The sequence below is a fragment of the Tamandua tetradactyla genome, chromosome 9, assembly GCF_023851605.1.
Source record: "Tamandua tetradactyla isolate mTamTet1 chromosome 9, mTamTet1.pri, whole genome shotgun sequence".
Lineage (NCBI taxonomy): Eukaryota > Metazoa > Chordata > Mammalia > Pilosa > Myrmecophagidae > Tamandua > Tamandua tetradactyla.
Window position 1 is genome coordinate 60667228 of NC_135335.1, and position 72089 is coordinate 60739316.

Genomic DNA, 72089 nt, shown 5'->3' on the forward strand with positions numbered 1-72089 from the left:
TCTCTCTCTGTCTCTCTGTCTCTGTCTCTCTCTCTCTCTCTCTCTCTCTCTCTCTCTCTCTCTCTCTCTCTCTCTCTCTCTCTCTCTCTGGCTCATTTCTATCTGAATCTCTACATTCTCCACATTTTTTGAACCACTGATCCATGAAGCCTGTCCCAGTCTCAGAGCTCCTTGATTTATTGGCTCAGATACTCATCTTCATCTTGTTTTCCTTTTAAATCCTTTAGTTCAGATTCCCAGGACACACAAACCATTGTATAAACCCTTTTTCAACTTTTTGAACAATTCCTGTGTGGGGTACTGCTGACTCTCCTAGCTTCAGAGCTCTAATTCCGAGTCTCAGGTATCACATAAATACCTGAAGTTTCTGGGAACGATCAGGTTTTAAACAACCAGCTCAGTAGCTCAGAATGCAGAAATAACTGTTAAAATTCATGAATACATGTGACTGCTGTAAGAGATTACAGGATAGGACCCTTTACAATAGGTCCCAACCTGATAACCCATGCTCCCAACCTCAGCTCACCAAGTTTATATGGTATAATGGTTAGTGAGGGATGATAATATTTGTCTCTTTGTTTCTGACATTTCATTCACCATTCAGTCTTTAAGGATCATTCATTTGTCTTTTCGCTTCTGACATTTCATTCAACATACAGACTTTAAGATTGGTTCACTTAGTTGCATGCCTCACAACTTCATTCCTTCTTGTGGATGCTCAGTAGTCCATTGTATGTATACACCATAACTACCCCTTCCATTCTTCAATCGTTGTACCCTTTGACCACCTCCATTCATTGTGGATTGTGAACACTGCCACCATAGATACCAGCATGCAAATGTCCATTTGTATCCCTACACTCAGCTCCCCCAGGTATGTACTGAGCAACAGGGTTTCAGGATCATATGACAACCCCACTCCTAGGCTGCCATCCAACCACAGTACCTCCAAGGCACTGCACCTCTCAGTTTCCCTACCGACAGTGAATAGGTGCATTTCTTTCTCTGCATTTTCTCTAGCACTTATTTCTCTCTGTTCATTTTTAAACAGTTTTATTTACACACGATACAGTCCAACCTAAGGGTATAGATATGCTTTCACCACCATACTCTTTCTGAAGACATTTCCTTTTCTTCCACAAAGAATCCACACCCCTTCCCCATGCCCCCCACCTGTTGACGTTTAGTTTTAGCATAATGTCTTTGTTACATTCATTGGAAGCATATTGCAATATTTCTGTGACGATAGACTCTAGCTTGCATTGATTATACGTTTTCCTATATACCATCTATTTTCAACACCTTGCAATATTGACATTCGTTTGTTCTCTCTCATGCAAAGGTTTTTTTTATCTGTACATTTAATCATTATTATTGTTCATTATAAGCATTCCTAAATTATACCATCTCAGTTTTTATCCTTTGTCTTTCCTTCTAGTTTCATATCTGCCCCCAGCCCTTATCCCTCTATCATACTCACATTCAGTTTCTTTCAGTATTAATATTATTGTGCTACAATCAGGTAGTATTGTTATCCATTTCTGAATTTTTATGAGTCTTGTTGCACGATCTGTATTCCTGCACCAATTGCCCAATCTCTACCCTACTTCTGTGTCCTGATAACCTGTATTCTTAATTTCAATTCTCCATGTTGACTCATTAATGTTAGTTTATATTAATGAGACCATACAGTATTTTTCCTTCTGTTTCTGGCTAACTTCACTCAGCATAATGCCCTCAAGGTTCATCTATGTTGTTACATAATTCATGACTTTATATTTTCTTACAGCTGTGTAATATTCCATCTTATGTATATACCACAGCTTGTTTAGCCATTCATCTGTTGATGGGCATTTGGGCTGTTTCCATCTCTTAGGCAATCATAAATAGTGCTGCTATAAACAATAGTGTGCAAATGTCCATTTGTGTCTTTGCCCTCAGGTCCTCTGAATACATTCCTAGTAATGGGATTGTTTGATCATATGGCAATTCTATATTTAACTCCCTGAGGAACCACCAAACTGCCTTCCAGAGCAGTTGTACCATTTACATTTTTATCAATAGTGGATAAGTGTGCCTCTTTCTCCACATTCTCTCCAGCACTTGTCATTTTTTTTCCTTTTTTTAAAATAATGGCCTGTCTAGTAGGTGTTACACGATATCTCATTTTGGTTTTTATTTGTATTTCCTGAATAGACAGTGAAGCTGAACATCTTTTCACATGCCTTTTAGCCACTTGTATTTCCTCTTCTGAGAAGTATAGGTGCATATCTTTTACCCAGTTTTTAAATGGGTTGTTTGTCTTTTTGTTGTTGAGTTGATGAATCTCTTTATAGATTCTGGGTACTAAACCCTTATCTGATATGTGGCTTCCAAATATTGCCCCCCATTGCATAGACTGCCTTTTTACTTTCTTAACAAATTTCTTTGATGCACAAAATTTTTTTAATTTTGAGGCGTTCGCATTTATCCATTTCCTTCATCAATGCTCATTCTATGGATGTAAGGTTCAGGAATCCACCTCCCATTGTAAGTTTTATAAGATATTTCCCTACATTTCCTTCTAAAAGTATTATGGTCTTAGCTCTAATGTTTGTATCTTTGATCTATTTTGAATTAATTTCTACATAGGGTGTAAGATATGGATCATCTTTCATACTTTTGCATCCAATTTTCTGAGCACCATTAATTGAAGAAGCTGCTATGTTCCAGGAGGATTGGCTTGACTGCCTTATCAAAGATCAATTGTTCATAGATGAGAGGGTTTATATTTGAACATTCTATTTTATTCCATTGGTCTAATATCTGTCTTTATGCCAGTATCATGCTACTTTGACCACTGTAGCCTCATGTCATGCTTTAAAATTATGTTATGTGAAACCTCCCACTTCATTTTTCTTTCTTGTGATATTTTTAGCTATTTAGAGCACTCTTCCCTTCCAAATACATTTAGTTATTGCTTTTTCTATTTCTGAAAAGTAAGTTATTGGGATCTTAATTGGTTGGTATTGCATTGAATTTATAAATCAATTTGGGTAGAACTGACATCTTAACTATTTAGTTTTCCAATACATGAACATGGCATGCCCTTCCATTAATTTAGGTCTTCCATGATTTCTTTTTTCAATTTCTTGTAGTTCTCTGTGTATAGATCTTTTGTGTTCTTAGTTAAACTTATTCCTTAATTTTTGATTCTTTTGGTTGGTATTGTGAATGGATTTTTATTTTCTTTCTTCTTCAGATTGCTCATTACTAGTGTATAGAAACACTACTGATTTTTGGCTGTTGATCTTGTATCTTGCCACTTTGTGGTACTCATTTATTAGATCTAGTAGCTTTACTATAGATTTTTCAGGATTTAAAATACATAGTATCATATCATCTGCAAACAGTGAGAGTTTTACTTCTTCCTTTCCAATTTGATGCTTTTTATTTCTTTTTCTCATCTAATTGCTCTAGCAAGATCTTCCAGCACACTTTTTTTTTTTACCTGGGCAGGCACCAGGAATTGAACCCAGGTCTCTGGTGTGACAGGCAAGAGCCCTGCCACTGTGCCACCATCACCCATCCCCAGCAAACTTTTGAATAACAATGGTGACAGTGGGCTTCCTTGTCTTGTTCCTGATCTTAGGGGGAACACTCTCAGTCTTTCCCCCTTGAGAATGATGTTAGCTGTGTGTTTTTCATTTATTCCTTATATTATGTTGAGGAAGTTCCCTTCTATTCCTATCCTTTGAAGTGTTTTAATCAAGACAGGATGCTGCCTTTTGTCAAATGGCTTTCATGCATCAATTGAGATGATCATGTGCTTTTTCTGCTGTGATTTGTTGATATGGTGTAATACATTAATTGATTTTCTTATGTTGAACCAGCCTTACATGCCTAGAATAAATCCAATTTGGTCATGGTGTATAATTTTTTTAACGTGCTGCTGGATTTGATTTGCAAGTTGATGTCAGCATCTATATTCATTAGAGACATTTGTCTATCATTTTCTTTTCTTGTAGTATGTTTGTCTGGCTTTGGTATTAGATGTGGTGTTGGTTTCATAGAATCAGTTGTGTTAGTGTTCCCCCCTTTTCAACTCTTTTGAAGAGTCTGAGCAGGATTGGTACTAGTTAATTGTTGAATGCTTGGTAGAATTCACATGTGAAGCCATCTGATCCTGGACTTTTTCTTTTGGGGGAGTTTCTTAAGGACTGGTTCAATATCTTTACTTGTGTTGGTTTGTTGAGGTCGTCTATTTTTTTCTCAAGTCAGTGTTGGCTGCTCCTGCCTTTCTAGGAAGTTGTCCATTTCATCTATGTTGTCTAGTTTACTAGCATGTAGTTGCTCATACTATCCTCTCAGTACCTCCTTTATTTCTGCAGGAGCAGAGGTTATGCCTCCTCTTCCATCTCTGATTCTGTTTATTTGCATCTTCTCTCTCTCTCTTTCCCTCTCTCATCAACCTAGTTAAGGGCTTTGCCAGTTTGAAAGGATTATGTACCCTAGAAAAGCCATGTTTTAATCTTGATCCATCTTGTGGAGGCAGCTGTTTCTTTAATCACTATTCAGCACTGTAGGTTGGAAACTTGATTAGACCATCTCCAAGGAGATGTGACACACCCAGTTGTGGGATTAACCTTTGATTAGAGGAAGATGTGGCTTCACCCATTCCAGGTGGGTCTTGATTAGTTTATTGGAATCCTTTAAAAGTGGAAACATTTTGGAAAAAGCTTCAGAGCTACAAAAGCTGCAGAGCCCATAGAGCCAGAGACCTTTGGAGATGAAGAAGGAATATGCTCCTGGGGGAGCTTCATGAAACAAGAAGCCTGGAGAGAATGCTAGTAGGTGTCACCATGTTCCCCATGTGCCTTTCCAGTTGAGAGAAACTTAACTTCTATCTAATGAGCTGTAATAGAGCAGACAAAAAGCAAAAAAAAAGAAGAATCCTTTCCAGAGAAGGACCCCTGCTTCTTGGTTTGTAATTCAAGGTCTTAAGTTGGTACATGGCCCTATGTATCTCTAGGCTCTATGTGCCCCCTTTTCTTGGGCTCCAGTCCTTTTGCAGTATTTTTGTGCTGTGTCACTTAGAAAGCCTCTGTTTTTTTTTTTTTTTTTTTTTCCTGTTAGCTGCCTGCCCCCCACGCTCACCCCCAACCAGAGCTAACCTCCTTGGATTTGAGTCTTATTTTAGGTTTATTTGTGCTGCAGGCCTATTTTCATTAGTCAGAATTTGTTAATTAATTCCAAAAGTGGAACTTGGTTGAGTTAAACCCTTGCTGCTACTAAATTCTGTTTCCTTTCCTTTCCCCTCAGGGATCCAGCCTGTTGTGCCTATGGGGAAGGGTATTGGCCTCTGTGGCTTGGGGTACTCAAAGTTCTCTGTGTTGTCTCAGCAGTTCCACCTAGTCCAGACTGGTGTACTCTGTGTGTCTGGTCACTGATATAGCCCCAGCAGTTGTTCCCTACCATTTTTGGCTATTAACTGGCTGCTCTGGAGGATGAAATAAATTCTATACCTTACTAAGCTGCCATCTTGCCCTGCCTCTAGCACTGTCCATATGTTAATACATTTCACTGCTGGAGAAAGGAATATGTTCAGTGTGACCCTTTACAGACTTGGGAAGGTTGAAACACAGGGAATCATTTCACTGGATTCCTCAGATTCCATCTAATGTGTCTTTTCCCTTTGCCGATGCTGTCATATCTCCTTTCACTGTATAACCATGAGTACAACACCCACTGAGTGCTGTGAGACCTTCTATTGCATCACCAAATATATGTTTGTTCTCTGTGGCCCTCAAGAACAAACTGAAATGCTATTAAAAATGAGAATGGAGATATAAAATATGTATAATTTCACCACAACAAAAAAGGAGATGAGAGCTGAACGTTGTTGGAAGAGGAATATTTCACTAGCTTTGGAAGAATGAAAACAAAGAGATAAATGAAACGTGATACAGAAAGTTGGGGGTGGAGCATACCAAGAATTGTGTGCTGGTGCCCTCTGGAATCCTAGGAAAAATCAGAACTAGAAAATCACAGATATAAGAGGAAGCAAGAATTGCATTGTCTGGGGGCAGTAATTGGGTAGAAGTACAGCAGCCCACTTATCCTCCAGTTCAGGTCTTTCAAGAACACCAGAGGTAGGACCTCTACCACTTAGGAAAAATAAATAAAACACTTCTTCTTAAAAAAAAGTGGAATGACTCCAAGTAAATACATTCATAGTCTTTCATTTAATCATCCTGCAGTTTTGCAGCTGCTTCCCTAACAGACTGACATTTGACAACCCCCAACCAGTTGCCACAAGTTCCAAAGGAGCATGCAATTCCTTCTTCTTATATGTTATTTGACAAACCAGACTTACCAGATATTGGTGGAAAATTTACCATGTGTAGCTGGTTGAATTATGCACCCCAGCAAATCCATGCCCTTAAATTATTCTCCATTCTTATAGGTGTGAACCCATTGTAAATCGGCCCTCTTGAAGAAGTTCTTTTTAGTTAAGTTGTGGCCAACTGAATGAGGGTAGGTCTTAATCAGGATTAGTGGTGACCTTATATAGAGAGCACAGAAGTCACAGAATCTAGAAAGGAGAGGACATCATCATGTGATGGGAGGCAGAGATGCAAACCAAAGAACCCCAAGCATTGCTGGCAGCCAGCTCCAAAATGTGAGACTCCAGGAGAAAACAACCCTCCCTGGTATCTTTTTTTTTTTATTAATTAAAAAAAATTAACTAATACAACATTTAGAAATCATTCCATTCTACATATGCAATCAGTAATTCTTAATATCATCACATAGGTGTATGGTCATCATTTCTCAGTACATATGCATCGATTTAGAGAAAGAAATAGCAAGACAACAGAAAAAGAAATAAAATGATAACACAGAGAGAAAACAAAAATAAAAATAAAAAGTACAAAAATATATAAGAAAAAAACAAAACAAAACAAACAAACAAAAAAACTATAGCTCAGATGCAGCTTCATTCAGCGTTCCAACATAATTACATTACAATTAGGCAGTATTGTGCTGACCATTTTTTTTTTAGAAAATCATACCATTCTACATATGCAATCAGTAATTCTTAACATCATCACATAGATGTATGATCATCGTTTCTTAGTACATTTGCATCGGTTTAGAAGAACTACCAATATAACCGAAAAAGGTATAGAGTGCTAATATAGAGAAAAAAATATAAAAGTAATAATAGAAAGAACAAAACAAAACAAAACAAAACAAAACAAAACAAAAACCTATAGCTCGAATGCAGCTTCATTCAGTGTTTTAACATGATTACTTTACAATTAGGTATTATTGTGCTGTCCATTTTTGAGTTTTTGTATCTAGTCCTATTGCACAGTCTGTATCCCATCAGCTCCAATTACCCATTATCTTACCCTGTTTCTAACTCCTGCTGAACTCTGTTACCAATGACATATTCCAAGTTTATTCTCTAGTGTCGATTCACATCAATGGGATCATACAGTATTTGTCTTTTAGTTTTTGGCTAGACTCACTCAGCATAATGTTCTCTAGGTCCATCCATGTTAGTACATGCTTCATAAGTTTATCCTGCCTTAAAGCTGCATAATATTCCATCATATGTATATACCACAGTTTGTTTAGCCACTCGTCTGTTGATGGACATTTTGGCTGTTTCCATCTCTTTGCAATTGTAAATAACGCTGCTATAAACATTGGTGTGCAAATGTCCGTTTGAGTTTTTGCCCTTAATTCCTTTGAGTAGATTCCCAGCAATGGTATTGCTGGGTAGTATGGCAATTCTATATTCAGCTTTTTGAGGAATGGCCAAACTGCCTTCCACAGCAGTTGCACCATTTGACATTCCCACCAACAGTGGATAAGTGTGCCTCTTTCACCGCATCCTCTCCAGCACTTGTCATTTTCTGTTTTGTTGATAATGGCCATTCTGGTGGGTGTGAGATGATATCTCATTGTGGTTTTGATTTGCATTTCTCTAATGGCCAGGGACATTGAGCATCTCTTCATGTCTTTTGGCCATTTGTATTTCCTCCTCTGAGAGGTGTCTATTCAAGTCTTTTTCCCATTTTGTAATTGGGTTGGCTGTCTTTTTGTTGTTGAGTTGAACAACCTCATTATAAATTCTGGGTACTAGACCTTTATCTGATATGTCGTTTCCAAATATTGATTCCCATTGTGTAGGCTGTCTTTCTACTTTCTTGATGAAGTTCTTTGATGCACAAAAGTGTTTAATTTTGAGGAGTTCCCATTTATTTATTTCCTTCTTCAGTGCTCTTGCTTTAGGTGTAAGGTCCATAAAACCGCCTCCAATTGTAAGATTCATAAGATATCTCCCTACATTTTCCTCTAACTGTTCTATGGTCTTAGACCTAATGTTTAGATCTTTGATCCATTTTGAGTTAACTTTTGTGTAGGGTGTGAGATATGGGTCTTCTTTCATTCTTTTGCATATGGATATCCAGTTCTCTAGGCACCATTAATTGAAGAGACTGTTCTGTCCCAGGTGAGTTGGCTTGACTGCCTTATCAAAGATCAAATGTCCATAGATGAGAGGGTCTATATCTGAGCACTCTATTCGATTCCATTGGTCGATATATCTATCTTTATGCCAATACCATGCTTTTTTGACCACTGTGGCTTCATAATATGCCTTAAAGTCAGGCAGTACAAGACCTCCAGCTTCGTTTTTTTTCCTCAAGATGTTTTTAGCAATTCAGGGCACCCTGCCCTTCCAGATAAATTTGCTTATTGGTTTTTCTATTTCTGAAAAATAAGTTGTTGGGATTTTGATTGGTATTGCATTGAGTCTGTAAATCAATTTAGGTAGGATTGACATCTTAACTATATTTAGTCTTCCAATCCATGAACACGGTATGCCCTTCCATCTATTTAGGTCTTCTGTGATTTCTTTTAGCAGTTTTTTGTAGTTTTCTTTATATAGTTTTTTTGTCTCTTTAGTTAAATTTATTCCTAGGTATTTTATTCTTTTAGTTGCAATTTTAAATGGGATTCGTTTCTTGATTTCCCCCTCAGCTTGTTCATTGCTAGTGTGTAGAAAAGCTACAGATTTTTGAATGTTGATCTTGTAACCTGCTACTTTGCTGTACTCATTTATTAGCTCTAGTAGTTTTGTTGTGGATTTTTCTGGGTTTTCGACGTATAGTATCATATCGTCTGCAAACAGTGATAGTTTTACTTCTTCCTTTCCAATTTTGATGCCTTGTATTTCTTTTTCTTGCCTAATTGCTCTGGCTAGAACCTCCAACACAATGTTGAATAATAGTGGTGATAGTGGACATCCTTGTCTTGTTCCTGATCTTAGGGGGAAAGTTTTCAATTTTTCCCCATTGAGGATGATATTAGCTGTGGGTTTTTCATATATTCCCTCTATCATTTTAAGGAAGTTCCCTTGTATTCCTATCCTTTGAAGTGTTTTCAACAGGAAAGGATGTTGAATCTTGTCAAATGCTTTCTCTGCATCAATTGAGATGATCATGTGATTTTTCTGCTTTGATTTGTTGATATGGTGTATTACATTAATTGATTTTCTTATGTTGAACCATCCTTGCATACCTGGGATGAATCCTACTTGGTCATGTTGTATAATTCTTTTAATGTGTTGTTGGATTCAATTTGCTAGAATTTTATTGAGGATTTTTGCATCTGTATTCATTAGAGAGATTGGTCTTTAGTTTTCTTTTTTTGTAATATCTTTGCCTGGTTTTGGTATGAGGGTGATGTTGGCTTCATAGAATGAATTAGGCAGTTTTCCCTCCACTTCGATTTTTTTGAAGAGTTTGAGGAGAATTGGTACTAATTCTTTCTGGAACATTTGGTAGAATTCACATGTGAAGCCATCTGGTCCTGGACTTTTCTTTTTAGGAAGCTTTTGAATGACTAATTCAGTTTCTTTACTTGTGATTGGTTTGTTGAGGTCATCTATTTCTTCTTGAGTCAAAGTTGGTTGTTCATGTATTTCCAGGAACCCGTCCATTTCATCTAAATTGTTGTATTTATTAGCGTAAAGTTGTTCATAGTATCCTGTTATTACCTCCTTTATTTCTGTGAGGTCAGTAGTTATGTCTCCTCTTCCATTTCTGATCTTATTTATTTGCATCCTCTCTCTTCTTCTTTTTGTCAATCTTGATAGGGGCCCATCAATCTTATTGATTTTCTCATAGAACCAACTTCTGGTCTTATTGATTTTCTCTACTGTTTTCATATTTTCAATTTCATTTATTTCTGCTCTGATCTTTGTTATTTCTTTCCTTTTGCTTGCTTTGGGATTAGTTTGCTGTTCTTTCTCCAGTTCTTCCAATTGAACAGTTAATTCCTGCATTTTTGCCATTTCTTCTTTTCTTTAGGGCAATAAATTTCCCTCTTAGCACTGCCTTTGCTGCATCCCATAAGTTTTGATATGTTGTGTTTTCATTTTCATTTGCCTCGAGGTATTTACTAATTTCTCTTGCAATTTCTTCTTTGACCCACTCGTTGTTTAAGAGTGTGTTGTAGAGCCTCCAGGTATTTGTGAATTTTCTGGCATTCTGCCTATTATTGATTTCCAACTTCATTCCTTTATGATCTGAGAAAGTGTTGTGTATGATTTCAATCTTTTTAAATTTGTTAAGACTTGCTTTGTGACCCAGCATATGGTCTATCTTTGAGAATGATCCATGAGCACTTGAGAAAAAGGTGTATCCTGCTGTTGTGGGATGTAATGTCCTATAAATGTCTGTTAAGTCTAGCTCATTTATAGTAATATTCAGATTCTCTATTTCTTTATTGATCCTCTGTCTAGATGTTCTGTCCATTGATGAGAGTGGTGAATTGACGTCTCCAACTATTATGGTATATGAGTCTATTTCCCTTTTCAATGTTTGCAGTGTATTCCTCATGTATTTTGGGGCATTCTGGTTCGGTGCGTAAATATTTATGATTGTTATGTCTTCTTGTTTAATTGTTCCTTTTATTAGTATATCGTGTCCTTCTTTGTCTCTTTTAACTGCTTTACATTTGAAGCCTAATTTGTTGGATATTAGTATAGCCACTCCTGCTCTTTTCTGGTTGTTATTTGCATGAAATATCTTTTCCCAACCTTTCACTTTCAACCTATGTTTATCTTTGGGTCTAAGATGTGTTTCCTGTAGACAGCATATAGAAGGATCCTGTTTTTTAATCCATTCTGCCAATCTATGTCTTTTGATTGGGGAATTCAGTCCATTGACATTTAGTGTTAATACTGTTTGGATAATATTTTCCTCTAACATTTTGCCTTTTGTATTATATATATCATATCTGATTTTCCTTCTTTCTGCACTCTTCTCCATACCTCTCTCTTCTGTCTTTTTGTATCTGACTCTAGTGCTCCCTTTAGTATTTCTTGCAGAGCTGGTCTCTTGGTCACAAATTCTCCCAGTGACTTTTTGTCTGAGAATGTTTTAATTTCTCCCTCATTTTTGAAGGATAATTTTGCTGGATATAGGAGTCTTGGTTGGCAGTTTTTCTCTTTTAGTAATTTAAATATATCATCCCACTGTCTTCTAGCTTCCATGGTTTCTGCTGAGAAATCTACACATAGTCTTATTGGATTTCCCTTGTATGTGATGGATTGTTTTTCTCTTGCTGCTTTCAAGATCCTCTCTTTCTCTTTGACCTCTGACATTATAACTAGTAAGTGTCTTGGAGAATGCCTATTTGGGTCTAATCTCTTTGGAGTATGCTGCACTTCTTGGATCTGTAATTTTAGGTCTTTCATAAGAGTTGGGAAATTTTCAGTGATAATTTCTTCCATTAGTTTTTCTCCTCCTTTTCCCTTCTCTTCTCCTTCTGGGACACCCACAACACGTATATTTGTGCCGTTCATATTGTCCTTGAGTTCCCTGATACCCTGTTCAAAATTTTCCATTCTTTTCCCGATAATTTCTGTTTCTTTTTGGAATTCAGATGTTCCATCCTCCAAATCACTAATTCTATCTTCTGTCTCCTTAAATCTATCATTGTAGGTATCCATTATTTTTCCATCTTTGCTACTTTATCCTTCACTTCCATAAGTTCTGCGATTTGTTTTTTCAGTTTTTCTATTTCTTCTTTATGTTCAGCCCATGTCTTCTTCATGTCCTCCCTCAATTTATCGATTTCATTTTTGAAGAGGTTTTCCATTTCTGTTCGTATATTCGGCATTAGTTGTCTCAGGTCTTGTATCTCATTTGAGCTATTGGTTTGTTCCTTTGACTGGGCCATATTCTCAGTCTTCTGAGCGTGGACAGTTATCTTCTGCTGCTGGCGTCTGAGCATTTATTCAGTTTTCTCTGGGTGTCGGACCCAGCAAGGTTGTAAGATTTTTCTGTGAAATCTCTGGAATCTGTTTTTCTTATCTTGCCCAGTATGTGGCGCACGTGGCACACGTTTGTCTCAAGTGTTTGGAATGGGTCTCCCCTGGTCACCGATCTCCACGGCCTGGGGATTTCCGATCCAATTCTCTCCATTGGTTTAGGGGCCGTGCGTGGTGGGGGCATCAGCTGCCGCGGCTTGAGGGGACCCTGTGGCTGGTCGCGGGCCACCGTGGGCCTGGGGGATTCCCCACCGGACTAGGAAGCCTCCCGCGGGGGGGGGGGGCACCTCGGCTTGGATAGCCTTCTGATCCGAGACTCGTAGCTGCGGACTCGAAGTCAAGACTCGAAGCCGCCCGCAAAAGAGGGGCGCCGGCCGCCTCGTCTTGGGAAACTTGTCTCTCTGAGACTCTCAGCTGGCCCGGGAAGGAGGGAGGAAGTAGCTCCGACTGCCGCAGCTGCCGCTGCTCAGGAAATCGCGCGCCGCTCGGGGGTCTCACCGCAGCCGAGTCTCACAGTCAGACTAGCCAGTCCAGACTTTGGATAGCCCTCTGAACCGAGACTCGTAGCCGTGGACTCGAAGCCGAGACTCGAAGCCGCCCGCAAAAGAGGGGCGCCGGCTGCCTCGACTTGGGAAACTTGCCTCTCCGATACTCTCAGCCGGCCCGGGAAGGAGGGAGGGAGTTGCTCCGACCGCCGCAGTTACCGCTGCTCGGGAAATCATGCGCCGCTCGGGGGTCTCACCGCAGCCAAGTCTCGCAGTCAGACTAGCCAGTCCAGGCTTTGGATAGCCCTCTGATCCAAGACTCGTAGCCGCGGACTCGAAGCCGAGACTCGAAGCCGCCCGCAAAAGAGCCCTCACTGGTATCTTATGTGTGGTCTTCTTCTAGTCTCATGATTGTAGGCCAATAAATTTCTCTTATTAAGCCCAAACCATTTTATGGTATTTGTGATAGCAGCTCAGGTAAACTAAGATTCCATCTGTGAAACCTATATAAAAATGATATCATATAAAAATACTTGACAGTTCTGTTTTTTAAGTCCTTTCAACAACCCCAATATGACCAATGTCCCAGGGCACTTTTGTAATGTTCAAAGTCCCATGCAACACTGACTGATCTGAGCTAAGCCAAATGATCTTTTCCACTGGCTTTTAGTATTTCTGCAACTGTAAGTCTGGCTATGAATGGAGAGAGCATTTTTTTTTCTCCCTTCCATATGGCTGACAGAAGAAAAAGCAAGTCTGATGGAGGAGATTAAGTAAAAATAGCTTAGATAAGCCAAGATCAAAAGTGGAAAATCTGAAAGGATTCTAGTCTCTGTTTTCAGCCCATTCCTGAAGCATCCCTGCCTCCTTCCCTCTGGGCTCTGGAGATACCTCTGTATATCCTTAATATATTCCCTTGCCTGGTTAGGCTAGCTCCAGTGGAAAACCAAAATCACTATAGGTTGCTTTGCGTTGTTTCTTCTTAATTGGATAAGTTGTGGGTTTACAGTACAGTCATGGATAAGACACAAGATTTCATATACCACCTTATTTTTAACCCTTTGCATTGGTGTGGTACATTTTTTACAATTGATGGAAGCACATTTTTATTATAGTACTATTACTATAGTTCTTCATTTACTTAGGGTTCACTGTGATATACAGTTCCATGGACTTTTATTTTATTCTAGTAAGATATATACAACCTAAAATTTCCCCTTTTAGCCTTATTCAAATAAATATCTCAATGCCATTAATTACATTTACAATGTTGAGCTACCATCACCACCATCCATTACCAAATCTTTTCCATTATCCCAAATAGGAACTCTGTACATTTTAAGCCTCAACTCCTTATTGCCTACCCCAACACATCCCCTAGTAACTTTTACTATAGATTCTGACTCTATGAGTTTACTTATTCTAATTATTTCATATTAGCACTATCGTACAATATTTTTCCTTTTGAGTCTGACTTATTTCACTCAATATGACATCTTCAAAGTTCATCTATGTTATCACATGTATCAGAAGCGCATTCCTTTTTATAGCTACACAATACTTGATTGTATGTATATACCATATTTTGCTTATCTCTTCTTCAGTTAAAGGACACCTGGGTTGCTTCCATCTTTGGGCAATTGTGATTAATGCAACTATAAACATCAGTGTGCAAATATGTGTTTGAGTCCCTGCTTTCAATTCTTTTGAGTATGCACCTAGAAACGGGATTGGGAGTCATATGGAAATTCTATACTTAACTTTCAAAAAAACTGCAAAATTGTCTTCTACAACTGCTGTACAATTTTACATTCCAATCAGCAATGAATGAGGGGATTTCTCCATACCCCTCCAACACTTATAATTTTCTGTTTTTGTAATGAAAACATCAGCCATATCAACCAACCATATGGTTGGTATGCAATGATAGCACATTGTGATTCTGATTTTGTTTTTCATAATGACTAATGATGTTGAGTATCTTTTTATATGCTTTTTGGCCATTTGCATAACTTCTTTGAAGAAATCTGTATTCAAGTCTTTTGCTTATTTTTAAATTAGTTTGTGTTTTTGTTATTGAGCTGAGGTTTTCTTTATATATTCTAGATATTAAACCCTTATCAGTTATGTGGTTTCCACATTTTTTCCCATGCTGTAGGACTTCATTTCACTGAAAGTAATGTCTTTTGAGTGTGCAAAAGTTTTTCATGAGGGCCCATTTTTTTTTCTTTTGTAGTTTTTGTGTTTTGGGCATAAAATCTAAGAAAGCATTGACTATCACAATGTTCTGATGTTGCTTCCCCATGTTTTCTTCTAGAAGTTTTATAGTTTTATCTCTGATGTTTAGGTCTTTAATTTTTTTTTTTTCACATGGGCAGGCATTGGGAACTGAACCTGGTTCTCTGGTATGGCAGGCAAGAACTCTACCACTGAGCCACTGTGGTCCACCCCTTTAATCCATTTTGAGTTTCTTTTTGTATAAGGTGTGAGGTAAGGATACTGCTTTCATTTTTGAAAATGGAGATACAGTTTACTCAGCATCATTTGTTGAGGGGACTTTTCTTTCCCAGTTGACTTGTCTTTGACCCTTTGTCAAAGACCATTTGGCTATCATTTAGCTATCAATGTAAGGTTTGATTTCTGAGCTTTCAATTCTATTCCATCAGTCTATATGTCTGTCCTGTGCCAGCACCATGCTGTTTTCAGTACTGTGGTTTTGAAGAAGTTTTAAGATCAGGAAGTATGAGTCCTCCAACTTCATTCTTTTTTTTCAAGATGGCTTTAGCTATTTGGGGTCTTTGTCCTTCCATATAAATTTGATGATTGGTTTTTCCAACTTTTCAAAGAAGGCTTTTGGAACTTTTATTGGGATTGTATTGAATCTATAAATTGCTTATGGTAGAATTGATGTCTTAACAATATTTAGCCTTCCAATCCATGAATGCAGATGCCCTTCAATTTATTTAGGTCTCCTTTGATTACTTTTAGTAACATTTTGTAGTTTTCTGCATAAAAATTGTTTATATTCTTGGTTAAATTTATTTCCAGATATTTGATTACTCTAATTGTTATTGTAAATGGATTTTTAAAAAAATATATTCTTCCAAATGTTCATCACTACTGTATAGAATCACTACTGATTTTTTTGGTGTTGATTTTTAGCCCTGCCATTTTGTTGAATTAATGTATTCCCTTAAGGACTTTGTTGTGAATTTTTAAGTATTTTTTGTTTATAGGATCATGTCATCTGCAAACAGGAAAAGTTTAACTTTTTCCTTTCTGAATTGGATGCCTTTTATTTCATATTCATACCCAATTGCTCTGTCAAGAACTTCCTGTACAATGTTGAATAATATTGATGACAGTAGCACCTTCTTTTTTTCCTGATCTTATATGGAATGTTTCAGTCATCACTAGAAAGTATGATGTTTTCTGTATTGTTTTATTTTATTTTATTTTTATTTATTTATTATTATTTTTTTGTATGCTGTATTGTGGGGTCACATTTCATTCTTTTCCCATGTGAGTATCCTGCTATTGCAGCACTCTTTATTGAATTTTTGTTTATTTGTGTTTTTTTCTTTGCTTGTTTGTTTATTTTAGGAAGTGCATGGGTCAAGAATTGAACCTGGGTCTTCTGCATGGCAGGCAAGAATTCTACCACTGAACTACCCTCGGACCCCTGTGTTTATATATATATATGGCCTTTATCAGGTTAAGGAACTTTCCTTCTATTAACATTTTTCTAAGTGTGTTATTAAGAAGCAGTGTGAGTTTGTCAAATGCCTTTTCTGAATTGAGATTATCATGTGGTTTTTATCCTTCATACTCTCAATGTGGTGTATTACATTAATTGATTTTTGCATGTTGAACTAGCCTTAGATACCTGGGATAAATCCCACTTGATCATGGTGTATAATTCTTTTAATGTTCTGTTGGATGCAGTTTGCTAGTATATTGTTGAGGATGTTTACTACTATATTCATAAACTTTATTGGTCTGTAGCATTCTTTTCTTATGGAACTTATATCTGGCTTTTATATGAAGGTGATGTTGGCCTCACAGAATAAATTAGGGAATATTTCCACCTCTTTAATTTTTGGGAAGAGTTTGAGCAGAATTGGACTTCGGTCTTCTTGGAATGTTTGGTGGAATTCCCTGTGAAATCTTTTGGTCCTGAGATTTTCTTTGTTGGGAGTCTTTGATAACTGATTCCGTTTCTTTACTTGTAATTGTTTTGTTGATAGCTTCTATTTCTTCTTAAGTCAGTGTAGGTAGTGTGTGTGTTTGAATGAATTTGTCTATTTCATCTAAGCTATTCAATTTGTTCACATACAATTATTCATAATATCCTTTTATATACCTTTCGTTTTGTCTTTAGTAATGTCCTCCATTTCGTTTCTGATTTTAGTTATTTGTGTCCTCTCTTTTTATTTCTTCAGTCGTTTAGCTAAACTTTGTCAATTTTATTGATCTTTTTAATAAACCAACTTTTGGTTTTGTTGATTCTCTCTGATGTTTTTTATCCTCTATTTCCTTCACCTCTGATATATTCTTTGTTATTTCTTTTCTTCTGCTATCTTTGGCTTTAGTTTGCTCTTTTATTTGTTGTCCCAGTTTTGAGTTTAGACTGTGATTTGAAATCTTTCTTCTTTTAAGCGTTCAGAGTTATCAGTTTCCCTCTCAGCACTGCCTTTGCTATATCCTATAAGTTTTGTTATGTTGCATTTTCATTTTTGTTTGCCTCAAGATATTTCCCAATTTCACTTTCATTTCCTATTTATCCACTAGTTTTTCTGAGGGTATGTTATTTAATTTCCACATATTTGTGAATTTTATGCTTCTCTCTCTATTGATTTCTAGCTTTGTTCTATTCTGGTCAGAGAAGATTCATTGTATGATTTCAGTATTTTTAAATTTATTGAGACATTTTTGTGACCTAATCTATGGTCTATCTTGGAGAATGATTAATGTGTATTCAAGAAGAATGCATATGCTGTTGTTGTAGGGTGAAATGTCCTATATATTTCTGTTGGGTTTAGTTATTTTTTTTTAGAGTATTGTTCAAGTCTTCTGTTTCCTTATTGATCTTCTGTCTGGATATTCTATCTTTTACTGAAGTGGTGTATAAAAATCTCCTACTATTATTATAGAACTATCAATTTCTCCCTTCATGTCAGTCAGGTTTGCTTAATATATTTTGTGACTCTGCTGTTATATGTATATATACTTATAACTGTTACATCTTTTTGAATTGACACTTTTATCAGTACATAATCACCATTTTTGTCCCTTATATCCATTTTTCACTAAAAGTCTATTTTATCTCATATTGTTATAGCTACCCCAGCTCTTTTTTGGTTACTATTTTCATGGTATACATATTTTCCATTTTTTTTCACTTTCAATCTACTTATGTCTTTGTATATAATGTGAGTCTCTTATATACAGCATATATTTGGTTATGCTTTTTCATCCATTCTGCCCATCCCTGCCTTTTGACTGAAGATTTTATTCATATTTAAAGTCACTACTGACAACGCAGCATTTCTCCTGCCATTTTGCTGTTTAGTTTTACAAGTCAGACTTTTGTACCCCTTAATACTTGCATTCATGCCTACTTCCATATTTATTTAATTTTTTGTATTATATCATATTCTCTCCCTTTCTTTTCTATCTGGATTTATTTGCCATATATTTTCCTTGTTTTAACATGACAATAAAATTTAGTATCCTAAATATATAATTATATTTGATTTGAGACCACTTGACTTCAATAGCATGCACGTACACTGTTTCTGTGCTCCTCTACATATTTTTTTGTTCTTGCTACAAATCATTGTGTCCCAAACTATATATTTATCATTATTTTTATGCATGTGCATTTTAGCACCTTTAGGAAATATGCACTTCTGTTATATATCAAAAAGAAACCAAAGACAAATAAAAAGAAATCAAAACAAACCAAAACAGAAGAACTGATATTTACAATTACCCGAATGGTTATTTTGCTGAGAGATTTTTTTGAACCACTGTCTCAAGTTCATTTCTTTCAAAGTGAAGAATTTTCTTTATTATTGCCTGTAGGGGAGGGAGATCTAGTGGTGATGAACCCCCTCAGCATTTCTTTTTCTGGGGATGTCTTAATCTCTTCCTCAATTTTGAAAGAAATACTCACCAGATAAAAACTTAGTAGTTGGTGGTTGTTTCCTTTCAGCACTTTAAATTTTTCAACCCACTGCCTTCTATCATTCATGATGTCTGATGAGAAATCAGCAGTTAATCTAATTGGGAATCCCAAATATATGATATTTTGTTTTTTTTGCTTGCAGTTTTCAGAATTCTCTCCTTGTTCTTTGCATTCGATGGTTTGACCAGTATGTTATGGGGCATGTTTTTCTTCAGCTTTATCCTGGTTGGTGTTCTTTGGGCTCCTTGGATGTGTATATGCATGTCTTTTACTAAATTGGAGTTTGTTGGCATTCTTTCCTTAAATATTCCTTTTGCCCTTTTCTCTCTTACTTCTTCTGGCACTCTTGCAACATGTATCTTGGCATACTTGAGAGTGTCCCAGAGATCTCTTAGGCTATATTCACTTCTTATGATTCTTCTTTCTTTCTGTTCTTCAACCTAACTCATTTCAATCATATTCTCTTTGAGTTCACTGATTTTTCTCTGCCTCCAATCTGCTGTTGATAGACTCCTGGGAATTATTCATTTCAGTTATTGTGATCTTTAACTTCAGTCATTCTGTTTGATTCCCTTTTCAAATTTCTAAATCCTAATTGAGATTTTTGTATTCATTTATTGTTTTGTATTGTTTTTAATAACCCTTAGTTATTGCTCTGTATTTTCTTCATCTACTTGACGTGCAAAAACTGCATACTGAAGATTCAGTGCTACCGAAGAAAAACAGCATACTGAAGATCATTTTTAAAGGTCTTTGGTATGCCCAAAAGTCTGGTCTGCTTTATTCATGTTTTCTGTTTTTTTTCCTCTTCCTTTGGACATCGTTTCCTCTTTTGTTGGTAGTCTTTTAACTTTTTGTTGTTCACTGAGCATTTTTAATACTTTAAATGCTAACTCTGCGATTTATTCCCTGAGATGTATGTTTCTTGAGTTTGTAAAAAACTCAAGATATTTTTCTAAATGTTAGCAGGAATGTCTGCCCAAGGCAAAAGCAAAGTGGAGCATCTTCTTTGTTTTTCTGGGCTTGTGTCCTTTTCTGAACTTGGGTTTGCAAGTGTCCTTAAGAATTCCCTTCTTTATAAGAGTTTACATGCTACCCCTTTTCCCTGGAAACAGACCTCCTCCCTCTCTTGGGTGTTCCACTGCCATACCTAAAGTAGGTATGACTTTGACCTAGGCTGTCTCCCTCGAATTCTTCTTCCACTACTTTTCATCTTGAGCTTCTTTTGCAAATAAGGTCAATTCTGAGAGGTAGGGTACACCAGAGAGAAGTTTCCTAGTCAGTCTTTACCATCCAGTACAAGGTCAGGTACCAATAAAGGAAGTGTTGGCTAGCTCCAGACTGCCTTGTGTAAGGGATGAGGGAGGGGTCAGGGTGCCAGGACCAACTTCCATGGCTCCCCAAAGCTGTGCTTCTTCTCATGTGGAAATGCAGCCCTTCAACTCTCCTCTACTGCTGTGATGGAAATGTGTACATTTTTAATTCTCTTCCACTGTCTTTGGCTGGGGAAGGATTTGACAATAGCCACAATAATCTGAAGAAGATAATGAGCTGGGGCACACCCCAGATCTTGACAAAGTGAATTTTTATGTCCCTTTTTGGCATCAGCAAACTACAACAGGGGCTGAACCCTATTGCTACCGGATGCAGGAGTGGGGGCTGGGTGATGGTAAGCCCAGCATGGAGAAAGCACTTTACTAGTATTTACTCTATTTTTACCAGCCTCTTCCACCTGCTGTTCCCTGAATGCTGTACAGTGTTCTACTAGACTCCTGAGTTTTGAAATAGTTGGCTTAGATAGTTCCTGCCTGCTTAATAGGTGTTCTGGTGAAGGGATTGATTTCTGGAGCTTCCTACTTTGCATTCTTCCCACAATCTTTGCATTATTCCTTAACAGATTAAAATTAAATTCAGTCTCAAACATGTACGTTGGAAATGATGATTTTTTTTTTTAATTGATAGACATTGTGATGATCAACTTTATTTGCCAACTTTGCTGGATTTTGATGTCTTGCTGTTTGGTCAAACACTAGCCTAGATATTGCTGTGAAAGTATTTTTAGATATGATTAATATCTAAAATTAGATGACTTTAAATAGATATTCCTCCATAATGTGGGTAGACTTTGATCAATCAGATGAAGGCCTTAAAAGCAAGGCAAAAAACTGAGGTTTCCTAGAGAAGAAGTTCTGCTTAAGACTACATAATCAATTCTTGTCTGAGTTTCCAGCTTTCCAGCCTGCCTTATGGATTTCAGATTCAAGATAACAATATCAACTCTTTGTGGAATTTCCAGACTTTTGGCCTGTCCGGCAGATTCTGGACTTGCCAATATCCACAATTATGTGAGCTGATTTCTTAAAATAAATCTCTTAATTTATATGTACATTTACATATATCCTGTTGATTCTGCTTCTGTGGGGAATGATGGCAGATACAGGCACCTAGCCCATTAATACATATACAGCAGGTGTCTTCTGTTCCCACCTCTCTGTTATATCAATCTTTTATCTTCCTATCTATAATCTGTCTATCTATCTATCTAATATTTATCTATCATCCAGGTAAATCACTTAAGACTTAAAATTTTCACATTGGCAGGCCTCAGTTCCTCTCAGTTTTCCGAGACCTCTTAGTCATTAACGCTATCTCTGAAACTTGTAGCCAGAACAATATAAGGTGGTTCTTTTCACCTTGCATTTTTCCCAGACTTTGCTTGGTAAAAAATGTTTGGTCTGACTAATTTACACACAAACCCTAACCTGCTGCCAGTCCCAACAGCTTGATTCATTGCCCCCACCTCACTGCTTTTTATTGCCCTTTGGATTTGATGCAGGACCTCAGTTCCCTAATCCTTCCGTGTCCCTCCTTGGCTATTTTCAGACTTCCCTATGACTATGCTCCCATAGCTGGCTCTGGGTAAATACCATGCACCATCAGACTTCACTCTGAATCACGTTGAACTCAACAATGCCCTCTGTCACTCTTTATTCCCCAGCCTTCTGCTAGCTACCTCTTAGCCCCACCATTGGAGCCCAGAAATCTGTCTCTTCTTTAGACTGATTTGGCAAAACCAACTTTGCACACAAGAATGTTGTGAAGATCAAACTGAACAGGTAAATAAATGTGAATATATTTTAGACAGCATACAAGTAACATTAGCAAGTATTACGTTTCAAGTTTTAAAAATGTATGCTACCATGCACAAGATCAATGTTTCACTAAAATTTATTCTAGAGAATGATGACTGAACGTAAGTAGTGGGTCAGTTTGGATGAGAAAATATGAAGATTTTGACAAAGAAATGTATGAATATTTTTCAATGAGCATTACTGCATTGACTCCTTAATATTTTATAGGCAAGTTGCCCATCTTTCAATATCTTAAAATTATAGTTACAGTCTTGCAGTGACTGTTTCCAACACCTTAAGCACTGTATTAATTGGTTTTGAAAAATTACATCTAGACTGGACTTTCAATTCATTCAGTTAAAATGAATGGGTATCCACAGGCCCACTTGTTCAGAATTGAGTTCTTGCCAACCCATCTCGAACCAAAAGTAAAGTATATTCCCTTTTAGAAAAAGTTTCCATTCTGATCAGCAAAAGATTGTCCAACTCTTCATCACTGACAGTGATTTTCTCGATACTGTTTCCCACTAGTCCTAGATTACCTAGTGCTCCATGAAACTGGGGAAAACGGTGAACATTCTATGGCCACAGCTTTGATACATAGGAAGGGATATTTCAAGGTGCCATGGTTCTTACTCTAGTTGCAGTTTATCAAATAGTTCTGGGCTGTCTGAAAAGGTTGTTTTGAAATTGAAAAAGAAATGTTTGAAAAAAAGAAATGTTTAAAAAGAGAAATTGTTTTGAAATTGAAAAAGAAATGTTTGAAAAAAGAAATGTTTAAAAGGAGGTTTTGGAGAATGAGATTTTGGAACATTTTTTCAAATGTTGTTTTTTAGAATCCAGTCCCCACCATTTGGAACACGGCTATCCTGGAAAGAACCATATTGAAAGGAAATAACTGAAGTATGACTATACATAATATAAATCTAATGCTATTGAATTCTTCACTATGTAAATGATAATAATGTCCTAGGCTTATTTGGTATAGCAGTAATATCCATGTCAAGGTAAAAATGACTTTAAAAGAGAGGAAAATAACATTTAAACACGGCATTCTCCCTTAGTACACTATAATTCTTAGGAAATCCAAGTCTTATATATATGTTTCTTTCTTCCATAGCTCTGATTTCAATGCCTTGAATATGGATGTTGGTCATAAAATATTGCTCAAATAAATGAATATATAAAATGAAAGCTTTAGGGGCGGTGCAATGGTGTTTCAATGGCAGAATTCTTGCCTGCCATGCTGGAGACTCGGGTTCGATTCCTGATGCCTGCCCATGCAAAAAAAAAAAATTAGAATTCACCCTTATACTATAGAATAAGTGCATCCAATAGCAAATGCATTCTATCTCTGAAATTCTGAATTCCTCAACTTAAAGGACATCAGGATAGACATTTAAAACTATCTAGTCTTGGCACTGACTCTGTCATCAAAATGGAATAGTTATGGGTGCAGTTGGGGGGATGCCATTTTTCACATTAGTCTAGAATTCCTTCTGTTCTGAAACAAATACCCAGAGATTATTTTTAGCTTATATTATATATAACTTGCAAAGAGCTGTACTTGGATACCTACCAAATGAAAAATGTAAGCATAAGTATGGAAATAATTTTCCTGATTCTGAAGAATAAAGCATACCACAAAAATTAAATAGAATTATATAGGTTTAACTAATTATGCTTTAACTACTACAAGCAGTATTTGTAGAACTAGGGCATTTTATTTCTCATTCATTTAAAAATAGTGAAACATATATTTTACAAGTACTAATTAACCATCTATTACTATTGGTAAAGTAAAACTTGACCCTGACATGCTTAGCCACCTGGAACTGAACACTTCGGTTCCAAATTCCCTTATTATAACAACTAGGAGTTAGACTATGAATGTATTCTATAATTTTATGATCTATCTTGTTCAGATATCATAATATTATTTTCAGTTGGGTAAATGCACGTTTAATTACTAAACGAGCACCTACTTAGTTGGTTAAGAAAATGTCCATGAATCTACAGCAGCAAAGATCTTCATCAAACATTATTTCATCATCTTCCTTTAAAAGTCATTCTCTGCTAACAGCCCATCTATGGTCCATAATGTATATGGACAATTTGATGCTCCCAAATCATCTCTCACTTTCCTATTAACAACTTTCATGCATCTTCTTTTCCCCAAATTCTTGAAAATTCTCCAGAGAAAGTACCTTTATTTTTGCCACATCATTTTTTTCTATGTTGCCTTACTTTTCTATTTCTCTAAGCTATTTACCCATATTACCCACTATATGTTTTCAAGTACCTCATTATTTCTCATCTTATCTGCATTTTTATACTTTACTAACCATTAAGCATCTCATAATAACTTTGATCTTTTATGACAAAATACAATAAACTGAAGCTCTAGCAAAAGTGAGTTTCTTCACGCTTCTCTCCTTAAAATGCTCACATCTTTCAACTTTATTTATTTGGCAATATCTAAGGGGCCCCTGCTACATGTTTGGCACTGGGCAACGGATTCTGGAAGCAGTGATGAGAAAATAGATGCCAGCCCTACTTTTCATGTGGCTTCCAGTCCGACGTGGTTCATAGAATCATCATTATGTATGTATCTACAGATTGGTACCCTGAAATGAAGGGTCTCGCTTCTGTGACAGCGAAGGCATTCCATTGCAAGTCAGGCAGCCAGGATCTGAAAAGGGCCTTTGGTAGAACATGGCATGGGATGTTTTAGAAACTGAACAAAACAACTCTAAGCTTGTTCATCTGATTATGGACTGTAAGTCATCACCACTCACAAAAGCAAAGCCCTTTGCCCTGGCAATTCAAACAGGTTTCAAATCTGTATTGTAGTATGATTAATGTATGTGTGTTTATGGGGTTGGGGAATCCTAGATCACATACGTAAATAAATAAATGAACGGACCACATCCAAATATCACTGCAGCTACTATAAATGTCTGTTTAAGCACAGAAGTAATCTTTTTTAATACACTGAGGAACACTGGTGTGAAGCAGTCAGAGGGTGCAGGGAAGCACCTCAGGTTGTCAGGGGGAAGAGAACAGAAAGGAGCTTAGAGACTATTCACCACGACTTTTCTGAGGTGGTTCTTGGTAAGGACTTCGGTCTTATGATGCTCAACATGTTATGATACTCCAGAAGGATGCGAGTTTGGGCTTTCCACATTCGTGTTGCTTTCTTCAGAGACTCTAAGTTTAAAGTATCACTTCATCCTCAAAGTACTCCCCAAGGAAGAGATAAGTACAATTATTCTGAATATAAATCCCTGTAATATTAGTGAGGGTTTCTTATCAATAAATTGTCAGTAACAAATTGTCAGTAACAAAAGCTACTGAATGAAGATTTGTAGCTCACCTATTTAAAAATATAAAGTTACCTTTAAAGGACATGTGGAAATTATTCTTGGGAGTTTTGTATTTATCTTAGCATTTAGTCAACACTATTTGTGCTAACCCACTACATCTATTCATCAGAATTCAGGTAATACTCTGAAAAATGTAAGCACGATTTCCACAAAACAAACAAACATTATAATGCTATTGTTAAACTATGATATGCTTTGTACAAGCCAGTGTAACATTTTCATTCCAAATGCTCTTTCTGCACAATTTCACCCAGATGATGGAGTATGCAAAAGAATCTTTCTTATGCCAGTTTTAATTCATGTATGTATTCCCAATTTAATTATATATCCAATATTTATACAGCACTTTATCACTTGCAAAATGTTTTCACACGTTCCTATTTATCATCTCATTACAAATTAACAACAATCCTTGGTAAGTAGGTAAGAATTATAATTCCAATTTGAGGAATGAAGAAGAGATTTAAATAAGTTGATAATTTGTCCAGCATCAAAAAAAAAAAGTTATTGGAAGAGCTGATAAGTGTTGTCATCAATTATTAGCCAATGAACACACCCAGAACTTTATGATAAATGCTTTAGATACATTTATTTGAAATGCTTTCATCAACTTTCCAAAGAAGATATCATGCTCCCTATTACTTGATATGATAACCTAAGTTAACCCAGCCAAGTAAGTGGCAGAATTTAGATCCGAATAAGATTATTTCACTGTGAATCACAGAATAATTTTCCTCATTCCTATTAGTTTCTCTCTTCATCTAATAGTTTATATCAATAAATTTTCATGATAGCAGAATAATTTGTATTCACATTTTTCAGGTCCAGTGATTAAATATAATTTCAATTTGGTTCCCAGAGATTTCTGGAGACAATATGTATTTTTTTATTTCAAGTACCTATTTTGAATGGTAATTTTCTTTCAGATTACCAATTTCTTCTCTTCCCTTCAGAGTGTTATAGGGGAGTCAGCATATGGCAGTGTTGATTTAGATGTTTCAACATAAAATAACTAGAATTGTTTAACTGATGCTCTTGCATATTTAACATTTTTCAGACATTCCTTTTAATCAAGATTTAAATTATGGGGTAGAGAAGAAATCGCATGGAAGCTCTATCATCATCATGACCATCGTCATCATCAAATCTTTATTTCTAAGCTCTTTACAAAATAAAGAAGGTATAATTAATTCCTTTTCCCTGAAGTCTAGTGTCTGAAAAGGGGGTAGTCTGTAAACTAAACATCCAGAATGAATTGTATATCAAAAAATTAATTATAGTATAGTTTACAAATTAAAAACCAAATAGTTTTTTAAAGGAATAGCTCAAATTAAGAAATATCATGGGGCTGTTTTAAAGCAAACAGCCTAGCCAAGAAAATATGCGTTGAAGTTACATAATTGGTTAATTAGTATAACAATTGTTAGGAGCTGGTTTGAAAGGTTTAAAGAGGAAGAAACAAGTGAAACTATATATAGTGGCAAAGAATAGATGTTGTTTTCTCCAAGGAAACATTTTACAGCTCCTAGTTTTTAAAAATACGGTACCTGAAAGTTGAAAAGATCATTTGGTATTATTTTACTATCTTTGAGAAAGATGTTTATTAGGAAATTACTTCAATTTTTGATGCTAAGATAGTGATATCCTCATAAGTTATATCATACAGTGAATCAAAATTTGCTCATAAATTTGGAATTTTTGATTCAAAAAATGGATCTGTCACTCTGGAAATTCCTTAGAACTTACTTCACCCCAAATTAGGATGTCATCCAGAACATCTGTCTTCAAGAACTTTGCATATCTTAATTCTAGAAAGCAGGAAGAGAATAAAAATAATTTGTATATTGCCCTAACACTACTTTTAAAATATCAATTCTGAAAAACTGCCTATATTCTGATTCTCCTGTATATTTCAATTTGACTCATTTGGAAATACCTCTATAATTCATTTAAAAATCCATATTAAAAAACAGTATTAACACTATTCATGCTGACCCAATTTTGTACTTATTGCTTAGCTATGTGCACATTTTACTTCTTGGTATATCTTATTGCTACTTAGTTCCTTTGGATTTGATCCTATATTTCAAGGAGTAGAACTGAGTTATTCTAGGCATGGGAGTTAATGGGGTCATTTCTTTATAAATGCCAGAAAAGCCTGGTAATATATTGGTTTCCATATGTAGCACTGCCCTCTACTGGGGAAAGAAAAATCCTATGTTATTAATGGATTTCTAATTGCTTAAGAAGTTTTTGGTAGAGAGGCTATATGAGAACATTCAAATTTAACTGCTTCCCTTTTCATTCTTAAGCTGAAGGGACTGAGAATGGTTATCAAAGAATATAAGGAGCTTCAACTTTCCAGCTTCTTCATAGAGTCATTTTTAACTTCTCCATGCTCTTGTTTTCAAGAATCGTGTTCTTTGATTTGAATGTGAGAAGTCCAATATCAAACTTAGATCCTTTGGGAGCTTGTACATATAAGAGATAACTAGAATATTATTTGATATTGAAATTAAAGTCAGCTTGGCATTAATTTCAAGGACATATTATTTGAGCTGGTTCTTGGAAGTAGGCAGAGAGCAATATTAATTTTAGACATTTTAAAATTTATAACCAAACAAACAAAAAAAGAAAATTTATAACCAGTTATATTAATGGTCAGTAAATTTGGATGAAAGTAAAATGCTGAGTGTTTGCTTTCGGATGTGTTCCTTTTAGTTTATCAATGACAGAGTGTGAAGTATATTTTTTCTATTTTCTTCCTTCTTCTCTTACATGTATGGTGTTAGAAATTAACACCATAATCAGACAATGTTAGTTACTTCTTAATCTGAAAGACTGAGGTATAAAGCAGTATGTTCTAAGAAATATTGAACATAAACTCTAAGAAATATTGACTAGCGATTAAAAATTATGATTAGGTGCATCAGTACCTGAAAAAATGATTTCAGAACTAACTGGGTGCAGAGTTGGCGAAAATAATAATATAAAAATATTTCCCATACCATTTCCATGATCTAAAACTAACTCAGTAAAATATTTATGAATCTTGCATATCATATTAATATTGTTTTTCCACACCAAACTTTTATAAACACAATATCTTGCAGTCAGTTCAAGGTCATATTCCCTTACAGGTACCTATAGTGATATTTCATGGTACTTGTCAGCTATTGAATTAATTTAAATTAGCTGAACTAAGATAGAATTGATTCTGTCCTGTGAAAATTAAAGATGCAAGACATCTGCCAACTAGAAGCAAAGGGGTATCTGATGGAGAGCCAAGATTCTTTGAAAATAGTTTTTGTTATTTTAAAATTAAAAATAATAATCTAACATGAAAGTGGAGTCTCATATATGTCTTTCAGTGAAGATTTTTTTCCCTGCCAGATTTATCAAGGATTTTTTTCAAACGATGTCAATCTTATAGAATCAGATTCTAAGTAGAGTTGTACTCATACGAATTTTAAAGAGATTTTGCTGTAGTTTCTTTTTAAAGCCATATGGCTGGTCAGGGTGCTGTGGAAATGCTTTACATTGTTAATTAGAGCCTTCCTGGGGCTATTATGAGCACTCATCCTACAGTCAATAAAGTTTCCCCAAATAAAGAATCCATTATCACATTAGCCCACATCATATTCTGTGATTAAAGTTTAAACTTTTGATTATAGCCTAAAATTCTTAATGTTGGCATTAGGTCTTTCAGAAACCTGCTTTTTTAGCTCTTTAGGCTTGGTTTAAATAATGTATGGTGTGCACGCACACCCATACATGGACGTACATATGCACATTCACTTACATGTGGTTTTTGAACCACATCAAACTGTCCTCTGTTTCTCAAAAATGGGGATCTTTAATTGAGGGTCCACAGGAGTCCATGGAGAGAATTTAAGTTATCCGTCGACATAAATGCAAGGGTACTCGTGTGTTTTTGGTTTCACAATCTCTAACTGAAATTTGGTCTTTCCTTCATTTATGAATGTAATAAAAAACTAATGAAAAGCATCTGAGAATTTTTCACCAATAACAATCATCATTATTTTACATCATATTGTACTTGTTGCAGATGTCTCAAATTATCATCAGTGCACACCAGAATCTTAAAATTACATTAGTTAAAAGGATCAGTACTTGGATCATGTTATTCAATGCATCAGTAAAAAACCACACACTTTGGAATATCATATTATTAAATAATTTTATAACTGTGTTAATAACTGGTTTTCTTTGTCATATTTTTACTTTGTGCATTTAAAAATATGACTGCCTTATGCTTATGGGCAGGAAATAGTAACTTATATACAACAAATGAAAACAAATAGAAAGTATGTTAAGTTACAAAAAGTTACAAAAAATATACTTTAAAATGTTTCAGTGAAGAATGGAAGAAATAAAGAAACCAAAAGAAAAATAAATTAAACGCTGGAAAGAGACCAAGGAGAAAAGTTCAAAAGGTGCCAAAGGAAAAAAATACATTACTGCTGAAATAAAACTTAAGGCTGATATTTCAATAGAGAAGACGAAAGCTAAAAGATAATGGAATAATAGTTTTAAAACACTGTAAGAAAATACTGCCAGTGTATTATCTCATACCCAGCAAAACTATTCTACAATAGTAGAGGTGAAATAAAGGTATTTTCAGACAAACAAAAACTGAGTAAATTTTTACCAACAAGCTGGCATTATAAGAAGAACTAAAAGAAGCTCATTTGACAGAAGGAAAACCATCCCTGAAGAGTAAAAAAAAAATAAATAAATAAAAACTGAAGAATACCACAGAGGGTAAGTATGAACACAATATTAAAAAAAAGAAGATACTATACAAAGCGTTTGCTCATTTTTTCTTTTCTTCAAAGCACATTAAGAAAATGGCTAGGATCAGACCTTGTCATAAAAATATCAGCTCTCTGCAATTTGATTCATAAATTTAATTTGTTCCCAATAAAACAATGTTTCTTAAAATAATTACATAAACCAATACTAAGAACAATAAGATTGATTTTTAGAATAGAGAACTTTAATATAAGGCTTACATGGAAAAATAAACATGCCAGAACTACTGAGAATACCCTGAAAACAAGAAAAATGAGGCAAACAAGACTTAACCAAATCTAAAAACATAGTATAAGTCTTCCGTAATTAAATATGTCCCGAGCACATGAAAAATAGATTAATGTAATAGTACACAAAATTCAGAAATTGATCCTAGGGTCTATGGAAACGTAATCTCCAAATGGCATGGAGAGATGTGTAAAAAAGACACCATAAAGTATGAGAAGAAAACATGAACCTAACTTGAAGAAAACGTGGGTGGAATCAAAACCCTTTTACAAAAGGTTTATAAATTTGACTACATTTAAAAAAAAATCTGCATGGCAAAATCACCATGAGTAACACAAAACACAAATGATAAAATGGGAGAAATATAGTGTAACATAAATCACAAATAATCTACTATTTGTTGAACATAAAAAAATTAAGATCAAAAACCCAATAGGAAAATTGGAAAAAAACATAAACATTTCACAAAAGTGCTACACACATGCACACATGTTTACAAACACTTTGTAAAAGTGAAACTAACATAGGATAAATAAAAAAGTACTGAAATGGATCACATAAAAATCGTGACTGAGAATTGGGGCATTTCTCTGATTACCCCATTTTGACCTTTGAAATCATGATAATGTTTGACTACTAAAAATACATGTCATAAAAACCAAATATCCATCACCTGGTGAATGGTTGAACAAAATGTGGTGTATCCAGTCAAATAAGATATTATTTGGCACTATAAAATAATTCTGAATCTACCTGAAATAATGAAGCACAGCAGCAATAATGAGGAAAAATTGCCCTTTAAAGGAACCAAGCCTTCTTGCGTAAATGACTAGTTTTAGGACTTGTGCAGAGAAGGTACAAAGTAAGGCTGGAACATTTTGCTGCGGAATGTAAAGATGCACTCTAAAATTATAGGCTATGTCAGAAGAGAAGAGCACTACATCCAACTTTAGAAGGGTTCATACGGACACATCTGAGATATTTTGCATATAAAAAACGGTGACATTAACGTATTGGAGAACATGGGGAGGAGAAAAAGAATCTACAATTTTATCCTAACAATGAAAGTAAACAAATAAATAAATAAATGAAGGCATAAAAGGGGAAGCATCTCTTTACAGTACAATTTAAGTAAATGTGTAGAGAAAATGACAGAATTGCAAAATCATCATTGGGCCAATATGATAGTTTTAATTGATTCAGGTAAGAATCCCTTTTATGGAAATTGAAACCAGTAAGCAATTTTTGTTTTTACATAACAGAGTGTTTTCAAAGTCCTTCCAATAAAATAGCTTACCAATCACAATGGAAAAATTGGAGAGCTATGATGGACACCCCCTTAACCAAGTGATAATGTTAATATCATCATTAATGGGACAAATGACATTTACCTCCTGATGAGAAGCACTAAGGACAGGTCACCATTTATGTGGTATTTCTGTCAAAATGCATATTAAACTGATCATGAGGAAACAATCAGAAAAACCCATATTGAGAGACATCATGTAAAACAATTGACTTTTTTTCTTCAAAATATCAGTGATAGGAAAGAAAGATCAAGTTCAGAATATGTTTCATCATAAAGTAGACTAAACATATGGAAGAATTAAATGCAGTGTGTTAATATGGAATTGATCCTGGATTGGAAAAAATGTTATTAAATATAATATTGGTACAATGGTGAATTTGAGTGTGGGCGTTATGTTAGATATTAATATTGTATCAGTATTAAAATTTAGAAATTATTAACTTTATTGCAATTACATATGAGACTATCTATGTCTTTACATGCCTGAATATTTAGGGGTGAAGTTTCTTGATATTTGTAACTTATTCTCAAATGGTATGGCAAAAAATGCCTTTATCATAAAGTGTAAATATAGGTAACTAATATGTCCATATAATCTTACATATATGATCTGTCAATTGAAGAGTTAAGCAAATGAGACAAAATATTAACTGTTGATGAAGGTATGTGGGTATTAATTTTTATACTTGTAACTTTACTCTAGGTTGAAATCTTTCAATATTTGAAAAGTTAAAAAAAAAACAAAAACCTTCTATAAAGAAATCTCCAGGCCCAGGGCACTTGGCAAGTGAATTGTTCCAAACACTTAAAGATTACCAATTTTATGCATAGTTTTCCTTAGAATAGAAATAAAACAAGAAAAACTACATACCATATCCCTCAGAAGCATAGGTTTAAAAAATTAACTGGATATTGTTATCAAGTGAAATCCAGCAATACATTTAAAAAGATGATATATCATGACTAACATGAAAGTTTTAGAAATGTATGTGATGGATTGGGAGCTTTTTTGCATGTTCCCCCTTTTCCACCCAGGCCCTCACTCTCAGGGATCTTAAATGTCACTTTTCTCTGTGAGCACAACTATGACTCAGAGGAAGTGAGAGTTTCCCCAGATCTATATTTTGATCATATTTACATATATCCTTTCACAAAATTCATTACTCTTTAATGTAATAAACTAGTTTAGAAGTCTCTCCTCCTCATTACATTAAAAACCCCCAAATGGCAGTAAATTAATTTGCCTTTATGCATTATGCACGTGCACTGGCTAGCGCAGTGTCCAATCCAGGATACATCCTAATTTTAGAAATAGCTCTAGAAAAACAAGCAAAGGTACAAATTGTGACATGGGCTCATTCAACCTGAGAGAAATCATTTTATAAGACTATTAAAACACCTAACACCCATTCAAGGAATGTCTGCTTTTTCCTATGCTTCTATTCAATCAACCCAGATCCTGGGTGATAGAATTTTACACTATTGCTGTATCGATAATACTTATATTGCTTGCCAACAGGATATCTAAAATGGAATATTTGTTCCCCCATATATTTAAAAAAATCTGTTTAAAAAGTTTAATAGAGGGAAATAAATCAACTTGATTAACTCACATGGGCTTGTTAACATGTAAAAAGGCAAACATTTTATCAAAAACTTGATATATTATTAAAAACTATGATGCGTAGCTTCAGTGGCACCACAGTACTGCTATTATGTTGCAATTAAATGTTTTTAAACATTTTTATTGACTGTATTCTGCATGGATATAAAATGTCAGCAGAAAGAAAGTTAATCATAGGTCTGAACTAATTGATGTCAAGGTCATTTTTTTAACCTAAAAATACCAAAGCATTTACATTTTAGTTTATTAATATTCTTATTTTAAGCATAGAAAAAAATTTGCTTTGAAGGCTGTCTAGTTTTGGTTCACCAATAAAATTTTTTCCCAGCAGCCAAACATAATTTATCTAAAAATGGACAGTGTATTTTAAATAGAAAACTGGGGACTACTGAAACAGGAGTAGATTCTTCCAAAGATTCTAGAATACTCAAGAAACAGATGCAGAATTGCCTGGGAAAGTTCAATTAATAGGAATATCCGAAAGCAAAGCACACTTAAATGGATAGATGTGTGATGACTGAATCAAAATGGGGGTTGGATACAGTTTCTAATGAATAGACTCGCAATATCTTTCTCAATAGCCACGATGCAGTTCCTGGAGTGATTGGTTAGCCTTCTCCTTACATTTTAAAGACAGATCTCTTCAATGAGCAGTTAAGCAACTGATAATAGCAGGCATTGTGCTCAGCTCCATGCCAAGCATTGCCAGGATGGAGCAAGTTTATTAGACAAGGTCCTTGACATTAAATAGGTGGTGATTAGACAAGAGTATGTCTACTTAGAAGGTGGAGGTTTTAAGTACAGCTTCTGGCAACAGTGTAAAATGAGCGGAAGCAGGTAGGGCATAGCATAACACATGAGGCATAGAGACTCTGGAAAAAATTGACCATTTTATCAGTATGGTTAGAAGTTAATCAGTTTCAATGATCGTTGCAAATATCCAGCATTTGGTTACATTGTTTTTCTCCATTTTTCTTTGTTTTCAGTTTCATTGATTTCTGTTCTTATCTTTATTTCCTACTTTCCACTTGCATTGGTATTTATTTGCTCAACTTTCTTATTGTTTCTAAGGTTAGATACTTAGGTCATTCATTGCAAGATCTTCCTTCTTTTCTAATATAAACATCGAATGCTATAAATTTCCCTTGAAGGATTTCTTTAGCTTCATCCTACAAATTTCACTGTATTGTGTTTTTTTTTTTTTAACTCAAAAGAAATTAAAAGTTTCCTGATTTCTCTTGTGACTTTTTCTTTGACCTGTGGGTTATATAAGAATGTATTGTTCAAGTTCCAAATATTTGGAGATTTTACAGATATTATTCTCTTATTGGTTTCCAGTTTAATTCCGTTGTGTCCTGAAAACATATTTTCTGTCTTTCCAATTATTTAAAGTTTATTGAAGTTTATTTTATGGCCCAGACTATTTTATGACCCAGATTTATGAGTGACTGTCCCATGTACTCTTTGAAAGAATGTTTTTTTTCTGCTGATTTTCAATGATGTGGTCTATAAATGCCATTTGGATTATGTCGATTGATAGGTGTTGAGGTGTTTTGTATCCATACTGCTATTCTATTTGTTTGATCTCATACTGAAAGAGGAATTTTGACCTATCTAAAAATAATTGTGGATTACTCTATTTTTCACTTCTATTGGTTTTTGTTTGGCATATTTCCATTGGGTAATATGACAGACAGATTCCAAGGCATCCTTCATGACTTTGTGTAATCCCCTTCCATTGATTGTGGATAGAACCTGTGTTTCTAAGGTACAGAATATGGAAAAGGTGATTGGAAGTCACTCCTGTGATTGAATCACATTATATAAGAATCCATCTTCCTAGAAGAGTCTTTCTTTATTCATTACTGCTTTGAAGAAGGAAGATTTCATGGGGTTAAGTGTCCACTTTGGATAACTCCACATGAAAGGACTGCAGACCACCTCTTAGAATTGAGGGAGCCTCCAACAAGAAAATAAAAGCTGTAGTCCTGCAGTTACAAGGAAAATAATTCTGCCAATACCATGAGGGAGCTTGGAATGGGACATTTCCCCAGTTGAGCTGCTAAGACTGCATCTCAGCTGGTTTGCAGCTGCATAGCTAGTTTGCGATCTGGTGAGACACTGAGGCAGAGGACCTAGATAAACTGTGCCTGGATTTCTGACCTACAGAAACTCTGAGTTAATACACATGCTGTTTTAAGCAGCTAAATTAAGTACTTTTTTTTTTTTTAACCAAGGACGGAAATCTAACACAGGGTAGTTAAATCATTGAGATTTGATGTAACTCTTGATATCATTGGATTTAGATCTACCATTTTGCTGGTCGCTTTCTATTTCTTTCCTGTATATTTGTTCCTTTTCCCTCTTTTTTTCTCTCTACATCTAGATTATCTGAGAATTTTATGATTCATTTTACCTTCCCTGTTACCTTAATATATATACATATTTGTGTATTTCAGTGTTTGCCCTAAAGTTTTAATGTATATTTAAATAATCACACCTCCTTCCAAATAGTATAAACCATTTCATGTACAGCACAATAACTTTATAACTGTTCATTTCTAATTCTTCCATTCCGATCTGTGGAGGTACACACTCCTCAAAAGTGTCTACATAGACATCCCTGGAACCTGTGAATATGTCATGTGAGGTGGCAAAGGGGAGTTAGGTTGCAGATGGAGTTAAGGTTGCAGAACTTAAAACAGTGAGATTTTCTTTAAGGGTGGAAGGCCCCTTAAAAGTAGAAGAGAAAGCTCTGACTGTGGAAGAAGGCACAGAAAGGTGCAATGATGTTTTCTCTGAAGATGGAGGGAGAGGACTACAAGCCAAGACATATGGGTAGACTCGAAGCTGGAGAGGGAAAGGAAATGGTCTCTCCTCTAGGGCCACCAGGAAGGATCACAGCCTGATGATCCCTCGATTGTGAGACCCATGTCAGACTTCTGTTAGGTTACAGAACTGTGAGATAATACATGTGTTAAGCTGCTAAATTTGTGGTAATTTGTTCTAGCAGCCACAAAAATCTAATGAACATCCCTGTGCTAGTCTTGTCATACCTTTCACTCTTTTTTTTTTTTTCTTTTTTGTATGCTGCATGGCGGGATCACATTTCATTGTTTTTTCATGTGAGTATCCGTGATTGCAGCACCATTTGTTGAATTTTTGGACTGGGAATCCGAGTCTCCTGCATGGCAGGTGAGAATTCTACCACTGAACTACCCATGTACCCCCATACTGTTTTTTAAACAGCACAGAAAAAAGAGTGAATAAACCAAGAGGTAAAAACATTAATTTTCTTCTGTCATCATTAATGTAGTAAAAAAAGATACTGTGATTAGGTTCAGATGTCAAGTGATGGTATTTACTTTTTGGTGAGACAAGCACTGGCCTCACAATTATTGCAAAGACATTTTCTGGTTGTCTGATAAACTAGAAGGCTGGTTTATTAAATCATCAGTTGGTTAATTGCATCGGTGGCTGATTATATCTATGATCAAATAACAGTGTGCTTCCACAATGAGAGAATCCAATCAATTGGATTTAATACAATTCAGTTGAATACTTTTAAGGAAAAAGAATCTTTCCTTTTCAGCGAACCAGTCTCTCCTGTTGAGTTTGTTAAGGACCATCATTGCAGTTTACAGCTTCAGAGCCTGCCCTATGGGTTTTGGACTCTTGCATCCCCACAGTTGCATGAGACACTTTTATAAATCTCATATTTATAGATATCTCCTATTGATTCTGTTTCTCTAGAGAGCTCTGACTAATACAGTTTGGTACTGGGAGTGGTTCTTGAGAAACAGAATCTTAAAAATGTGTTTTTGCAATTGGTTTTCTACTCTGATTAGATTCAAGGCACTAATAACTCTATTTCCAATAATCAAGATGGCACTGACAGTGCACGGCATGAGTTGACAATATGGATATACTAAACATCACCAATTGATTCTCCTAATCATACTGTTAAATGAGAACAGGCTCTGGGTGACAGTGGTTTTGACACCGTGTCAGAGTTTTGTGGAGTTCAAAGATATAACGAACTCCACATTGGCCGGTTGTTCTTAGATATACTGGATACAGTTATAAGAGAAAGGGATGAGCTGAAGGCTTCAAATTTGCATCTTAAATGCTGTATGAACAACATAAAATTTTGATGCGCTGAAAGAAAATCTTATTTCCTGTGGTCACAGACTTGAGATCTCCTAAAAGCTGGGCCCAGAGTTTAATTGTGTGCGTAGCAGATTACAACATAAACTAAGGGTTTGATTGAAAAAGAATGGGATCCTGAAACTTAGTATAGGAACATAAGGGTTGATAATGATGGCAGAAGGAGCATGGAAACCCTGGATTCTGTTGGTCTTTGCTAGAAAGACCTGTAGTGATCTGTCCTGAGGAAACAGCCACCCAGTCTCCAGCCTGCCCTGAGAAGTCTGTCATCCAACCTCCACCTAAAGAGATTAACTCTTCAGTGCCTGCTAACCTATTACCTCCTCTGAGGAAACAAGCCTTATTCCTCTGTCTGCAGTGATTTATCCTATTTCACCAGATGAAACTGAAACGGAATGCCTTGAGATAATTGGCGTGAAAAACACTTCTAATTTCATGACCCACTCCCACCACCCCTCTTTTCTTCAACTGTCTTATTTGGAGTATAGTGTATCTCTTCATTGGTCATACTTTGTACATCATGTTTTTGGGCCTTTTGGGACTTCAATATAGTTATAGGTCCAGGCTGCTGTGCAAGCTGCTCTGCCACTGCCACTTGGGCCATATGATCCAGCAGATCCAATGGTGCTGGACATGCCAGTGGCAAATAAAGATCCTGTCTGGGGCCTTTGGTCAGCCCCTATAGGAGAATAACAATGCAGGCTCTTAAGAATCGGGAGTAAAGCCATACCATCCTCTGTAAAACTACTTTCCTTTTGAGAAACAGCTTTTTGCCTGCTACTGGGCCTTAGTAGAGAGTGAATAGTTTCTTAACTATGGGCCACCAATTATTAAAAGACCTGAGCAAGGAGTTTTCTGACCCACCCAGCCATAAATTTGGGTGTGCACAACAGCATTCTCTCATAAAGTGGAAATGGTATGCAAGAGATAGGGCTCGAGCAGGTCCTGAAGGCCCAAGAAAGTTACACTCTAGGAAGGGCTCAAATGCCCATAGCCCCCACTCCTGCCATATAGCCTTCTCTTTCCCAGCCCAAAGCTATGGCTTCTTGTGGAGTTCCTTATAGTCAGTTGACTAAGGAAGAGAAAACTTGGGCCTGGTTCACATATGGTCCTGCACGATGTGTACATACCACCCAGAAGTGGGGAGCTGCAGCATTGCAGCCTATTTCTGGGATATCTCTGAAGGCCGGTGATGAGGGGAAATCCTCCCAGCGGGCAGAACTTTGAGCAGTGCACTTGGTTGTTCATTTTGCTTGGAAGGAGAACTAGCTAGAGGTGTGTTTGTATACTGACTCATGGGCTAATATAAATGGTTTGGCTGGATCATCAGGGACTTGGAAGGAGCGTGATTGGAAAATTGGTGACAAAGAGACCTGGGGAAGAGGTGTGAGAATAGACCTCTCTGAGTGCACAAAAAATATGAAGACATTTGTGTTCCATGTGAATGCTCACCAGAGGGTGACTTCAGCAGAAGGTTTTAATAATAAAATGGTTAAGATAACCCACACTGTGGTTACAAATCATCCTCTTTTCCCAGCCACTCCTGTGGCTCATGAACAAAGTGGACACGGTGGTAGGGATGGAGATTATGCATGGGATGGATGGAAGTTATGCATGGGTTCAGCAGCCTGGACTTCTAGTCAGCAAGGCTGACTGGCTACGGCCACTGCTGGGTGACCAATCTGCCAGCAGCGGAAGTCCACACTAAGTCCCTGATTATGCTGGTTTGAAAGGAAGTATGCCCCCTAGAAAAGCCATGTTTTAATCAGATTCCCATTTCATAAAGGTAGAATAATCTCTGTTCAATACTGTATGTTTGAAACTGTAATCAGATCATCTCCCTGGATGATGTGATTTAGTCAAGAGTGGTTGTTAAACTGGATTAGGGGACGATATGTCTCTACCCATTTGGGTACGTCTTGATTTGTTTACTGGAGTCCTATAAAAAAGGAAATGTTTTGGAGAGTAAGAGATTCAGAGAGAACAGAGAATGCTGCAGTACCACGAAGCAGAGAGTCCACCAGCCAACGACCTTTGGAGATGAAGAAGGAAAATGCCTCCTGGGGAGCTTCATGAAACAGGAAGCCAGGAGAGAAAGCTAGCAGATGATGCCGTGTTCACCATGAGCCCTTCTGGCTGAGAGAGAAGCCCTGACTGTGTTCGCCATGTGCCCTTCCACTTGAGAGAGAAACCCTGAACTTCATTGGCCTTCTTGAACCGAGGTATCTTTCCCTGGATGCCTTAAATTGGACATTTCTATAGACTTGTTTTGACTGGGACATTTTCTCAGCCTTAGAACTGTAAACTAGCAACTCATTAAATTTCGCCCTTTAAAAGCCATTCAGTTTCTGGTATATTGCATTCCAGCAGCTAGCAAACTAGAACACTGATATGGCACCATCCCCTGAAGTGATTTGTCTGTTACCTTGTGTCAGGTTGATTACAGTGGATCACTTCCATCAAGAAAAGGGCAGCAATTTGTTCTAACTGGAATAGACACATACTGTAGATATGGGTTTGCCTTCCCTGCATGCAATCCTTCTAATAAAACTACCATCCATGGATTTATGGAATGCCTCATCCACTGTCGTGGTATTTCACACAGCATTGCTTCTGATCAAGGAACACATTTCACAGCAAAAGATGAATGGGAATGGGCACATGCTTGTGGAATACTCTGGTCTTACCATATTCCCCATCATGCAGAGGCAGCTGGGTTGATAGAATAGTGGATGAATTACAGTGCCAACTAGGTAGCAATTCCTTGCAGGACAGTGGCAATGTTCCCCAGCAGGCTGTGTATGCTTTGAATCACCATCCACTCTATGGTGCTGTTTCTCCCATAGCCAAGATTCACAGGTCCAGAAATCAAGAGGTGGAAATGGGAGTGGCACTACTCACTATTGCCCTCACTGATCCACGAGAAAAACTTTTGCTTCCTGTCTTTCCAACCTTAAGCTCTGCTGAGCTATAGGTCTTAGTTCCAAAAGGAGGAGTGTTCCTATCAGGAGAGACTGTAATGATTCCATTGAACTGGAAGTTAAGACTGCCACCTAGCCACTTTGGGCTTCTCATGCCTCTGAATCAACAGGCAAGGAAGCAAATTACTGTACTGGCTGGCGTGATTGATCCTCACTATCAATGGGAAATAGGACTGAACTATAAAATGGAGGTAAAGAGGAGTTTTCCTGTAATACTGGAATCTCCTAGGGCATCTCTTGGGGCAGAGTTTAGTGCTAATTCTTCTTGAAATGCTTGGTAGAAATCACCAGTGGAGACATATGGTCCTGGGCTTTTCTTTGTTAGTAGGTTTTTGATGACTGATTCAATCTCTTTACTTTTAATTGGTCTGTTGAGATCTATTTCTTCCAAATTGTTTGCGTGTGTATAGGAATTTTTCAATTTTCTAGGTTGTCTAATTTGATTGTACGCAGTTGTTCATAGTATCTTATTATTATTTCTGTGGGATAACTAGTAATATTTCTCCTTAATTTTTTATTTTACTTATTTGCATCTTCTCTCTTTTTTTCTTGTCAGTCTGGTGAAGGGTTTGTCAATTTTGTTCATGTTTTCAAAGAACCAACTTTTAGTTTTGTTAATGCAGTCTATCGTTTATTATTCTTTATTTCGTTTATTTCTGCTTTATTTCTTTCCTCTAGCTTGCTTTGGAATTAGTTTGCTTTTCTTTTTCTAGTTCCTCCAGGTGCGCATTTATGGTTCTGATTTTAGCTCTTTCTTTTGTTTTTAGGACCATATGTTTCATTCTCAATACTTTCTTGCATCCCATATGCTTCAATATGTTGTGTTCTCATTTTCAATTGTCCCAAGATATTTCTGATTTCCCTTGTAATTTCTTCTTTTACCCATTGATTGTGTTAATTAACTTCCATATATGTGTCAATTTTCTATGTTTCTGCTAGTTACTGATTTCCACATTCATCCATTATGGTGAGAGTAGATGCTTTGTACAATTTCAATATTTTAAAATTTATTGAGACTTGTTTTGTGACAAGTATGTGTTCTATCCTGGAGAATGATCCATGTCTAATTGAGAAGAATGTATAACATGCTGTTTTCATGCGTGATGTTCCCTATATGCCTACTAAGTCTAATTCCGTTAACATATTAACACCCTATATACTCTATTTATTGATGTGAGTGCTGCATTGAAATCTCCAACTATTATTGTAGAGGTGCTTATTTCTCCCTTCTATTTTGTCAGTGTTTGTCTCATATAGTTTGGGGACATGTAGTTAGGTGCATAAATATTTATGATTAATATTTTTTCCTGGTGGAGTGACTGTCTATTAATATACTTCGACCTTATTTGTCTTTTGTAACAGATTTTGATCGAAAGTCTATTTTGATTAGGATTATTATAGTTTACCCAGCTCTCTTTTGGTTTCTCTCTGCATGGAATATCTTTTTCCACCCTTTCACTTTAAACTTATTTGTGTCTTTGTGTCTAAAGTGAGTCTCTTGTAAACAACATACAGCTTGAGCATGCTTTTTAATCTATTGTGCCAACCTGTGACTTGATTGGGGGAGTTTAATCCATTAACATTCAGTATTATTACTATTAAGGAATTACTTACTGCAATCATTTTTTTCCTTTGGTTTTTACGTCATTTTTTTTTTGTCTCTCTTTTCCTTTATTGCAACTCCCTTTACTATCCAGTTGATGTTTTGTGATGTATCTGACTGATCCTTTTCTCATTTATATTTCTGTATTAAAAATACTTTCTTTGTGGTTAATTGGGTTTTGTATTATATGACCTAAGCCTATAACTTATTAATTTGAAAATGCACCAATGTAAATTAATAGCTTGTTTGATCTCTGTTCCCATATTCCCCAGTTCCTACTCTTTATGTTGTTTTTGCCCCACATTTCCTCTATATTTTGCTTGTGCACTATCAGGAAACATGTTTATTTCATATTCAATTGCATTATCTTATAGGAATTAAAGAGTAGTGTTATATTTTGAGGACACAGTACTATTGAGTTTTGCATTTACCTATTTAGTTACCTTTATTGAAAATCTTTATTTCTTCATACTACTCAAAGTCACTCTCCCGTCTTTTCCTTTCAACCTGCAAAACTTCCTTTAGTAAATCTTGTAGGGTATATTTTTTGTTGATGAACTTTCTCAGTTTCTGCTTGTCTGTGAATATTTTTAAATATCCCTCATGTTTGAAGGACAGTTTTGCTGGATAAAGAATTTTTTGCTGGCCATTTTTCTCTTTCAGCACTTTAAATACATCAAACCATTGCCTTCTCATCTCCATGGTTTCAGATGAGAAATTGACACACAGTCTTATTGAGAATCCTTGTATGTGACAGATAGCTTTTTTAATGCTGCTTTCAGAATTCTCTGTCTTTGGAATTTGACACTCTGATTAAAATGTGTCTCAGAGTAGGTCACTAGGGTTTATTCTGTTTGGAGTATATTGTGCTCCTTGGGGATGTATATTTATTTCTTTCATGTGAGTTGGGAAATTTTTGCTATGCCCCTATTTTTTATGAAATGTCATAATAAATATATACCTATGCTCTCAAGCACCACAGAGTGGACAAACATTCCTATATGGGTAGGGTACTGCCAAAATCTGTCTCAAATTAATTGTAACTAATTGCAATGGTTTAAAATATGTATGTATTTCATTTCTAGACAGAGAAGCAGTTCATTCAAAATCATGTCAATTGGGAGTTTTAAAGTCTTTTTAAAGCATTTTTACCCCCCCTGCATTTTTAAAAAATGATTTTCTATCCTTGAGTGTCTGAGGTCCATCCTGTCTCCTTCTTTAGGAAATTATTTGGAAACACAGTTGCCTTAGTCTGGGGTTAGATACACTTGTTCCTGCATATTCAGAAAGGAGCATCTATAAGATAACCATTCTCTTGCAATAATTATTCCTTCTTCAAGCATTGCTTCATTTGTTAGACTATGTCTTATCACTATTAAAGTTCACCACTATGCTATAATTTCTCTTTCCTTCCTTGTTCATAGATGAAAATCAATAAATGATTTATAAATGAAGAAAAATTTTCTGTTGGATATGTATTTATCATACATAATACATATAAGCATTTATTAAATTGAGAAGAAATATAAAGCAGAAAAAAAGTAGATTCTGGTTCTAACTATCTGACTGACTGCCTGGCTATGTGGTGTTGGGTAATGGACAGTCATTTGGGATATCATGTTTCACTTGTATGGAGGTAACAATAGTAATAAAAGTAGTCACTATTATTGACCACTGACTGTGTGCCAGGTACAATTCAGAATGTTATATATATAAACACATTTAGTTGACATAATAACTCTCTGAGATAGTGATAACATTGCGGCTTGGATTTGAGAAAACTAAGGGTCAACGAACTTGAGTCACACAACCTTTAAGGAAGGATTTTCACCTGGGTTGGCTAGTTCTATACACTAAAACTTTAATTTATGCCCCAACTATTTCCTGCAGGTGGTAGCGGTGAGTGAGAAAACTACTCAATGTTTAAAATTCCTTCCTATTCTAAGATGGAATAATTCTTATTTTCCTTGAATGTCATTAAACAGAATAATTGGGTAGAACATTCAATCTCTACAAAATAAAAAGCTAAAACAGCAGGAAATCTAGTCAGGAAAATCTGAGATGAGTATCTTATAGATGTGTTACATTTTTCAAAATAAAAACCATTTAAGAAATTAAGACATAGTACAAGAACCTATGGGACTAACAGTTTATCTTTCAATCTCATATATTCAAGTTATATCCAGTGGTATCATTGTTTCTTGCATAATAGTTGAGTATATCGAGAAGAGGGACAATTAGAAAATGTAAATGAATCATGAAAATGCAACCCATGTGTTTTAGGTGGGTTAAATCCCAGTCTTTAATGGTAGTTGGGTCATAGATTAGATGAGGGCCTGAATAAGTACAGAATCTATTTTACTTATCTCCTCTGGCACCCTCTGTTTCCATCATGGCACTTGTTTCTTTAAGCAAGATCACGGAAGTCATCCATCACTCATTTATTTCTGTTGTGGTTATTCATTCTCAGTCTTCACCACCATTCCTCTGATGCCAGCTGCCTTCAGTCCTCCCTCAGCCAATTTTCTTAATAGTTTCTTCAAATTCACATTTGGGTCTCCATAGCCAGTCATAGTGATATTTTAAAATCACAAATCTCTTTAGACCCTTCCAAGGAAAGAAGCAGATGAAGGATTTAAGACACATAAAATTTGTTGATAAAGTCAGTATGGTATTTGCCCAACCATGAACAAATTGATCAAAAGAATATAATGGGGAGTTAAAAATGACATGCATATACATAAATTTGACCTAGGACAGATTTGCAGTGCAGAACATATGTAAAGAACGGATTATTCAATAAATAATTTTGGGACAATTTGTTATACATATATAAAGCAACAAAATTGGATACTTCCTTACATGAACATATAAATATATTCAAAACTGAAATACAAAAATGCAAAGCTTAAATAATTTTAGATGAAGAAGAGAATCAGTTTATGACTATTTTTAGGAAAGTTTCTAGAGACAGTCACGAAAAAGAGAGTAAGAAACTGTGATTAATATTGATTAATTCACCCACATTAAAATGAAAAATAAAAAAAGCAACAACAAAAAGAACCTGGTGGTTCATTTAAAAAAGAGCTATAGAAGTGAAAAAGCAGGCCACAGTTGTTAAAAGATATTTGTAAAGCCTCAGCCGATAGACAATATTCGTAAAATAGAAAAATTCTAAATATAAATAAAACTATTTATTACTTAATAGAGGACAGGGGATATAAATGAACAGACAATTGGTAAGAGAAGATACGAGAATGGTCAATGGACATAGGAAATATTCTCAAGTACGCTGGCAGTTAAGAAGAAGCAAAACCTATTATGTACTATATTATATACACATTAGACTGTCAATGAGAAAATTAAAAATGGGATAAACCAAGTGTTTGTGAGGATATCAAGTCATGCAAAAGCTTATATAATGAAGGTGGAAATGTAAATTCAAACTCATTCTTTGGAAAATAGTCTGGCAAAGTCAAGTAAATGTGAAAACATGCATAACATTAAAACGCTCTGTTATACTTCTAGAAACATCACTTGCAGCAACTCTAGCATATTTACAAAACCCAGGTCCCAAATGTTCATAGTATCATTGTTGATGATAGAGGGAAGAAGTAAACAACCTCATCTTTACACTCTCCCATCAAAACTCCTTTTCAGAGGGAACCCTTCCCAGATACCCCAGCTAGGCATGCCCCCCTTTAAGAAACAGTAAGACACCGTATACTTTTCCTTCCTAGCAGTATGCAAGTTTTTATTCGCTTGATTGATTTTGTTATTATTTTTTTCTGTCTTCCCTATTGAGTAAGTTCATGAGTATCAAAAGCTTCATTGAGAGATTTTCTGGTATGTTAACAGAGATCACTGATGGGTTTTTGTTGATTAAACCTGTATTTCCACCGTGTTTTTTTCATTCTGATTTTTTGATTTAAATAACATTTGTAGTAGCTCTAGGAACTGATATAACATGGAGGAAAGGTGAAGTAATGTTGAGTTGACTTGCTTAATTTGGAAGAAAACTAATTTATTCAAGTGAAAGTGACTGGAAGTACACAAGGACAAAATACTTAAATTCAAGACTGGCTTCTATATGTTACATTGCTTGCATTTGTATTTGGGGTACCTGATGAAAATTCATAGCCCCTGAGCTGATATTTTTAACCTTATATTTATATTAGAAATACAGGTATATTTATATTAAAAAAACAGGTAACTTTAGAAAATGTTTAGGTTGAACATCGTGACTTTCTCTTCTTTGTCTACTGTTTAGTGCAAACTCTTGGTAGAATGGACTAACAAAACTCAACCAAACAAGGAAATAAATGAGAAAAACAATTCTGTGAGGGAAATCTTAGGAAGAAGTGTTATCTGATGTCAGAGATTTATATATTTGGCAGTTAATATTACAATTATAATGCATCTGTAATTGTGAAAAAAATTATTTGATGCTTCACAATCTATTATTTATATTGAGTGAATTGTAAAATTTATTAATTCTTTCAAAGTGTGAAACATGAATATTTTCTTCAGATACATTGTCTGGTAAGAGAACATGAAAGCATGATCTTTGATATAGGACAATGAGACACTGTTATGAGTTCCTGCAGTTTGAATTCTCATCCCATTCAGCTCTGTTGTGATTGAAAAATGAAAGTGAATCCAAGCTTAAATATGTGTGTAATTTGTAGTCTGGCCAGCAACATCTGAATTGACATGTATTGATGAATTTTTCTTTTCCACTAAATCTCTGCAAGCTCCTCCTTCTTCATCTTCATATTTGAATATTCAATGATCTTCATATCCAGTTAGATAATCTGAGAAATTTTCTGAGTATATAAGAAATATTCAATTAGTATTCTTGAATAAATGAATACTACAGTTACCATTATAATACATTAATTTTGATGAGAAAAGGGGTACTGATTCTGTATTAACAAGAAAGATCATGAATAAACTTGCAATCTATGACATTTAGCTCTCTACATTTAAATTTTATGTATATGAATAATTATATTCTGAAATCTTTAAAGTTAATCATATCAACTCTGTTCAGAAGAAAAAATCACTATCATTCGGTGATATTCTTAAAACAATCACTCTCCAAATTTTAATTTACTACATGAATAAATCCAGCAGAATTCCTTCTGTTCGTGACAATCAACCATGAGATAGTGTTGTTGGTAAACACAATAATATGTGATGTGTCAAGGTACTAGTCCAGTAGAGCATTGTGTGGTAGCTAAGAGATTGGATTCAGAATCCAGGACCTCTGTGATTCAATCCTGGCAAACATGCTATGTGACTTCAGGCAAACAAATTAAACTCCACAAGCTTTGGTTTCTCATCTGAAAGAGGGGTTCCTCATATTGCCTACTTCATAGGGTCAGTGTGAATCTGCATGTCTAGGGCTTACAATAGCACCTGGCAGTCAATAGGCATTATATGTGTTTACGATAATACCATCATCACTACTGCTCTGGCACACTGTTTACCAATACTGGGAACATAGCATTGAATATATTGATTGGCCTAATGGATGCTTATTTTTGAGTAGATATGTCTATGGATAAAAATGAATTAGCAGCATTATTACCCTAACTATAAATAATGTAGAATCCATTCACAAATTTTATTTACAACATTTTCCAAGCTCCTTATTACTGGAAGTTGTTTTGCAGCTTTGGATAGTCATTTCAAGCACCTGAAATTTTATTGATATTTCCTCTCTATTAAGATTCCTTTCAAGGCATCACAGGATTTCTGAACTCTTGGTAATGTGTCGCTGACTTCAATTATGACTGAAATTCTACAATTTTAAGTAGAGATCCTGGAAGTAGCAACAATTTATTATTTACTGCTACTACTTTTTAAAAAAAGAATCTTTACTGTAAACTTATAAAAGACTAAAATTAAACTGAAATAATGATAAAAATAGACTTGGTCAGAAATTGGAGAGCATGGGTTGTAAGTTTGATATTGTATAATGACTTCATATAGAATCACATATTAAATTATTTTTATTCAAGCAGTAATATGATTATCAGTTTGTGATTCTTAAAAAAATATTTGTCTTATCTCTTTCAAATGTAAACTTGGTAAGTTCTAAAGACACCAAAGATTTCTAAGATCAAAGCCTGACATTAATTGTATATACTTTAGAAAATCTAAAGGTTAGGACTTCTTTGTCACACACTAGTGGGTGGGTATCTTTTTTTCTTTATTAGAGAAGTTGTGGGAAACAAAACAATCATGTACAAAACACAGGATTTCCACATACCATTCTATTATTAACACCCTGCGCTGGCGTGGAACGTTTGTTACAAATGATGATAGCACATTTTTATAAATATACTATTCACCTTATTCATGGTTTTTAAGTTAGGGTTTACTATATAGTGTGCTTCCATGGACTTTTTAAAAAATATTTTTATTGACAAATCTTCACACACATATAGTCTGTATATGGTGTACAATCAACTGCTCACAATATCATCACATAGTTGCACATTCATCACCATGATCATTTTTTAGAATATTTGCATTACTCCAGAAAAAGATATAAAAAGAAAAAAGATAAATCTCATACATCCCATACCCCTTACCCCTTCCTCGTATTGATCACTAGTATTTCCATCTACCCAATTTATTTTACCCCTTATTCCACCTAGTACTTACACATTTTTTATCCATATTTTTTTTATTCATCTGTCCATACCCTGTATGAAAGAAGCATCAAAATAAAGTTTTCACAATCACACAGTCACATTTTAAGTTATATTATTATACAATTGTCTTCAAGAATCAAAGCTATGGAACACAGTTCAACAGTTTCAGGTACTTCCCTCCAGCCACTCCAATACACCATAAACTAAAAAGGGATATTTATATAATGTGTAAGAATAACCTCCAGGATAACTTCTCAACTCTGTTTGAAATATCTCAGCCACTGAAACTTTATTTGTCTCATTTTTCTCTTCCCCTTTTTGGTTTAGAAAGCTTTCTTAATCCCTTGATGCTGAGTTCTGGCTCATCCTGTGATTTCTGTCCCAAGATGCCAGGGAGATTTATGCTCCTGGGAGTCATGTTCCATATAGGGGGTAAGGCAGTGAATTCACCTTCTGAATTGGCTAGAGAGAGAGAGAGAGAGAGAGAGAGACGACATTTGAGCAACAGAAGAAATTCTCTGGGGATGACTCTTAGATGTAATTTTAAGTAGGCTTAGCCTAACCTTTGCAGGAATAAGTTTCATAGGGGTAAACCCCAAAATCGAGGGCTTGGAATATTGATTTGGTTGTCTGCTTGCGAGAATATCAGAAATTCTCCAAGTGGGGAAGTTGAATATTTCCCCCTTTCTCCCCATTCTGCCAAGGGGACTTTGCAAATACTTCCATATTCACTGCCCAAACTACTCTGCAATATATTGGGGCATCACAGTAACCTGGACAAACCAACAAAATCTCATGCCCTATTCAAGATTCCATGTCCTCATGGTGTTTATCTCTGTTAGAAGTCTGATCACTTTTTCAAAAATTTTTAACAATTGCTTTATGGGGTACTGCTGAATTTCATAACTTCAAAGGTCTAAATCTGAGTCTTAGGTTTAACATAAATAACTGAAGTTTCTGGGAACGACCAGGTTATATAAAAATAGCACAGTATCTCAGAATTTAGAAAACACAATTACAGCTCCTGAATATATGTGACTGCTGTAAGAGCTTACAATCTAGGACACTTTACAACAGGCACCAACCTAAATAACTCATGCTCTTGACATCAGTTTATATTATAGTTAGTCCCTATGAGTGAGGTATGATGATATTTGTCTCTTTGATTCTGACATTTCATTTAACATACAGGCCTTAGGTTCATTCACCTAGTTCATGCCTCACAACTTCATTCCTTCTTGAAGCCCACTCAGTAGTCCATTGTATTTATACACCATAGTTCCCCTTTCCGTTCCTCAGTCATTGTATCCATAAGCCACCTCTGTCCATTGTGAATCATGAACCCTGCCATCATAAACACCAGTGTGCAAATGTCCATTCATGTCCTTCCTCTCAGTTCCTCCAGGTATAGACTGAGCAACAGGGTCGCAGGATCATATGGCAACCCCACCCCTAGCCTCCTGTGGAACCACCACCCTGCCCTCCAACGGGCTGCACCTCTCAGTTTCCTAACAGACCGTGAATAGGTACATTTCTTTCTCTGCACTTTCTCCAGCACTTGTTTCTCTCTGTCATGGAACATTTGTTCAAACGATGATAGCACATTTTTATAACTGTGCTATTAACCTTAATCCAGGGTTTAAATTAGGGTTCACTATATAGTATGTTTCTATGGACTGTTAAAAAACATTTTTGTTCTGTTACTATATATACAATCTAATTTTCCCCTCTAATCACGTGAAGACATATATTCCAGTGCTGTTAATCATATCACAATGCTGTCCCACCATCAACACCAGCCATCACCAAAACACTTTCATCTTTCCAGATAGGAACCCTGTATACTTTAAGCCCCAACTTTCCATTTCCTATCCCCACCCTGTCCTCTGGTAACCTTTATTCTAGATTCTGATTCTATGAGTTTGCTTATTTAAATTGTTTCAAATCAGTGAGATCATACCTTTTGTGTCTGACTGATTTCACTTTACACGATGTCTTCAAGGTTCATCCATGTTGTCACATATATTAGTACTTCATTCTTTCTGTGACTGACTACTATTCCATTAAATGGATAGATCATATTTTACTTATTCATTTTTCATTTATTGCTTGATGGACACTTGGGTTGCTTCGGAGTTATCACCAACCATGAATATTCAATAACTTATGAGCATGCTATGGCTATCTACACATTGGGGCTTTTCTTTCTTCCATTTCCTGAGCCCACATTGTCTTTCTGTGCATAGGTCTATCTTGGCCTCCAAACCAAAATGAATCTCATAAAGGATACATTTACATCGACCAAAAATCCAAAAGTTACATTAAAATACATTCAACAAACTAGATTAGGTCATACAGTATAAAGGGAGAAAAATTAGTAAAATTTTAACATCTGGGTGTCTTAAAAAAGGCCATCCTTGATTGTATTTATACATTAAAGCTCATTAAAAAAATCAACAATAAAGGCTAATGTTATTATTAATTAATGTTCCTGAATAAGTTTTCATGAGATACTGCCTTGAACATGCATAGTGAAAAAGAATCACTACAACTTGTTTATAGTCTTCAACTGTTTTTTTACATCTAATCACAAGGGAGAAAAAAAAATGATGGTTATTTCTAGGTTGTTTGATTTCAGGTCATTTTAATTTTTTTGTTGTTGGTGTGGTTGGAAAAGGGAGGAGTATTTTAATAGACTTTTTTTTCACATCAAGAAATAACTTTATCCAAAGATATTGAAATGGAAGACACATTTCAATATCTTAAATCAATTCATATATTAGCAACATATACTTATTATCAAGTATGACATCCAGAAAAGCACAAAATAGTCTCAATTTCAATCAAACTTCTGGATTACCACTGTAATGATTATCAACCACACACATAAGGAGACTAAGAGAGATTTATTGAAGATGGGTTTTCTAAAAATTTACAAAATGAAAAAAACAAAGTATGTCAAAAGATAGCAAAAGCAGCTGTGGGGTCAGTTCATTATAATTTATAATTATTTTACTTATATGGATTTTGTATATGTTCACCAAAGATCATATGCTACTTCTTTACTAAACATAAATAGACATTTTAATGATACTTGTAAATGATAAGTGGTGACTCCATATTTGAATCAATGTCTTAAACATTTGTAGCCCCCAATGTCAGACACCCTGACATAGTAAGATGATACCTTTGCTTCACAATGAACACAGTAGAGATTTAGGGGTGAAAGCTCACTGAATTATTGTTGAAAATAAACAATTATCTTTTCTTTAAACAATCAAATCTTTTAATTTGATAAGCTTTGGTGTTTTCATTCAGTACCCAAAAGTACAAATTTTTATAAATACATTAAAATAGTTCTGCAATGTGTTATCATCTTAATGATACATAATTGATTAAATATCCACAATTTCCTATTTTGTTACAAGTATTAAAGAAACATGAAAAATAGTAAATTTGCCTCACTTTCTCTTTTCACTTATGTGCGATTTGTCATTCTTCATTACGTCTTTCCTTGATGTATAAACACAGTAGTCTTCCTTCTCCTAAAATAAAACAAAGCCAAGGTAAAAACTATAGAAACTTACTTTGATAATTCCACCTCTTACAAATCATGATCTCCTTCTTGCCCCCTTTCATATTTGTTTGAATTCCTTTTGTTCACTGTCATATTTTTCAAATGAGTAGATCGTTCTTGTTACTTGTCACAAAATCATCAAGAAATAAGTTTCTGCTTTGATGAGTGTTTAGAAAATTTTCTTTCCCAGGTCCCATGCAACCTCCTATTTTTTGAGTCCACCCAAACATTCCAAGTCTTCATTCTACAATTGTCCACAACATTTGACATTCTTTGCCTGCATCCTTCTTTTTGAAAGTCGCTCTGGCTTGGCTTTATGACACTCCTACTTCTCTTCATTCTTCTCTTATCAGTCTGATGATTATAGCTCAAGAGTTTGGTTATATGAAGATGCTCTCAAAATTTTGTTTTCTTGATGTATATACTTAGCCTGAAGTAACTCATTCATTTCTCCCGATTTAACTATCTAAGAAGATGACTTCCAAATCAGCATCTAGTCATTGTCTGAATTGACTCTCTATTTTCAAAAAGGCTATTAGAAAACCTACTGATCAAGCAAAGCTAAATTTGCTAAAACACTGCTATAAGGTAGAACTCCAATCTGATAAATCTTACTTAGTACTTTCCAGAAAGAGGGAGGAGAGGAAGACATTTATAATACATTAGGTACTGAACTACATGATTTTGAATGAATTCTTGCAAGATGGAGAATTGATTGTGAGGGGAGAATTTATGACTTAATAGTTTTGAATGGATGGCTACAGCAAGGCAAGGTTTCAAACACGTTATTAGTCTTGATAAGTAAGCTATCTTATTTAGTTTAAAATCTTATTCTCTAAGGACAGGGATTTTCAGGAGCACAATGTTTTATTTTTGCATGATTTCAACATTGTTCAGCACAGGGATAAGGGGCTATATTGGTTTCAGTTCTCATACTTTGCCATCTCAATGGGAATTTCTGTATATAACTATTAGACTATATTTGTAGGAGATGAACTCCTAAATGGTCTCTCCTTCACTGTGTGTGGTGCCTATGATTGCTTCTAATGAATAGAATATGGCAAAGGTAAGAGGATATCACATCTGTGGTCACAAAGAAGTGTAAGTTCTGATTTGTTAGCAGACTGTCTTTGGCCTCCCCAGCTTGCACACTTTGATGAAACAAGAGGCCATGATAGGGAGAACCATGTAGTAAGGAATGTAGAGCAGCCTCCAGCTGACAGACAGCAAAGAAATGAGGCCTTCAGGTGAAAAGTCCATGAAGAATTAAATCCTACAAACAAAGGCAAGCTCAGAAGAGGGTCCTTTCCAGTTGAGCTTTCAGACGAGACCCCGATCCTGGTCGATACCTTGATTGCAGACCTGTGAGAGAGAAGAACAAGTCCTGGTTAAATTGTGTCCTGAGGCATGATCCACAGACTCTGTGAGACCTTCTTTAAGCGGCTAAGTCACTATTCAGCGATAGATGACTACTACATCTAAAACTGGATTTCCCATTTCATAAAAGACATTTCAAAAACACTGATTCCATTCTTTTTAAGTTATTTTTCTCTTTGCCTACCTCTCCCCTTCTATCTCTCCCAAATGTGTGTTTGCTTTCTGTTCTTTGTTTCTTTCTATTTCTCCATTTCCCTTCTCTACGTGTTTCTACATTTTCCTTCCTTTCCGTAACTTCTCTTTGCTTTTTCACTTGTTTCTTGGTAAATGCATAGTGTCCTCTTGGTTAGAAAACATTTTAAATAGCATTACTCATTAGGTGAAAGTCTGTGAGGTGATTGTTCCTCAGCCCAGCAGAAGCCTTGGAATCGGATAATAGCTGACATTACTGTGTGATGAAGTTTGTTCAGAGCAAGTGAGTTTTTTTGATGACCTTTTCAAACTGATTGCAACTCCAAGTCAAGGAGGTGGTCTCTTGGAAAGTGGATGCCTTTCCTATTTTAAATGCAGAATGGAGAAATAGGAGAAGGTATAAGTTTTTTATTTCTCTCCTTTTTATCTTCATGTGATTCAATTTTACACATTGATCTGAAGGACAGACACATTTGGTAGGTTTAGGCTTTAGATCCGAAACATGAAATTTTCACCTCCAGGAGAGAAAAGTAGGTTGAGTGTTTGGGGCCTCAAAAAAAGGTGACTTGTGGAAAGCTGGAAAAATATAAAGGTACTGCTGTCCATTGTAGTTTTATAATACTTGTCTATAACACTATTCACATCTGCTTGGACCAGTCCAACAGGAAAGTGCTGTTTCTCTATATTATTTCCTGCTTTTGCTTTCTAATCACTCTGTCTTAATTTGCATGTTTTGTTCTCCTATCATCTGAACAATGTTTCCACACCTCTCTAGGTACATCAGCTCCACAACTCCAGCCAAATCACTTCCTAGCACTGGCCATACCATGTATAGCCAATTTTTTTTTCTGCCATTTTTTCATTCTAGAATGTCCATTTTGACTGTAAGAGAAGTTCTGATCATGGAATAGTTCAAAATATATTTTCACTATGGAGTCATTTCTGATCAAAACAGTCAGACTTGAAATCTGTCATCTATATAGCCTCAGCAAGTTCTCTAATACTCAGCTCTATTTAGAAGCCATAATATAAGCCATTCTGTCTGCTTGTCTCACTGGAGTCCACACTTTCTGATAAGAAATTACTCTTCTCTCTCATTTTCTTCTCTGTGGGGCCTAACATTGTAAATTGCACAAAATGTTAGTTCAATGTTTTTCTGATATCATATTTTTTTTAATATCAGTTCACCTGCAAAACTTATGAAAGGAAACATTCACCTTCCCCAAAAAGAATGATTTATTTTGAACTGGCAAATAAATATGTGGCTCTGTGAAGTTGTTACAAAAGTTAATATTAATGAATCAAATATTCAAATAGAAGCCATGTTCCTCATGCAATTGAACAATAATTTCCCTATTCTATTTGACCAAGACATTCTTAACACATAGGATTGGATGGCCTATACAATTTAGGTCAATTCTCCTTCTGCTCAGCAGGAATATAATTGCAAAATTCACTAACTTACCAAACAAATGCACTCTCTTGAATTTCTTTTGGAGTCCTTAGATTATAATAGTTTATACTTTCAATTTGTGGTAGAAATCTCAAATTTCTATTCATGTACTTCTACAAATATGTTTTCTCATTGGAACTGTAGAAAGGGAATTATTTCCATTTATCACATTTTCATACAATACAGAAAGAAGCATGCTTCAGTATGTCTGAAACACAGCTAACTCAGTGTGTACAGTTGTGAATTTACGATGATCATGCAGGATAAAACCCTTGGGAACACCATTCAGGAATTTGGTAATGTGTTTTTATCAATAATGTTAGCCATTTTACATTAAATAGACTTTCTTATCTGTAAAATAAGAACTCACTAAAAGGGAAAAAAGCAAAACAGGGTGATTGCTTGGACGTTTTAACTTCACAAGTATATTTTGAAAATGTCAAAAGGAAGAGATACAACATGCCAAAATGTGGCTTTTAATTTTGAACAAGGTTACAAATTGTATGATCAATTGTACCATAATCTTTTGGAAGATCATCTATTATACAATATCAATAATTTTGATATCTTGAGCACTGAGCCATTCTTATGAGATTAGAAGTATGTTTAAAATTCTCTAAAGTATAAATTTTATGAAAGTATTTCTTTGGTTATTTCGTATGGAAAAATGGTTTAAAAAGTAATGTGTAGAATAAAGACACAATTTCACTTGATTTAAGCAAAAATTTGGCTGAGTTCTCATGCACTGTAGTTTGGATCTTCAGCTATTCTCATTCAATTAGAGAACATGCAATTACAAAACCACTGATATCAGTGGATTTTATCAAGTCACAATAATTTTTTGAGTAAGTAGTCTTTTTACTCAAAGCAGAATTTAATAAATTAATAATCTCAATGTGTACCTAATTAATCCTAAGAAATAATTTATATTAAGATATATTTTCCTAATTTTTATAAGTAATGTGGAAATTTATTGTGCATTTTATATAATTTAGAATATGATATATTATTATGTAATATATAATTTCCCAGCACTAAGAGAAATAATCTCATATATATTTAGCTTTTATTGCAACTAATTGGTATAAAGATTCCATAGATTTTTACTAATTATAGTGTAGTACACTTTAAACAAATTTAATTACATGTGGTCTAATTCTCATATGTATAATTGTTTGCTTGAGAGAATAACAAACTTGGGGGACTGTGGAAAGATGGAGGAGTAGGGAGCTCTAGGACTCAATCCTTCCGTGAGAACAGCTATTAAACAGGCAGGAACTGTCTGACACTACTATTTTGTAACTATAGAGGCCAGAAGAATACTGTAAGCATCCTGGGAAGAGAGAGATGAAGAAGCTGTTAAATTATGGTCAAGAAAAGCAAACTACTCTCTCCATGTGGCAGCTGCCAGTGCCCAGCTATCACTCTCATGGCAGGCTGCAAGGGACGCAGCCCCTGGCTAGCTCACTGATGACAGAATGGGATGTAGAAATTCTCTTCTCCAAGAGCAGGGGCCGGCAAAGCCAATCACTGATCATGGCTTTCATTCAGCAACTTTGCCTTGCTAGGTGCTCAGCTCTGCATTGCTAGGCAACCATTGTTTCAAACTTCCCCAGATAGGGGTAGCAGCAGGCTGTCCCCCATACCCTGCGCTTCCTCAGGGCTATGAGGAACAGTTAGTTGAAGGTCTGCATTTGCTGGGCAGGCTAGGAAAGCTCAGCTTTGAGGACCCATCGGACAAACTCTTGGTGCTTTTTCTAATCCCTTCCCATTGTGGAGTGCGTCAATGCCACCTTCATGGGTCCCTGGCCTTGCTTTCGCTGGGAAAGACTGAATTGTGAAAGTCCTTTCTGGAGTGCCCCTCAGCCCAAAATTTTCCCTCTAGGAAAAATGCAACTTGAAACAATAAAAGGATTGTAAGAAACTATACAGAAAGATAGTTTGGGGCAAAGCTGCTTCAAATACCTGGAAGAGGGAGGTCTGTCTCCTGATAAACAGAGGAGGTAACCAAATTCCTGTAAATAGGCTCCAACTCCACCCCACTACATCCTCCTATTGACCCTCTTGGAGATGTTTCCCTTAACATCATTTCATGCAACCTCAAGAACTAAATATTTACCGAATGGTTTATATCTATGAGGAATCCTGTAAGTCCTCCTGAAGGCATGCTGATATATGTTCAATACTTCACAGGTATCTAGTAATATAAAACCTATATCATTGATGATATTTGTAGGAAGAGGGTCAAAAGAGGAGCATCAATAAAAAGCAATAAAATGGATAAAGGGTAAAAGGAAGGTGGTTAATGAACATAAAACCACTTCAAGAATATCTGTGGTATTAGAGAAAGAGGGGGAGGTAGTTTCACGATCAAGGAAAGATTAAGGAAGGTAAGAATCTCTGAATGGGGAGCATTGTAGAACAAAGGGTGCAGTTGTCTTTAATCAACATTTATAGAATCTTTTGTTGGAATGGTATTCAATGTTCTGGGAGATAGATGGCTGCTTAGACTCTGCACCCAAAACCCTTTATATCTAAGACTTTAAAAATTAAGAAAAGTGTTGATAAACCTTGTTTAAAGGTATCCTGAATTTTATGTGGAGAATAATATTGTTTTCTGCCATTTTCTGAACAAATATTTGTTCCGAAGGAGTGATTTCAGATCCACATATGCAAAAATTATGTGAAAATTTGTTTTATTTACTTCAAATCAAGTTTTGCTTTATGTACCATAGAATATGTATCAGTTTTCTTTTGTGATACAATTTTTATAGACAATTTAACAGAAATTAAGACATTATCTTGTAAAAATGATTTTTTTTTGCATTTTGGAAATCAGGCTTGGTTTAATGTAATATTAGTAAAAATAATTATATACACTAGTTCTGTATTTAGGAAGTCATATTGGCAGTTATGTAAGGAAGATATGGTTTATGTTACCATATGTTTGATGAGCATTAAATTCAACAAAAGTAAACCAGCTTATTTACTGCATATATTATTTTCATATTGTATTAAATTACCATAAACACACTGGTTTTATACAATGCAGATTTATTTTCTACAGTGCTGGAGGACAAAAGTCCCAAACAGGTGTCACTGGGTGTTCTAGTTTGCTAGCTGCTGGAATGCAATATACCAAAAACAGAATGGCTTTTTAAAAGGGAAATTTAATAAGTTGCTAGTTTACAGTTCTAAGGCCAAAAAAATGTCCCAGTCAAAACAAGTCTATAGAAATGTCCCATCCAAGGCATCCAGGGAAAGAGACCTTGGTTCAAGAAAGCCAATGAAGTTCAGGGTCTCTCTCTCAAGTGAGAAGGCACATGGCGAACACAGTCAGGGCTTCTCTCTCGGCTGGAAGGGCACATGGCAAATACGGCATCATCTGCTAGCTTTCTCTCTTGACTTCTGGTTTCATGAAGCTCCCTGGGAGGTGTTTTTCTTCTTCATTTCCAAAGGTCGATGGCTGGTGGACTCTCTGCTTCGTGGTGCTGCAGCATTCTCTGCTCTCTCTAAATCTCTTTCTCCAAAATGTTTCCTCTTTTATAGGACTCCAGTAAACCAATCAAGACTAACTCAAATGGGTGGAGACATGTCATCCTCTAATCCAGTTTAGCAACCATTCTTGACTAAATCACATCATTCAGGGAGATGATCTCATTACAGTATTGAATAGAGATTATTCTACCTTTATGAAATGGGATTTATATTAAAACATGGCTTTTCTTAGGGGGCATACTTCCTTTCAAACCATCACACTGGGCTAAAATCAAAGCCTTTGTTCCTTCTAGAGGCTGTAGCATAAAATGTGTTCATTGAATTCTCCAGCTTCTGGAAGATGCCTGCAACTCCTTGGCTGGTGGCCCCTTGCCCCATCTTCAAAGTCAGCTGTGTAGCAGGCACTGAATCTTTTTCTGACTCTGATTTCCTCTTCTACCACTCCTTCCACTCCAAAGGATCTAATGATTACTTTTGTCCCATTCTGGTAATTCCATTTTATTTTCACTTGATTGGCCACCATATTCCATCTGTAGTTTTAATTCTCATTTGTCATGGAACATAACATGTTCACAGATTCTGGGAATGAGTACACAAATATCTTTATGGGATGTCCTGCCTACTTTATCTGCCTGAATTGTACGTCCTTTAATATATCCCCAAGGATTTTGCAGAAGAATTATATTATATAATGTTTCACAATATTTTACCAGGAAACAGGTTTCTTTTCATCTTCCTTTTCTTTTTTTCTTAATAGATGTTACTTTTTGAGACCTTTGGAAAAGTTGAGTTAAAATAATATAAAAAAATGTTCATGTTAGGAACTTTCTTAGAGACCACTGTGATGGTTTGAAGGTATGTACCCCAGAAAAGATAATTTCTTAAAGCTAATCCATTCCTGTCAGTATAAACCTGTTGTAGGTGTGGCCCCATTGTAAATATGAACTTTTGGTGAGTAGGATCTGAACTTAAATTGAGACGTGCCCCACATTATTCAGCGTGGGTCTTAATCTTCTTACTGGAGTCCTTTATAAATGCATAAAAGACAGAGAGTAGGCACAGAAAAAAGCCCCAGAGAGGTTGAGAGCAAATCAGTCATAGCTGGAAGGAAGTGAGAGACCAGGTGCCTGGCCAAGTGACAGAGAGGGTGAGGATCACCAGTAACCAGTCTTTGGGGAAAAAGTATCACCTATAGATACCTCTGATTTAGACATTTTCAAGGCCTTAAAACTATAAATTATAAGTTAATAAATCCCCATTGCAAAAGCCAAGCCATTTCTGGTATATTGAATTTTTTTCCAGCTTTAGCAAACTAAAACTCCCACAAAGACTACATATTGAAGCTCTAGTCTACACTCTTTATTAATAATGCTCACTGGACAATTCCTTCACAGTCAATCTCTAAAAAGATATTTATTGAGTGCTGTTTTAGTTCAAGTTCTCTAGATGCAGAACTTGAGATGCAGATTCCATTTTAAGTACTTTTGGGAGGGAGTGATCTCTGAAGTGGAATGATGGAAGCACAAGACACTTGTGGGGAGGGAGATAAGCAACAGTAAGGTGACCCCTGAGGACGGGTTTTACTGCAATGCCACAGAGACACTCTGAAGCAGAAATTGGATGGATGGGTTAGTCATGGTACCTTGATGCAAAGCTAGCAACTTTCATACTCTGTGTCAATTATCATTAGCCAAGTTCATTAGCCAAGTTATGAGTTGGACATGTTTAGGGGGTATGTAATTTCCTAGGTGAGAGTGGAGGAACTCCTCAGAGAAGGCAACTGTTATTAGCCAATGCTAATCCCAGCTGGAGGATGGGTGCAGTTACCAGAAGAAGGAAAGAATGGGTCACCATAAGTCTACTGGAGAAGCCAAGCATTGATCAATACATTGGGTGTTTAGTGAGGAGCAGGACCCTGTGTTGCTGCCTTATTGGAGCCAATCGCTAATGGCTAAAACAAAATAATTGCAAAAATAAATAATGCAATTCCAGATAATTATAACTGCTTTGAAGAAAATAAATCAGGGCACCAGGATAGTGATTGGTTGTGAAATTCTTTTCCATATGTTAATTATGCACATCGCACCTGTGGTGGTAATATTCGAGTCAACTTAGATGAAAATACTCAGCTCTGGGAAGATCTGGGAGAAAGGGGAGAATGTAGAATCTACAGCAACCCTAAGGCCCCTGAGGTAGAGATGGGTGTGGTCATTTGATTTACACTGAGAAAGATTAAGAATGATAGAAGATAAACCTAAGGGTTAGAACGGGCAGATGAAACTGGGCTTTGTTGGCCTTGTATAGGCATTTGGATTTTGTTTAAATATAATGTTGCATATAATGAAAAGTCATTTAAAACTAACAAGCCGAAGGGCTGCATATAAGAGATAAAATTTGCAATTGATGAAATTCCCTTTGGTGTTTGTATAGAAGTTGAAATATAGTGAGTCAAGGTGAGACACAAGAAAATCAGGAAGGAGGCTATTATAATTGGCCACATGAAAGAGGATGAGTCTTTGTCCAGAGTGGACCAGTGTGGCACAACATGATAAAAGTAATCACATGAGGATATATATTGTAGGCAGGACATTCTAATGTTTCTGATGTGAGAAATGAGGAGTTGGAATAAGCAACTATTTGAATGTCATTCCCTTTAACGTGATGTTGAAGATGGCATGAGAAGCTCTGTTGAGAAAGAGTAGGGGGAGGCATACAGATTCCTTTTTACATGTGTTGAGGCATATATAAACTAATATGCAAACATAGACATTTGATTTAATACATTACTTATGAGTTTATAATATACTTAATTCTGAGGGAATCCACAGAGTTTATATAGAGTTACTTGGGAAATAAAAAATAAAAACAGATATTAAAAAAGTTTTTTGGCTTTGATTTCGGATTATCTAAATGATTTCCATTTCAACACAATTGCTGAGTTAACCTTTAAGATATTGCACCCTGCAAGCAATAAATCTAATGCCCTCAAAAGTACCAGCTACGTTAAAAATCAAAAGAAATATCAGCCCATGAAGATTTTACTACTTCTCCCTTTTCATACATGAAGTTAATTAAATGTGGCAGCACAGACACCTCTATAATGAATTAATTCTACATTAAGAATTAGCTGTCTGTGTTTGCAGAATTTATCAAACAAGAGGCAATTTGGCAAAGGGGAAAGAACACTTCATTTGGAGTTCAAAGAACTGACTTGAAGCTTGGTTTCTGGAATTTATAATCTTGTCAAGTTGAGCGCAACTCAGTTTCTTCATCATTAATCAGAAAAAAGAATACCTGCATTGTCTTTCTCAATCTAAAATACTTTCTAGTAGTAGGTATGGTAAAAATGATTTTCTTAGTCTCAGCATATATGACATTTAATGTTGCCTTACATGGTTGGTGGCTTCCCCAGGTGCCAGTCTCTGGAGATATTGTCTGCTGATCTTGAATTGTCTCTTCCCTCTTCCATGACAACCTCGTAAATTAATCTTCCTTTGGGTCCTTTCTCAGTAAGCACCCCCAAGATAGCCTGAAGCTCTAGCCCCAGCAAGTCAAACAACAAACAGCATTCACGGATGGATGTAAAAATATGCCTACATTAAACTTCACAGTTGAGTTTTCCTTAATGATATCCTGTAATGATTCAGAGGTAGGATCTGGATTCAGACGGTTCATTTTACTCTCTTCTCTTGGAGTGAGTATTTTTATGATTCCATCTTATCTCCACTGTTGCCTTTTATTTATACCTCTTTTAAAATATTTTAACAGTTCTAGTTTTTACACTATACAGATTGAATTAGTAGTCATCCACTTTCACTTACTATTATATCTTATCATGAAGTATAAGAACATATATATATATAACTATGGCTGTAGCAATCTTGTTTTTCTATCTATCATCAATCAATCTATATATTCTGATTTTTCCCTTCCTTCTTTCGTGCTACAGTTGTCACACATTTTGGTCTGGAGGATGAGAGGGAATGAGAAAAATGTTGATAAGAGTGGAAAGTTTGATTATCCCAGATGAAGAATTCCAGATAGAAAAGGAGCAGAAAGGTCTAGGTTGAAGTAGAAGGTGTGCAAACTGTTGTGGTGATCAAACTTAAGATAATGGAACGGCTTGGAGGCTACAAATGAGGTTGAGATAAATAGAAGGGTAACTGATAAGATTATTAGTTAAAGAAGATAAAAATGCAATGGTGAGAATGTTTTTTATTCTAGGTGATAGATGTCATTATTTTAAATGGAGTATCTTTTTGTCTACTTTATAAGATCTACTGAACATTCATATGGTGGATTGTAACTGACAGTCTAGGCCACAGACTGTGAGAAAACAAAATCCTTGTTCTGTTCATCTTTGTATTGCCTCAGATCCCTAGCATTGTGAAAAAAAATGTTGAATAATTGAAAATATCTTTGGTTTGGAATTAACAATTTGTAGACATTTTGAAAAATTGAACATCACATTGTCACATGGAATGGCTCTCTTCCTCCATGTGATTTCACCCTGCCCCTTCCTACTCTAGCTCTGAATGTAAGCAACTCACCTTCTTTGTCCCAGGTCTTGGTCAAAATTGGGCCATCATCAAGCCAGGTCAATCAGGAATCTTCCCTGAGATCTTTTTTTTTAAAAGGTGATCTTTTTTTTTTTTTTTTTTAAAGGTGATCTTTTTTTTTTTTTTTTAAAGGTGATCTTTTTTTAAAATTTTTTTTATTAATCAAAAAAAAGAAAAGAAATTAACACAACATTTAGAAACCATTCCATTCTACAAAGGCACTCAACAATTCTTAGTATCATCACACAGATGTATGATCATCACTTCCCAGCACATTTGCATCGATTTAGGAAAAGAACTAGCAAAACAGCAGAAAAAGATATAGAATGTTAATATAGAGAAGAGAATTAAAATAATAATACTAATAAAATATATATATATAAAAAGGAAAAAGAAAAAAAACAAAAACAAAAGATACAAACACACAAACAAACAAACAAAAAACCATATTTCAGGTGCAGCTTCATTCAGTGTTCCAACCTAGTTACATTACACTTATGTATTATTGTGCTGTCCATTTTTGAGTTTTTGTATCTAGTCCTGTTGCACAGTCTGTATCCCTTCAGCTCCAATTACCCATTATCTTACCCTGTTTCTAACTCCTGCTGGTCTCTGTTACCAATGATATATTCCACGTTGATTCTCGAATGTCGGTTCACAGCAGTGGGACCTTACAGTATTTGTCCTTTAGTTTTGGGCTAGACTCACTCAGCATAATGTTCTCTAGGTCCATCCATGTTATTACATGCTTCATAAGTTTAGTCTGTCTTAAAGCTGCATAATATTCCATCGTAGGTATACGCCACAGTTTGTTTAGCCACTCGTCTGTTGATGGACATTTTGGCTGTTTCCATCTCTTTGCAATTGTAGATAATGCTGCTATAAACACTGGTGTGCAAATGTCCGTCTGTGTCTTTGCCCTTAAGTCCTTTGAGTAGATACCTAGCAGTGGTATTGCTGGGTCGTAATCCATTCTGCCATTCTATGTCTTTTGATTGGGAAATTCAGTCCATTAACTTTTAGTATTATTACTGTTTGGATAATATTTTCCTCTACCATTTTGGCTTTTGTATTATATATATCATATCTGATTTTCCTTCTTTCTACACTTTACTCCATACCTCTCTCTTCTGTCTTTTCGTATCTGACTCTAGTGCTCCCTTTAGTATTTCTTGCAGAGCTGGTCTCTTGGTCACAAATTCTCTCAGTGACTTTTTGTCTATAAATGTTTTAATTTCTCCTTCATTTTTGAAGGACAATTTTGCTGGATATAGGAGTCTTGGTTGGCAGTTTTTCTCTTTTAGTAATTTAAATATATCATCCCACTGTCTTCTAGCTTCCATGGTTTCTGCTGAGAAATCTACACATAGTCTTATTGGGTTTCCCTTGTATGTGACAGATTGTTTTTCTCTTGCTGCTTTCAAGATCCTCTCTTTCTCTTTGACCTCTGACATTCTAACTAGTAAGTGTCTTGGAGAAGGCCTATTTGTGTCTATTCTCTTTGGGGTGCGCTGCACTTCTTGGATCTGCAAATTTAGGTCTTTCATAAGAGTTGGGAAATTTTCAGTGATAATTTCTTCCATTAGTTTTTCTCCTCCTTTTCCCTTCTCTTCTCCTTCTGGGACACCCACAACACGTATATTTGTGTGCTTCATATTGTCATTCAGTTCCCTGATCCCCTGCTCAAGTTTTTCCATTCTTTTCCCTATAGTTTCTGTTTCTTTTTGGAATTCAGATGTTCCATCCTCCAGCTCACTAATTGTAGCTTCTGTCTCTTTAGATCTACCATTGTAGGTATCCATTGTTTTTTCCATTTTTTCTTCTTTGTCCTTCACTCCCATAAGTTCTGTGATTTGTTTTTTCAGATTTTCTATTTCTTCTTTTTGTTCAGCCCATGTCTTCTTCATGTCCTCCCTCAATTTATTGATTTGGTTTTTGAAGAGTTTTTCCATTTCTGTTCGTATATTCAGCATTAGTTGTCTCAGCTCCTGTATCTCATTTGAACTATTGGTTTGTTCCTTTGACTGGGCCATATCTTCAATTTTCCGAGCGTCATCCATTATTTTCTGCTGGTGTCTGGGCATTTGATCAGATTTCCCTGGGTGTGGGACCCAGCTGGTTGAAAGCTTTTTCTGTGAAATCTCTGGGCTCTGTTTTTCTTTTCCTGCCCAGTAGGTGGCGCTCGTGGCGCTCGTCTGTCTGCACGGCAGTCGGCCCGGGAAACCGCGCGTGGAGGCGGGGGTCGCTGGCCGCCGCGGCCTGGGAGAGCACCGGCCCCAACCGCCCAGCTGGCCCCAAACGCCAAACGCGACAGGAGGGCCCGGCCATCCAACGTTCCCAGTCAGACCGGGGAGCCACGCGCGCGGAGGGGACCCCAGCCGCTAGCCGCCCTGGCCGGGAAAATGCGCGCCGCCCGGGCATCCCACCGCAGCAGACTCTCCCCGCCCGCCCAGCCGTTCCAGAATGGGGCATGCTGTCCTTTTGGTCTCTGTCGTGACTCCGGGAGCTGTTTCGTATTGTTTCTGTTTCTTTAGTTGCTTTTCTGGAGGAGGAACTAAGACCCGCGTGTCTTACTAAGCCGCCATCTTCTCCGGAAGTCCCACATTATAGTTTAATTGGAACAAATTGTGAGAGAGGAAGGTAGCGTTGGTAATTACCGCAATTTTCTGGAAGACATCTGCTCTCAAACAAAGAAACGATAAGGACCATATCATCATAGAACCAGAATAGCAGGATCTTTCACAACAGGAACTGGAGAATGATTCTGAATTAACTTCTATTAATTGTCAGATTTTGTCAAGTCGCTTATCCTCTTTGCCTAAGATTTCTCATGAGAGCAACGGCAGCTACAGCCATCCTGCCGCGATAGCGGCCACCTGCTGCACCCCCTTCCCTGAGATCTTGAACTGAGCACTTGACTGGAGACTTCACTTTTTAGTACCCACACTGTGCAAAGGTGAACTTGGGGTTAATGATGGTTGTGGTGCCTTAAATGTAAAATATTGCAATGTAAAATGCAGACTATCTCCAAGTCATAAACTTTGGGAAACAATGGATTAAGCATCAAAGTTAAATGATTATGCATCAAAGTTAAATGATAAAAGTTAAATAATAACATGATATTATTCTGTGTAATTGCATTTATATGAATTTCTAGAATACACCAAACCAATCAATTTTGATGAGAAATAGAGCAGTGGTTTCTTGGAGTATTGACTAAAAATGGGCATATATGCAGAAAAGAGTTAATAACAGACTTGGAACTTGTGATCCAGCTTGTGTAATAGTTGGCTTATGTTTTCCTTCTCAGTGTAGAAATTTTGGTGTGTACTAAGAGAGGATGCTTACATGATCACTCTCAATAAAAACTCTGGGCACTGAGTTTCTAATGAGCTTCTCTGGTAGAAACCATTTCACATATGTCATCACAATTAGTTGCTGAAGGAATCCTATATGACTTAACTGGGAGAAGACCCTTGGAACCTTAAACCAGGTTTTCTCCAGACTTTACTGCATGCATCTTTGGCCTGTGTTGATTTTACTTTACATTCTTTCACTGCAATGAAGCATAGCTGAGAGTGTGACTATGCTGATTTTCCCTTGCGACTCATCCAACCTGGGGGAGAGGGGATTGGGGACCTCTGGGACAACACAAAGGAACTGTTTTTCTCAATAGGGGCGTTGGTTTTGGTTGACGCAAATGTTTTCATTTCTCAAAACTGATTGAATGGTACACTTGAGACTGGACTTCACACTCAATAAAATGATCATGTGGAAAAATAATCAATATGAAATAAAAAATAGAGTTATGTTAAAGGTTAATTTTCAATTTTATGTATCATCAAAAGAAGTACTCCAATGGCATAACACAGAGGACAATGTAAATGTTAATAATTACAAAGACATAGCATTCTGTCATTTATAGAATAAAGTGAATAGCTCTGTAAGAGACTTCTGCTGTTTCTCAATTCACCAAACCCATGGAAATGATTACATTCAAGCAGTTGTAATAGACTTGTTATGCCACTTGGCCATACGGTTGTTTAGAAAGACTCTTACTCAGCATTACCTTTGAACAAAGAGCATTTAAAATTTTTTTTTGGAAGTGGGAGACGGGAGGGGGTGGTGGTTGAAAGACATGACCCAATTTGATTCATACAATTCACAATACTTTTCCAGCATCCCAATTGGTGGGCCACTTCATGAGTCCTCAAGCATATGGTCCCAGGCGTGCCATCCCTCAGGAGGACAGGACCTTGGTTATCACATAAGGAGCCATTTAGCTTTACTACATGAAACTCTTGAAAGTGCTAAAAGAAATGAACATCAGTGAATATTCTAGTTTAGCTTGTACCAAAGTTTATTCTCCTATTAGATGTTTCAAGGAAAAAAAGTTTCATCATCAAAAATAATTGGGGGTCTTTACTGGAGCAATTTTCAGAGATTTTAATTTGTTAGCATGAAATGAAACCACTCAAGATAGAGAAAATAATTTAGTATCTCACAAACCTTTTTTTGTGACTGAAACACTGCTTGATCAGGAAATGTCTCTGAGGTAAAGTCATGTGGGACCCTTTTAGGAATTTTTTTAGTGAGGAAAAGATAACGTATTATTAAAGGGAAAAATAATTGATCTTGTTTCTGGTTTTATCAAAAAGCAAAGACTATAATAATGTACATCTAAAAAATGCCATTTACTGATATTAATGTTTGCTTATTAAAACTAGTATGCCAAATATGGTACATTTTGTACATTACATAAAATATGAAAATGGAGTTAGTAGTAACTTTTAAAAGAAAACAAGTTATGAATCTACACTTACGCATATAGAGTTCTCATTTCACTGACTTTTGTTAGGTTTCCAGCGAATAGTAAACGTGGCTTTGCTAGTGCCTAGATGTTCTTCTCATTGGTATGTGCAGTTTAATGAGGCAATTGAAGGTGTCAGATGGGTTAGCAAGAAGGAAATCTTTTCCTGCTGTGCTTGCTTAATTAGGGTGGTACATCCAGATGCTATCCCTGGTATGAAGAGGTTTCACACAACACTGAGGAGAAACATGCATTTTAGAGCATTCCGTAGCTGATGCATTTAATTTGAACAATCTCTTTTAACAGCTTCTCTAAGAAAATTGTTACACTTAAAGTTGCCTTTCAGAATTTTACCAATCTCCAGAACTCAGTAAGTTTGTATAATCCACGGAAAAGTGATTTATGAGTCTCAAAACCAGCTCATCATCCACTGTACCAGAGGATTTTTGAAAGAACTCTTATAAAAATTCAGAGTTAAGGTTGTATATTAAATAGGCATAATAAATCTAGAAGAAAAATAAAATCTTTTCCTCAAAAAGCATCAAAAGTCCGTGAGAAATGACATATTTGATTAGAAATGTAAGAACCTAAGGTGTCCTGCAAATAATGACTACAAGCTGTCATGCTATAACACTGTATTTTTTCAGTCTTAGGAACTTCTGTGATCCCATGATTAAAGGAAATGGATCACATTACTTTAAAGTAAATCATTTATTTTTATGATGCAGTATATACTGTGAGCATTGAAATGCTATAAATCTATTTTAGTCATCATGTTTGCATAATATCTAAAATTTCATATTTTATTACCATATTTTAAATTCCAAAAGATAAGTTCACATTTTTCCCCCAAGGAAAGAACTAATGATTTACAGGTATTATAGATTCATTAGTTCAGTGGATTTTAATGGTCGTGAAAGGAGGAAGTGAGATGTAACATAATCAGAGTGTACAAATTTGGAGCTTACAGAAAACCATGCAATCCAAAATACACAGATAATCATGCTTTCCATTTAATTAATTAATTCTCTCTAGAAGCATACTGCTGTCTGTGTGACACAAACCACTGGCCTCATCGTTAACTCAATGAAATGCCTGGAACTGATGATTCAGACAATTTGCCTAAGCGATGCTTAACTCTATTTGTTAATTAGGCATTAAGAAGTGATTATATAATTTAGTGATTATGGAAATTAAGCTATTTTAATGATGAGACAGGTGATGGATGATTTTGGGTGACAGATTCATTATATTACTGCCTATTTTATAAATGCTTGTAGACAGGCAGAGATTCTCAACATGATACTCATCAACTTTCTTTGTTCAAGCACTGAAACTTGCAATATACTTCTACAGTTGGTTAGACATAAATTGAAATCCATTTGCGAAGGTAGACATAATCTGTCTTGGGTCCTTGATATGGAAATCAGGTTGTATTTTCTTATTCATTGTGGGAGAGGATCTTAAAGCCAACATTCCACTTCTTTGAGAAGTTACAGAGCTTAGAGGATCTGTGAGCCTAAAGTAGTCTTTCCACTCCTTACTGAAAACATGTATGCTATCCACAACATTCCACTTATTTGAGAATTTACAGAGCTTAGAAGGATCTATGAGCCTAAAGTAGCCTTTCCATTCCTTAGTGAAAACATGTATGCTATCCACTGGAAGCATAATTCCATCTGGAATTATGGAGAGAGTCATTCCATCTGCAACCTTAGAAAATGACAACTCCCCGATAACTAAATCATAATACCACCTGAATTGTACTTATGATGGAGCTCTGTTAAATTATTAGATCCTAGTATAAAGAACAAGGTTTATATTTGATTTACTAGATATAATATTAATTACTAACATTATAAGTTTATGGGCACATACATATCTTTTTAAGAATGCTGGTTATACTTAGATAATTGTGCTTATGTTCAAATAAGAATTTAAGAGAATATAACAATTCATCTAAAATGAGTAAATTAGATTATACCAGTGATAAAGCATCTTTCATCAAAACATTTTTATTGGGAAATATATATACAAAAAGAAATACATTTCAAAGTATATTTTAACAAGAAGTTATAGAACAGATTTCAAAGTTTGGCATGGGTTACAGTTCCACAATTTCAGGTTTTTTCTTCTAGCTGCTCCAAGATACTGGAGACTAAAAGAAATATCAGTTTAATGGTCCAGCACATATTCATCTGTTAAATCCTGCCTTCTTTTTTATAATTCTCCCTTCTCCTACTATTTAGGGATATTTAGGTTATGCCCATTCTGTTTTCATGTTGTAAAGGAGTGCCAACAATATGGGATAGGGGGATGGAACTAGTTGATGTTTTTGGAGAGGCTGTCTCCTCTGGGTTTTAGGATTTATCTGGTCTAGGAACTATCTGGAAGTTAAAGGTTTCTGGAAACTAAACTTAGTGCATGAAACTTTTGGAGAATCCTAGGCAGAGTTCTAGGTGTTCTTCAGGATTAACAGGAATGATGTTCATTAGGATTTGGCATGCCGTGGCAGTTAGCAATATCATAGCTGAAGCTTGCATAAGAGTAGCCTCCAGAATAGCCTCTTGATTCTATTTGAACTCTCTCAGCCACTGGTACCTAATTTTGTTACAAAATTATATCATTTTTTCATCAAAATCTTTCCATGTGGCCGTTCTCATCAGGGACAGTGACACACCGAAATGCTCATGAAAGTGTTAGTGTGCACATACATAGAAGGAAACTTACTGATCATTTGAAGAATAGCTCAAGTATCAATTCCTCTGTGAAGGTGACTTTATTTGGCTGTCTTAGTAATACTTTTATCACATCACCTTTGAATATTGGTTTGACTATTTTGCTCTATGACTAAACTGTGAATTATTTGAGGGAAAGATGAAGTCTTATTTTATTTTCTTATTCTAGCAATCAATAGAGCTCCTGGTATACAGAATGTGGTCTTTCAATGTGAATGAGGGAACTGGATGGATGACGGCATAGATCTATGGATGTTTTCAAACATTCTTTGGGAATATGTATGAAAATGGTTTCATACATTTTGGGAAATATTATTACTTTCCTTCTTATAATTAAAACTGTGAAGGGATACTTTATATTCTAAGCATGGCTCAGTAAGCTCCTAACAGAACCAAGCTCTCTGTAAATAACAATAAACTCAGAACAAGCAAAACTGACCAAAAAAAAAAAAAAAAAAAAAAACAAAAAAAAAAAAACCCAAAATGACCTAAATCACAAGCAAATAAGAGAAAGCATGAAGATTCGGAAGAGGGGTCAGGCCAACAATTGGAAGAATGATGGTACCTGGTTACTTATTTATATACCTTTTACTTGGAGAGCAGGTGTCTGTGGGTTTGGTGTGGTGTGTCAAAATCTCCAATTCAAACCCTGCAGCTTTTGTAGCTTAAAGAATCCGAAGACAGGGTGGGCCACAGTGGCTCAGGAGGCAGACTGCTTGCTTACCATGCCAGAGACCCGGGTTTGATTCCTGGTGCCTGCCCATGCCAAAAAAAAAAAGAATCAGAAAGCAAAATTTGGGACAATTATGGCCAGTAGAAAGTAAGGGAGAATCTTGGAAGGGAGACTCCGAAAAGCAAAGCCCTGAATTCTGTGAATAAATGCTGATCAAATTTAGGGTGAACCCAGAACCAGGTATCTGAAGGGTACAGTCAAAGCCCAGCTAAA